At 27.6% G+C, this 72,089-nt stretch overlaps 5 protein-coding genes across 8 annotated transcripts in view; 4 read left to right on the forward strand and 1 right to left on the reverse strand.

Moving 5' to 3' along the window:
* The window catches only part of LOC105249871 (gustatory receptor for sugar taste 43a), an 11,467-nt gene extending 376 nt beyond the window's left edge, over window positions 1-11,091 (forward strand). Inside the window, exons 2-8 of the mRNA XM_025407956.1 lie at window positions 4,606-4,804; window positions 7,510-7,726; window positions 7,797-8,130; window positions 8,205-8,315; window positions 8,474-8,748; window positions 10,701-10,859; window positions 10,933-11,091. Coding sequence (XP_025263741.1) covers window positions 4,606-4,804; window positions 7,510-7,726; window positions 7,797-8,130; window positions 8,205-8,315; window positions 8,474-8,748; window positions 10,701-10,859; window positions 10,933-11,091 — 1,454 coding nt within the window. The remainder of the gene's footprint in view (window positions 1-4,605; window positions 4,805-7,509; window positions 7,727-7,796; window positions 8,131-8,204; window positions 8,316-8,473; window positions 8,749-10,700; window positions 10,860-10,932) is intronic.
* A 4,028-nt stretch (window positions 11,092-15,119) lies between these two features.
* LOC112637722 lies at window positions 15,120-16,655 on the reverse strand. Its single transcript, XM_025407970.1, has one exon. The coding sequence runs from the start codon at window positions 16,653-16,655 to the stop codon at window positions 15,120-15,122; it is 1,536 nt and encodes a 511-aa protein (XP_025263755.1).
* A 1,978-nt stretch (window positions 16,656-18,633) lies between these two features.
* LOC105249870 (gustatory receptor for sugar taste 43a) lies at window positions 18,634-30,678 on the forward strand. Its single transcript, XM_025407971.1, has 9 exons — window positions 18,634-18,688; window positions 19,150-19,287; window positions 24,210-24,408; window positions 27,118-27,334; window positions 27,405-27,738; window positions 27,813-27,923; window positions 28,082-28,356; window positions 30,288-30,446; window positions 30,520-30,678. The coding sequence occupies exons 1-9, from the start codon at window positions 18,634-18,636 to the stop codon at window positions 30,676-30,678; spliced, it is 1,647 nt and encodes a 548-aa protein (XP_025263756.1).
* A 4,231-nt stretch (window positions 30,679-34,909) lies between these two features.
* LOC105257533 (gustatory receptor for sugar taste 43a) lies at window positions 34,910-44,378 on the forward strand. Of its 2 annotated transcripts, XM_025407965.1 has the most exons (10): window positions 34,910-35,167; window positions 35,378-35,515; window positions 38,689-38,887; window positions 41,182-41,398; window positions 41,469-41,802; window positions 41,877-41,987; window positions 42,145-42,419; window positions 43,910-43,930; window positions 44,000-44,068; window positions 44,143-44,378. In XM_025407965.1, the coding sequence occupies exons 2-10, from the start codon at window positions 35,422-35,424 to the stop codon at window positions 44,299-44,301; spliced, it is 1,479 nt and encodes a 492-aa protein (XP_025263750.1). In that variant the 5' UTR covers window positions 34,910-35,167; window positions 35,378-35,421; the 3' UTR covers window positions 44,302-44,378. The 2 variants fall into 2 exon arrangements, with proteins under 2 accessions (XP_025263750.1, XP_025263749.1); XM_025407964.1 differs by having other exon boundaries at window positions 43,910-44,068.
* A 5,563-nt stretch (window positions 44,379-49,941) lies between these two features.
* On the forward strand, window positions 49,942-58,182 carry LOC112637720 (gustatory receptor for sugar taste 43a-like). Of its 3 annotated transcripts, XM_025407967.1 has the most exons (10): window positions 49,942-50,343; window positions 50,550-50,687; window positions 51,930-52,128; window positions 53,884-54,100; window positions 54,171-54,504; window positions 54,579-54,689; window positions 54,850-55,124; window positions 57,578-57,598; window positions 57,668-57,736; window positions 57,811-58,182. In XM_025407967.1, exons 2-10 carry the CDS (start codon window positions 50,621-50,623, stop codon window positions 57,967-57,969), a joined length of 1,452 nt encoding a protein of 483 aa, XP_025263752.1. In that variant the 5' UTR covers window positions 49,942-50,343; window positions 50,550-50,620; the 3' UTR covers window positions 57,970-58,182. The 3 variants fall into 3 exon arrangements, with proteins under 3 accessions (XP_025263752.1, XP_025263751.1, XP_025263753.1); XM_025407966.1 differs by having other exon boundaries at window positions 57,578-57,736; XM_025407968.1 differs by lacking the exons at window positions 57,578-57,598; window positions 57,668-57,736; window positions 57,811-58,182 and adding an exon at window positions 55,363-55,585.
* The last annotated feature ends 13,907 nt before the right edge of the window (window positions 58,183-72,089 follow it).

Below are 72,089 nucleotides of genomic sequence, written 5' to 3' on the forward strand. Positions count from 1 at the left end.
TAAATTTGCAAAACTATAAAAATTTAGAAGAAAAGTCTTAAAACCTAAAAGCAAATAAATTTTGAATTTTATTAAATTTATAAATACAGTCACACAACACAAAATTATATTCTTTTTGTACTTTTAATTTTATATTTACAAATTTAATATGATAATTTACACTTATTTGTTCTTAAAATGCATGAAACTATAAGGACCATTATATTTAGATTAATACATAGAATTAAATCACAAAATATATGTTAAAAGAGGATGTTAAGAAGAAGGCAATTTTGTCTTTCAAAAATGTAAATAAGAAGAAGTGTAGTGTTTTTTATAAATTTTGATATCATCAATATAATAAAACAATCAAAAAATTCATGGATTTAAAGAACATTTGACAATTGAGTAAATACATAGTGTATTTATTGAAATTCAGGCGATGTATGAAGCTATCACAAAACATATCCACGTGAGTTTTGATTTCAAACACACTGCCTAATAAGTTAATTGATTTTTTAATCAAAATGTAAAAACAAATAGAAAAAAGTGTTAAAATTCAAAAAATAGAATTCAATAAAATATAAAATAAAAATAAATAAAATTGAAATTAAAATAAGTAAAAAGTAAATTAAATAAAAAATCCATTAAAATATAAAATATAAACAATAATAAAAAATAAATAATAGAGGTATAAGATTCGAACATATAAAATTAACAAATTAATTTCAATAGCAATACGAGTCGAGCGTCGATGTTATGACATATTTATTTATTTATTATACAAACAAAGGCATAAAACAAATATAAAAACAAATAAAGGCATAAAACAAATATAAAAAAAATAATAAAAAATAAAAATAAAATTATACGAAAGAATAGCGAACGTTTCGACTCTATTTTTGGGTCATCTTCAGCGCAAATGTGATGATGTGGTAAAAATATAACAAAGGTGTTACATATCTGAATCGATAAAATAGGATGCCGTCCAAAGTAATATTAAATGTCTCGATATCTCATTATCTTGACGATGCTTCCAGACATCGAAGATAATGGCGAGTCTAGGAGACAAATGGAAACAAGTCCACATCTCCAAAGACAAAGAACGACTAGTCTTTAACAGATAGATGTGACTAATTTATAAACGGTAAAGTGAGTTAAAGGATATAAAAATGTACACATAGCAAAGTCGCAGACCTGTTATGATAGAAAACTAAGTTAAATCTTTGACAAGTTGTTTACAATAGTTAAATAAATTTCGGGTAAGCGTTCAGTGTCCGTTTGCAAATTTAAACCATTTTTTGCCTTTTTATATATAGTATTTCAGAAATTAATCTCTTACTCAAAAATGGTTCACGATCTAAAATCTGCACATCCTCCCAATTAAAGGCATGATCAATATATAAAGAAAATTAAAAAAAAAAAAAAAAATAAGATCGACATATCACCTTTTTGTTACAATTCCGGGCTCGAAAAGAAACGAATCTAAATGGAGAATGAATTAAAAGTAGCAAAAGATTTAATGAGAGTTAAATCAACTTAATCTTTTTGTTATATGACATAATAATAAGATTATATAATGGACAGTTAAATTGATTTATAGAAGCATTGTAAAATGATTCAGTTTAGATAATTAGACATACAGAAATAATCTTCTCTATTTCACTCTTTAACATTCTACTCCAAACACGTCTTCCTACTCATTTTACATTGGGTTTTTGTAGTCCTTTCATCTTAATTTATTCCCTAAATCTCTTCCTCTCGCATTCAGTTACTTCTCTTATATACAAACACAAAACATACCTTCTTTCTCGCTCTTCTCTTCTAACAACTCACACACGAATTCGTTTTATAATAGCTCGTCCAAATTTCTATAAATACATCATATTCTTGTTTAATTTTCAGAATATTCCTAAGCCCTACAAATTTTTTAATAGTTTTATCATATTCAGAAGGTCAAAATCTACAAAAAACACTATTCATTTTACTTACATATTTGAGAGCCACAACCGGCTTTTTTAAAAATTATTTTTATTCTTTTTAATATTTATTTTTTTCCTTGTATAAATATTCCTTGCATCATCCGAATTTATTATATGAATATCGGTATATATATGATGATTGAAGATTGAATACATAAAATATTTGTCGATGTCATAAATATGTTCAAAATATGAAAAATAACATAAATTCGTTATTGTTACTAAAAAAAGTAACTAATGTATGTGACAATTTGTTACCATTAGGACTATCGCACATAAAATTGCATAGCTGCATATGCATATCATAAAACCATATGGATCAATGAGCATCATACTTATGCTTATAATATGTTAAGTAAGTCTATATATAAAATGGTGGCATAATTTTCGATGCTTATGTGCGATGGCCTTTATAGTTACAGAAAAAATGTAACGTTACAGATCCGTTTTATGATAGGTATAAAAATGATTGTTGTAATCATTTAAAAAAAATAAATAATTTTATCGAATTTGATGATTTTGAAATATTTGATCAAGATTATGATCTTTGGCATTGAAATTGGCAAAATCGTGTCAGATATATTCCATTGGTATCTAAATATATATCTAAATATTTTTGAAATATTATATTTAATCAATTATATTTATCAAAAATAAAATAAAATCACTATTTAAAAATGTATTAAAAAATGCGGCACAAATATAAAAGTTTGTAAGAATTTGTAAGAATTATGAAACATGTTACATACAAATTTTGACAATCATGTTGCGTGAAGAATCTTGTTGTATTATATTTGTTTAATATGATAAGTATATATATATATATATATATATATATATATATATATATATATATATACAGGGTGGGGAAAAAGTATGGAAGCAAACAATTATTTCCGAAACTATTCATTTTTCGACAAAATGTCTTAGACATAATTTTTATGGTATGAAAAGATGTATTATGTGGCATAGACGGCATGACCTTGAAATGACCCTTACGAGCTGCATACAAATAACGTAAAAAATTTCAAATGGAACTCGTCAGTTTTTGTTACAGATTCTTGTAGCTGATGTCGAAACGTTTACAAAACACTGCATATGAGCCCCATTCCCTTAAAAACACTCTCAGTTACGAAACAATTGTGATACAAACAATTTGTATGCACATTGACATTGCTTACTGATTTCGCATCATGACGTTCAGTTGCGTCCACTAATAACATGTAATTGTACCTGTTGTCATATGATACACTGTCTATGAGTATTCATAGAATTTTTTTGATTTCTTGATCATCGCTACCTTATTTATTATTATCATTTATTTTATCCTTAAAAAAGTAGTGTCAATTGGTATACAAGTTTCGGATATTGTGTTTTGAAAATTTGCTATTTTTGTCGTTTTCTATCATAGGAATTGTTACTGATTTTCATTTCTGTAATTTCAAATGTTATTTTCACGATGGCCCGATTAACAGAACGAGATCGAATATCGCTGTTGATGATGCGTGGTTGGGGTGAGAATGAAAGAACTCACGATGAAGTTACAGTTTTGTTTAATGAAACTTTTCGAATCGGACAACCGGGCATAGTAAGATCTACCGTTGCTAAGACAATTCAACGATTTAATGAAACAGATTCCGTAAAGGATAAGCCAAAAGTAGAAGATACGAATTATCACAATTGTTTCGTAACTGGGAGTGTTTTTAAGGGAATGGGGCTCATATGCAGTGTTTTGTAAACGTTTTGACATCAGCTACAAGAATCTGTAACAAAAACTGACGAGTTCCATTTGAAATTTTTTACGTTATTTGTATGCAGCTCGTAGGGGTCATTTCAAGGTCATGCTGTCTATGCCACATAATACATCTTTTCATACCATAAAAATTATGTCTAAGACATTTTGTCGAAAAATGAATAATTTCGGAACTAATTGTTTGTTTCCATACTTTTTTCCCACCCTGTATAATGGATGTTTCAGACCATCCGTACACCTCTTTTAAAATGAAAATAAATGGCTTTTATCAAAAACCGCGAACAATTTTTAAGTAAATCGGGTAAGCTCTATCAAATAGCGATATTTTCAACTTTTAATTCCGACCGGCAATACATCATCCGGATCGGAAGGTGAATTTTTTTAGGGGAACATGGTACATTTTATTATTTTAAAATTGACCTTGAAAGTAATTGTGATGAAATAATCATCTTCAAATGTTAAGATCAACAAAGGCCTTTTTAGGAAAAACGTTCGATACAAAAGTTTCTTATTTTTTCACGTACAATTCGAATCTGTAATAAAAGTACCATATTCCTTTAAAAAAATTCAACTTCCGGATGGCGCATTTCCGGTCAGCATCAAAAGTTGAAAATATAATTATTAGAGCGTACCGGATTTACTTAAAAATTGTTCGCGATTTTTTATAAAAATAATTTATTTTCATTTTAAAAGGGATGTGCGAGTGGTCTAAGACACTCTGTATGTATATATTTATACACACACACACACACATACATACAGGGTGTCCAAGACCATTATATATATATATATACATATATATATATATATATATATATATATGTCTGTGTGTGTATGTATAATCGTGAGTGTCGACAATTTAAATCGATAATCTGGAATAAATGTATATAGACAAGCCTTCAAACCTGGACGATGACGTGGCAAATCCTAATGTGACGAGTAATAACAAGTCGGCAAACAGTGATCTATACCAAGCCTTATTTCCAATTTATTATATCAGCAAAGTGTCCGGTGTATTTCCAATAAGATTTGTCCGACACGTATCTGGCAGGTATCAAGGCCGATTGAGCATCATCGATAGCAGTTACAGGTGACAATGAACCATCAAATCGATTTATATCCCAATGTAGATAAAAATCAAATTTAATTAAACGTTTTAATATAAATATATATGTGTGTGTGTGTGTGTGTATACAGTGATTTATTTGGAAAAATTGTCACCTTGTTTATTTTGTAACTAATTTTTGTAAAATATACGAAAAGGAGCTATTTTCTCCAAGAGAATATCGATACGATAAATTCAATGATGTTGTCTTTCATCTTCTTCATCGTTGTTGCTTTTCAAAAAGCTTAAATGACAATAAAGGTTAAGTGAGTACATCATTTTAAAATTTCTTGTGATTTTCTTTACAATCATGTTTGTTTTTTTTTAATTTTTTAATTTGAATATTTTCTGAGAAATCATATTTGACATAATAAAGATGATTCCAAAAATTCTAAATAAATATGTTTTAGAAAATATCTGCTAAAGTAGTTATATATTTCTGTATAATTCTTTACCAAATTATTCATATTTTTCAATGAAATTTTATATAACAATTATATATATAATAATTATAGATAACAATATTTTTTACAATTTTTAATTGTCCTCATACACAATAAAACTATTCTAGAACCCGTCAAAAGTATACATCTAAAGAATATATTGTATCCCTTCCATGAACTAAGCCATTCTTGATAAGAGTAGAAGTAACTATTCAGCTACACAAAATTCCTACAAAAATGGATTGGAGAGAAGATGAATAAAAAAAAACTATCGATTTTTAACTCACCTGAATTTTTTTCTGTAAAGGCATTTAAAATCTACTGTTTATAAAACTTTATAGAAAAATATAACGATTTATATTAAATGATCGTATAAAGAAATATGTATAAAGCTATTCCTTCCAACGGATGTCTTTCAAAATGTTCGTTTAGTTTGAAACTCGGTTTTATTGTTACTTAAAAAACAATAAAAAACATTTTTAACATTTGTTATAATAAAATCCCAAAGTAAATAAATTGTATTCTAAATTTTATTTCAAATTATTTTGTACCTAACCCTTCTAAATACTATTTCTTGGAAAATATGTATTTAAATAAAAATAACTGTTATATAGAAAAAAACTTTTAAAATGATGTGCCATTTGATCTTTATTGTAATAGATTTTTTAAGGAAGCTACAGGAATAAAGCTATAGAGATCCCCTGACAGGACTAAAGCGGCATTCCGTTGAATTTATTACATTTATATGTACAGGGTGTTTTGTTATCATACAGCTCAACGATACAGCTCTACGATGGGTTGCCTTCTCATAGAAGCGCAAGATCGATAATGCAGGTAAAACAGATCACTCGCGTATATTTTCGACGAAGTATACTAGTTATCACGTTATCAACGCGTAATAAGCTGTTATAAGAAAAAATTAAATTGCACAGAATAGTGAACTTGTGACATGAATATTTGAAAGTATATATTTAAAAGAATGTTTATAATATTATAATATTATTATTATTATAATATAACTTTTAACATTATACATCAATAATCCTCATCTTCATATGATTGCAATAATATTATAATATTATAATTATATTATTATTAACATTATTATTATAATATTATTAATATTATTGTTATAATATTATAATATTATTGCAATCATATATATATATGAGGATTATTGATATAATGTTAAGAGTTATATTAAGTTTAAGTTTTTTTTATTTTTCTTACGCTCCTATGAGCAGGCAACCCGTATTGAGCTGTATGTTTATGAAACACACTGTACATTCTCCTTGAAAACAAAAACGATCTTTTTTTGGCATTTTTTGCTTAACTGCAAAATAAATAAAATGGAAATTTTCAAATAAATACTATGTATATGTTTATAGAGAAACATTGAAGACTTTGTACTTCAAATAGACAGTAAACAAATAGTTTCCCACTTAAACGTTTAAGAGAGAAGAAGTGACTATTATACTAGACTATTAAATACTAGAGCGAATCAAAAAGTAAGGTTTCCTGTTTTATTACAATTATTATTTATCACTTATGCACAAATTAAATTTATTGTATTAAAATATACAATGATTATTTTTCAATATAATTTTTGAAAAAATTGATGAAATTATTTTACTTTAATTGGCACAAATTTGAAACTTATCTCTCGGTAAAAATGCGTTAACGTTTAAGCCATTCTTGAATGGTATTCTGTACTGCAACATTGTGTTTCCTCAAGATGTTCTTTAAACATCTAAACAAATAAAAATTGGAAATAACCAAATTCAAGTTTGAGGAAGAATATTCCAGTAAAATATTCGAATAAAGTGATGACAAGAATTTGATGCAGAGTATGATCTGATATTATCCTGAAAAAAATTCACGAGAAAGAGGTTTTTCTAAAACGAAGTTTAGACCTCTTTCTTCGGAAAAGTCTCTTTGATGATACAGCAGTACAAAATTTTGTTCAAGAATCTTCAAACTCGTGTTAAGATGAAACAAGTGCATCTTCTTGAAAACTATATTAAAACGTAATTATTAGCTTTTATTTTAACAGAATAAGACCAATTTGTACATAAATAAAAATGTATTATAAAGAATAAAAACAGGGAACCTTATTTTTTTTTCATCCGAGTATAAAACAATATATATAAAGTTTGGAGGTTAATAAATTACTAAATTAATTTTAATATATAAGTAATATCTGTATAATATGTTACATCAAAATATAATTAAAATAATATATCGCAGTTTATGCTTAATGGCGTGCCTGATAAGTGCTCTAATTTGGGGTTTCTGGCGCGATCTCAGACGTGGATGGGAGAATAGCACCAGACTTACTTCGCGGAACGCGATAATTTTCACCGCAAGCGATGGGTTGGGAATAATGAGTCTCATGATTGTCTCCGTCATCGGTTCAATTATGCACTGGCAACAGGTGCAAACTATCATCGATAAATTGATCGATGTAAGTCTCGTTTAATTATTTTTATCACAGAGATTATCGCATTCGAATTTATCGATTCATTCATCTTAAGTGCGATGAGAAGCTGGGAATCCTCTCGCCGAAGAAGCTGCGATGGCACACCATCCTGTTAACGTTTTGCAGCCTTTCCTATTGCATCATAGTCTCATGTCTCGATGTCTGCTCGTGGAATTACAGGCTGAAGTTAAATAAGAAACTGGACAACAAAGGGCCGTTTAATTATCTACCTCTGTATTTTATGTACATAACTATTATTATGATGGAAATTCAATATGCCATCATCGTGTACAATGTGGGCCAACGGTTCTTTAGAATTAACAAGACTCTTGAAAATATCCTTAACAGCAGTAAAATCACAAATCAATTCAGAAAGGATCTTGGATTAGGTAGGTTATTTTAAACATCACTAATCATTTTTAAATTTTTAAAATACTTTTAAATCGATATACAAATTCCTTAGCTGGCGACTTTCGAGATCAAGAACAATTCATTACATACATCCGGCAAGAAATAATAGGAAATACTCGAATGTTTCGTAAATCGAAGCTCATGGATTCCATTGTTGCAAATGGTACGATTTTAACTTTCACTCTTTAAAAAATCTGATAAAAGCTAATTACGTTTGTAATAAACACTACAATATGAATAATAGCAAAAAAGAATAAATGTTAAATATATTAGAAAATAACAAATATATATAACTAAAACTGTAGCAAAATCATTTTTTAGATGGCAGAAGTTTTGCAGACAGCATATCCCAATTGGCGACAGTACACGCGACACTGTGTGACACAGTGTCACTTATAAATACTGCTTATGGCGTCATTGTACTCGTAATTACAATTGCCTGTCTAATACATCTGATCATCACACCATACGCTTTGCTAATGGATGCTGATCCAATACGTGAAACGTTATTCGTTATAGTAGAAGGATTGTGGTGTATCTTTCACATTTGGACATTACTCGTGATAGTAGAGCCCGCATATGCTACTTTAATGCAGGTATATGTAATGATTTAATTTAAATAATTAATAAATTAACATTTATATATATATATATATATATATATATATATATACATACACATATATATATATATATATATATATATATATGTTAATATTTATTAACTTAAACTATTGAAATTACAATATTATAAATGTACAATAATTTACTATAAGGTAAAAAAATTAATGTTGATAATTGGAAACTCTTCAATAATCTTGATCTTACTATATATCAGGATCAAGATCTAGAGCTAAGTTTTTTTATTAACATATTGATAAAAATCTATAATAAATCCAGTAATAAAAGTTTCATTTTTGTTATAAATCGCTAGTAAAAAGAAAAAACGATAGAATCAATGACGCTGAAAGTAGTGAGTGAAAGAAATTATCAATTATATTGCATAACAATTGGAGAATGTAAATTTAAATGTTAAAAAATGCAAATTATAAGCAAAAAGATCTATCGATAGACCTCATTTCAGTCCTTTTTAAAGTCAAATAATCAAACATATGTATTATGTCTAAAATTATTTAAAAATTTATTTAATTTCATTTAATCAAATTTATTCATTTTCAAAGACTTGGTTGATTTAATTTCATTATTCTCTAATTGTATTATATATAACAATATTATATAATTAGAATTTTTTTTATTTAATAATTAGAGACTTGGCTCAAGTAATCAAAAAATCCATTGTATCCAATCGGACGTCATACATCGGACATTGAATGCAATGTAAATCCTTCTTTAACAAGTTAAACTTTAATTAAAGTAAATTGTGAAATTGGGCCTTAGAAGTTAACTTTATGGCGATTATAAGTCAATTTTCAGGCAATTTAATGTCATGTCATTAACTATTCAATTTTTATTTTAATGTTATTTTTTAAAAACTTGATCGATTTAATGTTCTGTATATAGATACATATATGATGGAATTAAAAAAAGATTAATCACCTGCGATTGAACGTAAATCCTTCTTTAACGAGCTAAACTTCGGTTAGAATAAGTTGTGAAACTGGGCCTAAGTCGACTTATTAACTGATTGACTGTCGACTATAGTCGAGTCATTTGTCGACTGTTAGTCGACATTAAGTTGACATTCAGTCTGACTCTGAAGTCAGACTTTAGACTTATTCTATTAACAGTTGATGCTGTTTGGGAATATTCTTATTTAGCACCTGTAATAATCAATTTTGTTGCATTTACATAATATTAATAAAAGTAAGCGCAAATCTTGTTCAGTTTCTGCTGTTAATTTGCCATCAAGTTGCATGCACAGATTCTGCTTGGTTTCTGCTGGAAATCTGACATCAAATCTCACAGATTCTGGTTGGTTTCTGCCGCCGTTTATTAACAGACAAAAGCTTAATGCAGATACAGATAACTACGGTTCTGGTGTGAGATTCTAATCGAATTTGCTTCCAATCTGCTGTCAACTTGCTAACATTTTGCTTACTGAGAATACTCAATCTTCGGTGTATACAATATTTGAGTGTATACTCCCAATTTGGAGAATATATTTTCAATATTGAGTGTTTATACTTAATATTAGAGTATTTTTTTCGTAAGGGATACCAGCTCCTTTCAAATCTAAAGTTTATTACATTGACTTTTTGTTTTTTAGTTGATTAAATTTCTAAATAATTCTAGACATAATACATATGTTGATTGTTTGACATTGAAAAGGATCTTGAATAAGGTCGAAACATTTGTCGATAATTGATAATTTCTCCCACGCACTACTTTCAGCGTCATTGGTTCTATTGCCTTTACTTTTTATTAGCAATATTGATAAAAATAAAAACAGATACAAAAAACTCAGAAAGATTAAAATCATAAATCGTTTCCTATTTCTTGAAAATAATAATTAGAATGCTTTCTTGTGGACCTGCGGATTAATAATTATTTTATATTGCGATTCCGTTAATTGTACGGTTATCTTTAGGCGAAAAAAACAGCGGTTTTGGTAAGCCAATTACTATCCGTGGATCACGACAGAGAAGGTATAAAACAACTAGAAATTTTTTCACTTCAGCTTCTGCACCGTCCTTTGGAGTTTTCAGCGTGTGGACTCTTCACTTTGGATCGTACTCTCGTAACCTCAGTAAATAACTTTTATCTTTCCTTTTTGTTGCCAATTTTGGAGGTGAAAAAATAACAAAATAATATATTTTTAGATTGCTGGTGCAGTCACAACATATCTTGTAATACTCATACAATTCCAAAAAGATGACGATACAAAGGGCAGTTTCGATAATATATTGAAGAATGCCACGCAAATTCTGAGAAACGCGACGACACTTCACAATATCACAGCGGGAAGATGGGGTCCATAAATTAAGATAAGATATGCTTCTCTTCATTCTTTTTATGTTCTCGAATCTATAATGATAAAACTTCTTAAAATTTAATAGATGTCGCTCACGCATTTATTTCTAAAATATCCATGATTGAAAGAATCAAGTCTCAAAGCCCGTATTATATTACGTTGTAGACTCGGTTGCGGTTGTAGTTATGGTTTACAGTTATAGATCGACCAATCAGAGTAAAGCAGTTTGTAGACTGATATGTCAATTCGCAACTGCAATCCCAACTGCATTCAAGTTCATAACCCGTAGTATAATAAAGTATAATACGGATAATTGAATTTGCAATACACAAAGATGCAGATTTCAAATGCGATATCAGAGACTTAAAAATGATAAAATCAATAGAGCGCACACGAAATATATAACATCTTTAATGCGACTCAATTCCTCAATTAAACATAATATTCATTAATACAATGACGAATAATTTTTTTCGTCAACAGATAAGTTTAATGATAAAAAAGATATCGCGCGATGTAGGATAAAATATGGGTTTGGATCCGATCGACAGACGCGTGCGATAATGACAATTAATATCCTAATTCTCATACATAGAGTGGTGATATAAGAAACACGATCTTGTTTCGCCCGATCGTTAATTTCGATTGTTAATTAATGAAATAATGCTATCGTCGTAATCAAATTGACAATTAATAGCACTTAGTACTTTGCTCCGTAGTATAATCGTCTAACAAAGTTAGATGTCGACATCACAGCCTATCCAAAAATTTGCCACACATCACTTCTCATTGTGCTAAGTGTGGAGATATTTAAAGAAACAGATAAAATTGATCGAATAAACTTGAAGGACCTCCCTGAATTTCTTAGAGAACTATCTCCCCGAAGAAATTTTTGCTCGAGATTATTCCCAAAATATATAAAACTTCGTATGTTATCTCCCTCCCTCTCTTTCTACAATTTTTTTCTGCATATCTGCAATACATTTTGGTTCGCGTACAAATTATTAATCTAGCAATAAATATATTAAATAGCTTAGGACACTCCAGATGAGTTAGTCATGAATGCGGAGTGATCGGGAAGGGAAAATCACGTTCATTATCCATAATGCATTGCCTTTCTTCAGCTTTCCTTCTCTCACTCGGCTCTTCAGATCTATTTCTTCAATTCGCCGTTTCATCCACTGCGACGGATGGTTGAGTTTTCTGATGCGTCACTTGCAACAAATTGTTACAACAAGTGTCCTTCGTTATAGCGGGTGGCAGCTTTCACGACTTTTGACATGTTGTTAGTTGCGGAAGAGTCACTTCAGAGGAGTCCGTTGTGTGAAGATGGACCCCTTTTATACATAATTACCATCAAAACTTGTTACCAAGTACCATCAAAACTACTTAAATTAACGCGTCCATTATTTTGTATATACACAACAATCTTCTTAGAAAAATTTAATAATCTTACATTTCAATAATATTATAGTCTTATTTCAATTGTAATTGGCATCTCAAGAATTTCTCAAGAACATCTCAAGAATACATAATTATTTAATTCTACTTTAAGTAAATTATAATTTGATGTAAAAGTGTTATTTTCTACCTAACATTGTCTCCTTTCCATTCAAGAAAATTAAATCTTAAAAATCGTAAAAATATATTTGTCTTAATTCAATTATATAAAATGATTCATTCAAACAGTTTTCTTTAATTAATGCGGTATAATTTTATTTCAAGATTTCCGTGTTAAAACTAAAGATATTTTCAAAAGAATGTCCTTTCTTTCTGTGTAAATTTCTGTGTCAGCTCAATATTAATAATCTTTTCAAATATTGTAATTTCTATGTAATTTCTATGTTCTTGTAATTTCTATGTTCAGCTAAATATTAATAATCTTTATATTTAAAAAATATTTATATAATTATGCATAAAAAAGGCCCATCTTCGCACAAATGTATCATTAATATATGTTGTCAAGGTCATATCTCTAATTAATATTCCGAAGGTTTTAGCCGGCGGTCGTTGTTTATTAAAAAGTTATTAACAAAAAAATTTCACACTTTTAATGCTTTTTATCTTCGAAAATATTGATTTGAGAAAAAAAATTTTAAGTAAAAAATAAAGCCGCTGAAAAACTCTACAAAAAAGATTATATACACTTTTTTCATAAACCTACCATTTTAGCTGTGATATGAAAAAATAATAATTTTAAATACATTTAATACAATTTAAATTTATGTAGAATTTAATACAATTTAATACAATTAAAAAATATCACAAATATATGTGTACACACACGCGCGCGCGGGGTGTTCAAGAGGGGGCTTTCGGCTCCCCCTCCTACAACTACCCGTCAGTAGGCAAAGTGGACCTCGCTTTCTAGCTTATAGCATATATTCATCGTGATTGAACTCTTTGCAATGCGTCCCCTACCGACGAGATGAGTGCGGGAGGGCGGGGCCGAAAGCCCCCCTTGCACTCCCCGTGTGTATGTGTGTGTGTGTATGTACACATGCATTTGTGATATTTTTTAATTGTAATAAATTGTATTAAATTTTATATAAATTTAAATTATTTATCTTTTTTTAAATTTACCTTTAATTTACCTTTTTTGCGTTTTTCTTCGACTTGCAATTTCGACCGCTATTTTCAAGTTCCATATTCGTGTTCAGGAGATAAAAATACGTAGAAATTGGATATTCTTACCCATTATTTCATATAGGTAGGTTTTCCGAAGATTTATCTTATTTTTGTATTTATTATTTTTATCCTTCTTCAGCCTATATCTCCAAAACTATTTGAGTCCGACCCTTATATATATATATATATATATATATATATATATATATATATATATACAAAATTACTCGGAAAAATCTCTTCTATAACATATTTAAAAATAAAGCAAATCGGTGAACAAATAAAGTATAATCTTTATGTCAATATTTCTCGCATTAATTTGTTAATAACTTTTGAATAAAGAACAACCGCCGGCTAAAATCTTTAAAATGTTAATCAGGGATAACATCTTAATCACGCATCGTTAATCAGGGACAACATATGTCAATGAAACATTTGTGCGAAGGTGAGCCCTTTTTATGCATAATTATCAAATATTGTTAAAGATTGTATGAAATATTTAAAAGATGTAAACGGGCATAATATCTACTAATGAATATCTATATCTATTAATAAATTTATTTTTAGATCAGTATTTGAAAGAATTTAATAGGAAGATTCATCGTATGTATTATATTGGTTTAAGATATTATAATTTCATCCAATATATTTTAATTAGTTTAAACTAAATATTTTTGTCACAAAATTTATAATAACAATATAATTATTAATAATTGATAGGAAGAACAAATGGCAATAGAGAGCAAATAAGTAGGTGAAAATTATCATAAAGAAAACAGTTATAATAATTTAATAAAAAGAGACGCAAGCGGTGAGAATGTACAGAGTTTCAAGTAAATAGTCTGGAAATATATATAAAAGTAAAAATAAAAATAAAAATAAAGATAGCGGACGTTTCGGCTCTTGATTCGAGCCTTCTTCAGCGCAAAGATATAATATTAATAAATAATAAGGGACATACAATAAATCATAATTACTAAAACGAAGAATAAATATAAGTTATGACGAGATCGCAGAGACGTAACGTTAATAATCGCTTGTCAAAAATATTGGTCTTCATGGTGAAAAGATGTGGAAGCCTTTATTACGCGAATATGATAGAAGTAGAACAGTGGCTCGACAACAGTACCAGGTGCAGTCTAAAATTGGCACCGACAAATTATAGATATTAATGTTATAAAAGGATGAAAGAAATAAAAGTACTTACTAAGACACTGTTCTACTGTGGAACCAGAGATGGAAAGCAAACAACAAGCTTCAAACATAAAATATCGGTTACTCTCAAAAATGACGGTGAGAGGCACTTATATATACTCGAACGTGACTTTCATATTTTCGGTAGTTTGTTTATAATGTCATGATACAAAGACGGTAAACTTTCTGTGTCTGTCTACAAATTTAATTCTTCTATCTTTTTATAAAAAGCATTTCTGAGATGAGTCTTCTATTATAAAAAGAAGTCTCATCAAGAACCTGAACGTCATTCCAACGAAAATCATGATCTCCTTGTAGTCTATGATTAGTAATAACAGAGCGAGTAACAAGATTTTTATTAATATGTGATTTATGCTCTGAAATTCTCGTCTTTAACATTCTCGATGTTTGGCCGACATATGAGGCATCGCAATCGGAACAGTTAATTTTGTAGACTACGTTTGTTTTACAGTTAGTGGGAATATAGTCTTTATGAACTTTAATAAACTTGTTTAGTTTATTCAGGCTGATATAGGCAAGTTTTACGTTCAAGTTATTTGTAACACCTCTGAACTGCTCAGTAACACCCGGCAGATATGGAACTGTAAAAAACGTGGAGGAATCGTTTGATGCACTATGATCATTGTGAACACGACTATTAATCAAAGATCTCAGCCGTTGATTCATGACTTGAAAAACAAGGCTCAGAGGATATCCATTGTCCAGAAGGATTCTTACAACAAGGTCAAGATTTTTATAGTGAAAAGTCGGATGCGATAAAGAGAAAACCCTGTCCACGAGACCGATTATCGTGCCCTTCTTTTGGCAAAGTGGATGTTGAGAGAAATAATTCAGATATCTGCCCGAAAATGTGGATTTGTGAAACCAGTCAAATATTAAAACGTTATTATTAACAATTATAGTTACGTCCAAGAAGTTGATTTTTCTGTCAACCTCCAGTTCATAAGTAAATTGTAATCTGTCATGAAAGGAATTAAAAATGGAAAGAGTCGAGTCAATTGAGTCGGTAGGAACAGTCATTAAGATGTCGTCAACATATCTAAAATAAAATCGTGGAGTAAATCTTAAAGTATTCAAAGCTCTCTCTTCTAAGTCCTGTAAAACTATGTCAGCTATGATAGGTGATATGGGAGATCCCATAGGGGTGCCGAAAGTTTGTTTATAAAAAATGTTATTGAAGGTAAAAAAAGTGGAGTTTAATACTAATCTAACTGCATTTAAAAACTCAAATTCAGGCAAACCATATGTGTTCTGAATAAATCTCCATCTGCTCGAGACGCTGGAAAGAGCCAGATCAACCGGAATATTCGTGAACAGGGAAGTCACATCTAATGAGATTAACACAGAATCGTCATCAATGTGAATATCAGCTAATTTATGTACTAGATCGAAACTGTTATTTATGTGACTAGGAGCGATAGGAAAGTTCTTAATCATGACCTTGTGCAAAAATAATGCAAGGGAATAGAGAGGGCTATTTATAGATGAGACGATGAGTCTGAATGGAATGTTAGTCTTATGGATTTTTGGCAAACCATAAGCTCTAGGTAAAGTCCCATCGGTAAACAAAAGAGATTTGTAAATGGCATTAGAGATGTAGCCATGATTTTTCCATCTCGATAATAGCTCTCGTAAGCTAGAAATCAGTTTTTTTGTAGGGTCCTTCTTAATTATTGTATAAGTATTCTCGTCTCCAAGTAATTGTTGAACCTTGTTTATATAGTCCATTCTACCAAGTGCCACCGTAACATTCCCCTTATCTGCGCGTGTAAGAATGAGATCTTTATTCTTTTGTAGGAAATTTTTTGTAATTGAATAGAGGCGTGTCAACCATTCATTCTGTGAATTTCTAGGATAAGAAAAAGAAGGGATGTTTTTAATCACTGATTTCGATTTGTCTCTAATAGAAATTCTTAATTCCGGAGAAAGCTTCATTAAGTTGCATTCAATGTGTTTTATGAATTCCGTAGTTAAATTGGAAATGTTAATGTGAGGAAGGCTAAAATTCTCCCCAAGTTGTAAGAAACTTTGAATTTCCGAAGGAATATATACGTTCGAGAGATTGACAAACCATTTATCCTTAATCTCATTCAAATTAGAATGTGAATTTGTATATATGTTAGGATCAATTAGAATTTCACAGATATTATTTAATGGTAAATTGTTCCTATTGAATGACCATTTAAAGCGCTGTAATGAGGCAGAATCATTACCAAGAATCGAAGGATGTAGATGACAATAATAGTGAATCGGTTTGAGACTATTTATACTGCGTTGTTTTGAAAGTAAGAAATTAAATTTTTTGTTTAGTCTGTAATTTTCATTTAGGTAGAAGCAAAATAAAGGGCGGCTTTAACTGTTGAAAAAATAATTACAGACAGACACAGGTAAATTTCTATAGATATCTGCACATAAATGGAACATTCTCTCATAGCTTTTTCTAATGAAAAAATAAGTATCCCTAAGTTCAATACGTATTAGTTTATTGTAAAAAGTCTGTAACATGTTATTAAATAAAAGATTAGATCTGTGATTATGATAAGAAAATTTAAAATTTGACAGTAACCGGTCTATATGTGACGGAAAAATATTATGCTCAATACATCGTCTTAAAAAATTGATCTTGATTCTATTAGATATAATGGATTTCCGAAGCTTGATCCACGATTTAAGGAGTTTAGTGGCTCCGTGGCTGTAATTTACATTAATGTACCGGAAGAAAGAATTTGAACAATGACGCATATTTCAGCCAGCGTAAATTTAACAAATATTGTGAATAGCTCTCCTAAATTTAATAATTGATAGGAAGAACAAATGGCAATAGAGAGCAAATAAGTAGGTGAAATAATAATATAATTATTATTAACTTTTTTAGCATTGAACTATGAATTTCTTAGTTAGACCTAACCTAACCTTAGATACAAATTATGCGAATAAATGTATATAATTTTGTTGCAAGAAAAATAAAATATGTAAGATTAAATTACATAAATTTTAATTTTAATAAAACAAAAATCGCTCGATTTGTAAATATTAATTATTAGATTTAATGTATTGATTTATTAAAAAATGCAAATAATTTTTAATCATGTCCTGATGCTTACTCTCTTAATTTTATTTGTTGATTTATTATACATTCTCTCTAATTAAAAAAATGATAATTTTAATTCTATACATGAAAATAAATAGCGAAAAACTTAAATACATTTATTTATTCTTACATATACATATTAGCATTTGATAAAAACGTTATTAAAAAAATTATTTTTTTTTTACTTAATTTTAGACAAAAGATCTAAATATTTTTCGTGATGAAGTATTAAAAGTATTGTGCAATATTGCATGTTAAAAGTTGCACATGTTAAAAAATTGCACGTAAGTTATAATAACAATAATAATACTCCACAATTTGTATTTAATATGCTCAGTTAATATTTGCCTACGTTGCACGGTAGAAAAAAATATGCTGCGAGAATTATGTTCTATTGATCCGATCATACGCGAAAAACATCCAAGAGACTTTATCGTTTTGAAAAGAATTCTTCCCTTTGTTTTCAATGAGATATCCATCATACGAGCAAAATTACCAATATATTTGAGATTGTAAAGCCTTTTGTATAGATTTCGTTATATTTACGCGCGAAAATCTTGTCGCGTGTTTGAATCAACATATAGGAGATAGACAAGTATATATTTTTCGAAAGATATGCATCTCTCGCGAGCGCTCGATCAACAACAATTATCCGTTGACAATCTGACAAGTATGAATGGGAAGAGCGGGACATAAAACGCAGAGAGAACTTCAGCTGCGTCGCATTTCATTCCGTGAGTTGCGCGGGTTGCGCCTCAAATTCTCGTAAATTTTCGATGAATCTCGCAACAATAGATTTTCCAGTAATTGATGATGTAATTGACAAAAGTGCGATGATTTTTATAAAGTATATTCTGCGCGAAGAAACGGTATTTTTGTAAAAGATCTTGTGTCTTCATTTCTTCCGCTGAATGCGAATGAAAAGGTAAAATTTACACACATATTAGCGCTTACTTTTTTATTTTTTTTTTGCCAATTATACATACATTTTACATTTCATTTCATACTAACATTAAATGTTACATACATACAGTTTGTACACTCACTTTATATTTCATTTTAATACTAATAATAAAATTTTAAAGTAAAGATTTAACAAGTTGTAAATTTAATTATTACATGTGATCGTAGGAGTCTATTCAATACAGCTTGCGAATTATTTTGCGAGCGCGTCTATGAATATCATCAACGAAACTACCCTCATGTCCAAAAAAATGCATGTGCAATGGAACGATTTGGATAATGGACAAATGACAAATAAGACAAACAGTAAGATGATATATCTTTATTTTACATCATTTTTAGATAAAATTTGAAATTTATTTGATATGAAATCAAAGAATGGAAAGTTACTTTTTAAAAATAACTAGATAACTAACCATTATCCGTTATCGAGTTAAAGCTAGTTATTATTATTAGTTATTGGTTTTTAAAAGTAATTAGTTACCGTTATCACTATTTAAAGTAATGATTCTCTCTCCCTTTTTTCATTTTAATACTGAAACGAGATAAGAGTAAAAAAATTTTTTTTTGAATAAAAAACTTACTTTTTGTACTTTTTGTAATTTTTTATTAAAATATTAATAAGAGCAATAAATTTTTTATTTTAAATTTGCAAAACTATAAAAAAATTTAGAAGAAAAGTCTTAAAACGTAAAAGCAAATAAATTTTGATTTTTATTAAATTTATAAATACAGTCACATAACACAAAATTATATTCTTTTTGTACTTTTAATTTTATATTTACAAATTTTAATTTTACACTTATTTGTTCTTAAAATGCATGAAACTATAAGGACCATTATATTTAGATTAATACATAGAATTAAATCACAAAATATATGTTAAAAGAGGATGTTAAGAAGAAGGCAATTTTGTCTTTCAAAAATGTAAATAAGAAGAAGTGTAGTGTTTTTTATAAATTTTGATATCATCAATATAATAAAACAATCAAAAAATTCGTGGGATTTAAAGAACACTTTGACAATTGAGTAAATACATAGTGTATTTATTGAAATTCAGGCGATGTATGAAGCTATCACAAAACATATCCACGTGAGTTTTGATTTCAAACACACTGCCTAATAAGTTAATTGATTTTTTAATCAAAATGTAAAAAAACAAATAGAAAAAGTGTTAAAATTCAAAAAATAGAAATTCAATAAAATATAAAAAAAAATAAATAAAATTGAAATTAAAATAAGTAAAAAGTAAATTAAATAAAAAATCCATTAAAATATAAAATATAACAATATATAAAAATAAATAATAGAGGTATAAGACTCGAAATATAAAATTAACAAATTAATTTCAATAGCAATACGAGTCGAGCGTCGATGTTATGACATATTTATTTATTTATTATACAAACAAAGGCATAAAACAAATATAAAAACAAATAAAGGCATAAAACAAATATAAAAAAAATAATAAAAAATAAAAATAAAATTATACGAAAGAATAGCGAACGTTTCGACTCTATTTTTGGGTCATCTTCAGCGCAAATGTGATGATGTGGTAAAAATATAACAAAGGTGTTACATATCTGAATCGATAAAATAGGATGCCGTCCAAAGTAATATTAAATGTCTCGATATCTCATTATCTTGATGATGCTTCCAGACATCGAAGATAATGGCGAGTCTAGGAGACAAATGGAAACAAGTCCACATCTCCAAAGACAAAGAACGACTAGTCTTTAACAGATAGATGTGACTAATTTATAAACGGTAAAGTGAGTCAAAGGATATTTAAAAATGTACACATAGCAAAGTCGCAGACCTATTTGTTATGATAGAAAACTAAGTTAAATCTTTGACAAGTTGTTTACAATATTTAAATAAATTTCGGGTAAGCGTTCAGTGTCCGTTTGCAAATTTAAATCATTTTTTGCCTTTTTTATATATAGTATTTCAGAAATTAATCTCTTACTCAAAAATGGTTCACGATCTAAAATCTGCACATCCTCCCAATTAAAGGCATGATCAATATATAAAGAAAATTAAAAAAAGAAAAAATAAGATCGACATATCACCTTTTTGTTACAATTCCGGGCTCGAAAAGAAACGAATCTAAATGGAGAATGAATTAAAAGTAGCAAAAGATTTAATGAGAGTTAAGTCAACTTAATCTTTTTGTTATATGACATAATAATAAGATTATATAATGGACAATTAAATTGATTTATAGAAACATTGTAAAATGATTCAGTTTAGATAATTAGACATACAGAAATAATCTTCTCTATTTCACTCTTTAACATCCCACTCCAAACACGTCTTCCATTTTACATTGGGTTTTTGTAGTCCTTTTATCTTAATTTATTCCCTAAATCTCTTCCTCTCGCATTCTTCTCTTATATACAAACACAAAACATACCTTCTTCCTCGCTCTTCTCTTCTAACAACTCATACAAGAATTCGTTTTATGATAACTCGTCCAAATTTCTATAAATACATCATATTCTTGTTTAATTTTCAGAATACTCCTAAGCCCTACAAATTTTTTAATAGTTTTATCATATTCAGAAGGTCAAAATCTACAAAAAACACTATTCCTTTTACTTACATATTTGAGAGCCACAACCGGCTTTTTTAAAAATTATTTTTATTCTTTTTAATATTTATTTTTTTCCTTGTATAAATATTCCTTGCATCATCCGAATTTATTATATGAATATCGGTATATATATGATGATTGAAGATTGAATACATAAAAATATTTGTCGATGTCATAAATATGTTCAAAATATGAAAAATAACATAAATTCGTTATTGTTACTAAAAAAAGTAACTAATGTATGTGACAATTTGTTACCATTAGGACTATCGCACATAAAATTGCATAGCTGCATATGCATATCATAAAACCATATGGATCAATGAGCATCATACTTATGCTTATAATATGTTAAGTAAGTCTATATATAAAATGGTGGCATAATTTTCGATGCTTATGTGCGATGGCCTTTATAGTTACAGAAAAAATGTAACGTTACAGATCCGTTTTATGATAGGTATAAAAATGATTGTTGTAATCATTTAAAAAAAATAAATAATTTTATCGAATTTGATGATTTTGAAATATTTGATCAAGATTATGATCTTTGGCATTGAAATTGGCAAAATCGTGTCAGATATATTCCATTGGTATCTAAATATATATCTAAATATTTTTGAAATATTATATTTAATCAATTATATTTATCAAAAATAAAATAAAATCACTATTTAAAAATGTATTAAAAAATGCGGCACAAATATAAAAGTTTGTAAGAATTTGTAAGAATTATGAAACATGTTACATACAAATTTTGACAATCATGTTGCGTGAAGAATCTTGTTGTATTATATTTGTTTAATATGATAAGTATATATATATATATATATATATATATATATATATATATATATATACAGGGTGGGGAAAAAGTATGGAAGCAAACAATTATTTCCGAAACTATTCATTTTTCGACAAAATGTCTTAGACATAATTTTTATGGTATGAAAAGATGTATTATGTGGCATAGACGGCATGACCTTGAAGTGACCCTTACGAGCTGCATACAAATAACGTAAAAAATTTCAAATGGAACTCGTCAGTTTTTGTTACAGATTCTTGTAGCTGATGTCGAAACGTTTACAAAACACTGCATATGAGCCCCATTCCCTTAAAAACACTCCCAGTTACGAAACAATTGTGATACAAACAATTTGTATGCACATTGACATTGCTTACTGATTTCGCATCATGACGTTCAGTTGCGTCCACTAATAACATGTAATTGTACCTGTTGTCATATGATACACTGTCTATGAGTATTCATAGAATTTTTTTGATTTCTTGATCATCGCTACCTTATTTATTATTATCATTTATTTTATCCTTAAAAAAGTAGTGTCAATTGGTATACAAGTTTCGGATATTGTGTTTTGAAAATTTGCTATTTTTGTCGTTTTCTATCATAGGAATTGTTACTGATTTTCATTTCTGTAATTTCAAATGTTATTTTCACGATGGCCCGATTAACAGAACGAGAGCGAATATCGCTGTTGATGATGCGTGGTTGGGGTGAGAATGAAAGAACTCACGATGAAGTTACAGTTTTGTTTAATGAAACTTTTCGAATCGGACAACCGGGCATAGTAAGATCTACCGTTGCTAAGACAATTCAACGATTTAATGAAACAGATTCCGTAAAGGATAAGCCAAAAGTAGAAGATACGAATTATCACAATTGTTTCGTAACTGGGAGTGTTTTTAAGGGAATGGGGCTCATATGCAGTGTTTTGTAAACGTTTTGACATCAGCTACAAGAATCTGTAACAAAAACTGACGAGTTCCATTTGAAATTTTTTACGTTATTTGTATGCAGCTCGTAGGGGTCATTTCAAGGTCATGCCGTCTATGCCACATAATACATCTTTTCATACCATAAAAATTATGTCTAAGACATTTTGTCGAAAAATGAATAATTTCGGTACTAATTGTTTGTTTCCATACTTTTTTCCCACCCTGTATAATGGATGTTTCAGACCATCCGTACACCTCTTTTAAAATGAAAATAAATGGCTTTTATCAAAAACCGCGAACAATTTTTAAGTAAATCGAGTAAGCTCTATCAAATAGCGATATTTTCAACTTTTAATTCCGACCGGCAATACATCATCCGGATCGGAAGTTGAATTTTTTTAGGGGAACATGGTACATTTTATTATTTTAAAATTGACCTTGAAAGTAATTGTGATGAAATAATCATCTTCAAATGTTAAGATCAACAAAGGCCTTTTTAGGAAAAACGTTCGATACAAAAGTTTCTTATTTTTTCACGTACAATTCGAATCTGTAATAAAAGTACCATATTCCTTTAAAAAAATTCAACTTCCGGATGGCGCATTTCCGGTCAGCATCAAAAGTTGAAAATATAATTATTAGAGCGTACCGGATTTACTTAAAAATTGTTCGCGATTTTTTATAAAAATAATTTATTTTCATTTTAAAAGGGATGTGCGAGTGGTCTAAGACACTCTGTATGTATATATTTATACACACACACACACACATACATACAGGGTGTCCAAGACCATTATATATATATATATATATATATATATATATATATGTCTGTGTGTGTATGTATAATCGTGAGTGTCGACAATTTAAATCGATAATCTGGAATAAATGTATATAGACAAGCCTTCAAACCTGGACGATGACGTGGCAAATCCTAATGTGACGAGTAATAACAAGTCGGCAAACAGTGATCTATACCAAGCCTTATTTCCAATTTATTATATCAGCAAAGTGTCCGGTGTATTTCCAATAAGATTTGTCCGACACGTATCTGGCAGGTATCAAGGCCGATTGAGCATCATCGATAGCAGTTACAGGTGACAATGAACCATCAAATCGATTTATATCCCAATGTAGATAAAAATCAAATTTAATTAAACGTTTTAATATAAATATATATGTGTGTGTGTGTGTGTGTGTGTATACAGCGATTTATTTGGAAAAATTGTCACCTTGTTTATTTTGTAACTAATTTTTGTAAAATATACGAAAAGGAGCTATTTTCTCCAAGAGAATATCGATACGATAAATTCAATGATGTTGTCTTTCATCTTCTTCATCGTTGTTGCTTTTCAAAAAGCTTAAATGACAATAAAGGTTAAGTGAGTACATCATTTTAAAATTTCTTGTGATTTTCTTTACAATCATGTTTGTTTTTTTTTAATTTTTTAATTTGAATATTTTCTGAGAAATCATATTTGACATAATAAAGATGATTCCAAAAATTCTAAATAAATATGTTTTAGAAAATATCTGCTAAAGTAGTTATATATTTCTGTATAATTCTTTACCAAATTATTCATATTTTTCATTGAAATTTTATATAACAATTATATATATAATAATTATAGATAACAATATTTTTTACAATTTTTAATTGTCCTCATACACAATAAAACTATTCTAGAACCCGTCAAAAGTATACATCTAAAGAATATATTGTATCCCTTCCATGAACTAAACCATTCTTGATAAGAGTAGAAGTAACTATTCAGCTACACAAAATTCCTACAAAAATGGATTGGAGAGAAGATGAATAAAAAAAAACTATCGATTTTTAACTCACCTGAATTTTTTTCTGTAAAGGCATTTAAAATCTACTGTTTATAAAACTTTATAGAAAAATATAACGATTTATATTAAATGATCGTATAAAGAAATATGTATAAAGCTATTCCTTCCAACGGATGTCTTTCAAAATGTTCGTTTAGTTTGAAACTCGGTTTTATTGTTACTTAAAAAACAATAAAAAACATTTTTAACATTTGTTATAATAAAATCCCAAAGTAAATAAATTGTATTCTAAATTTTATTTCAAATTATTTTGTACCTAACCCTTCTAAATACTATTTCTTGGAAAATATGTATTTAAATAAAAATAACTGTTATATAGAAAAAAACTTTTAAAATGATGTGCCATTTGATCTTTATTGTAATAGATTTTTTAAGAAAGCTACAGGAATAAAGCTATAGAGATCCCCTGACAGGACTAAAGCGGCATTCCGTTGAATTTATTACATTTATATGTACAGGGTGTTTTGTTATCATACAGCTCAACGATACAGCTCTACGATGGGTTGCCTTCTCATAGAAGCGCAAGATCGATAATACAGGTAAAACAGATCACTCGCGTATATTTTCGACGAAATATACTAGTTATCACGTTATCAACGCGTAATAAGCTGTTATAAGAAAAAATTAAATTGCACAGAATAGTGAACTTGTGACATGAATATTTGAAAGTATATATTTAAAAGAATGTTTATAATATTATAATATTATTATTATTATAATATAACTTTTAACATTATACATCAATAATCCTCATCTTCATATGATTGCAATAATATTATAATATTATAATTATATTATTATTAACATTATTATTATAATATTATTAATATTATTGTTATAATATTATAATATTATTGCAATCATATATATATATGAGGATTATTGATATAATGTTAAGAGTTATATTAAGTTTAAGTTTTTTTTATTTTTCTTACGCTCCTATGAGCAGGCAACCCGTATTGAGCTGTATGTTTATGAAACACACTGTACATTCTCCTTGAAAACAAAAACGATCTTTTTTTGGCATTTTTTGCTTAACTGCAAAATAAATAAAATGGAAATTTTCAAATAAATACTATGTATATGTTTATAGAGAAACATTGAAGACTTTGTACTTCAAATAGACAGTAAACAAATAGTTTCCCACTTAAACGTTTAAGAGAGAAGAAGTGACTATTATACTAGACTATTAAATACTAGAGCGAATCAAAAAGTAAGGTTTCCTGTTTTATTACAATTATTATTTATCACTTATGCACAAATTAAATTTATTGTATTAAAATATACAATGATTATTTTTCAATATAATTTTTGAAAAAATTGATGAAATTATTTTACTTTAATTGGCACAAATTTGAAACTTATCTCTCGGTAAAAATGCGTTAACGTTTAAGCCATTCTTGAATGGTATTCTGTACTGCAACATTGTGTTTCCTCAAGATGTTCTTTAAACATCTAAACAAATAAAAATTGGAAATAACCAAATTCAAGTTTGAGGAAGAATATTCCAGTAAAATATTCGAATAAAGTGATGACAAGAATTTGATGCAGAGTATGATCTGATATTATCCTGAAAAAAATTCACGAGAAAGAGGTTTTTCTAAAACGAAGTTTAGACCTCTTTCTTCGGAAAAGTCTCTTTGATGATACAGCAGTACAAAATTTTGTTCAAGAATCTTCAAACTCGTGTTAAGATGAAACAAGTGCATCTTCTTGAAAACTATATTAAAACGTAATTATTAGCTTTTATTTTAACAGAATAAGACCAATTTGTACATAAATAAAAATGTATTATAAAGAATAAAAACAGGGAACCTTATTTTTTTTTCATCCGAGTATAAAACAATATATATAAAGTTTGGAGGTTAATAAATTACTAAATTAATTTTAATATATAAGTAATATCTGTATAATATGTTACATCAAAATATAATTAAAATAATATATCGCAGTTTATGCTTAATGGCGTGCCTGATAAGTGCTCTAATTTGGGGTTTCTGGCGCGATCTCAGACGTGGATGGGAGAATAGCACCAGACTTACTTCGCGGAACGCGATAATTTTCACCGCAAGCGATGGGTTGGGAATAATGAGTCTCATGATTGTCTCCGTCATCGGTTCAATTATGCACTGGCAACAGGTGCAAACTATCATCGATAAATTGATCGATGTAAGTCTCGTTTAATTATTTTTATCACAGAGATTATCGCATTCGAATTTATCGATTCATTCATCTTAAGTGCGATGAGAAGCTGAGAATCCTCTCGCCGAAGAAGCTGCGATGGCACACCATCCTGTTAACGTTTTGCAGCCTTTCCTATTGCATCATAGTCTCATGTCTCGATGTCTGCTCGTGGAATTACAGGCTGAAGTTAAATAAGAAACTGGACAACAAAGGGCCGTTTAATTATCTACCTCTGTATTTTATGTACATAACTATTATTATGATGGAAATTCAATATGCCATCATCGTGTACAATGTGGGCCAACGGTTCTTTAGAATTAACAAGACTCTTGAAAATATCCTTAACAGCAGTAAAATCACAAATCAATTCAGAAAGAATCTTGGATTAGGTAGGTTATTTTAAACATCACTAATCATTTTTAAATTTTTAAAATACTTTTAAATCGATATACAAATTCCTTAGCTGGCGACTTTCGAGATCAAGAACAATTCATTACATACATCCGGCAAGAAATAATAGGAAATACTCGAATGTTTCGTAAATCGAAGCTCATGGATTCCATTGTTGCAAATGGTACGATTTTAACTTTCACTCTTTAAAAAATCTGATAAAAGCTAATTACGTTTGTAATAAACACTACAATATGAATAATAGCAAAAAAGAATAAATGTTAAATATATTAGAAAATAACAAATATATATAACTAAAACTGTAGCAAAATCATTTTTTAGATGGCAGAAGTTTTGCAGACAGCATATCCCAATTGGCGACAGTACACGCGACACTGTGTGATACAGTGTCACTTATAAATACTGCTTATGGCGTCATTGTACTCGTAATTACAATTGCCTGTCTAATACATCTGATCATCACACCATACGCTTTGCTAATGGATGCTGATCCAATACGTGAAACGTTATTCGTTATAGTAGAAGGATTGTGGTGTATCTTTCACATTTGGACATTACTCGTGATAGTAGAGCCCGCATATGCTACTTTAATGCAGGTATATGTAATGATTTAATTTAAATAATTAATAAATTAACATTTATATATATATATATATGTTAATATTTATTAACTTAAACTATTGAAATTACAATATTATAAATGTACAATAATTTACTATAAGGTAAAAAAATTAATGTTGATAATTGGAAACTCTTCAATAATCTTGATCTTACTATATATCAGGATCAAGATCTAGAGCTAAGTTTTTTTATTAACATATTGATAAAAACCTATAATAAATCCAGTAATAAAAATTTTATTTTTTTTATAAATCGCTAGTAAAAAGAAAAAACGATAGAATCAATGACGCTGAAAGTAGTGAGTGAAAGAAATTATCAATTATATTGCATAACAATTGGAGGATGTAAATTTACATGATAAAAAATGCAAATTATAAGCAAAAAGATCTATCGACAGACCTCATTTCAGTCCTTTTTAAAGTCAAATAATCAAACATATGTATTATGTCTAAAATTATTTAAAAATTTATTTAATTTCATTTAATCAAATTTATTCATTTTCAAAGACTTGGTTAATTTAATTTTATTATTCTCTAATTGTATTATATATAACAATATTATATAATTAGAATTTTTTTTATTTAATAATTAGAGACTTGGCTCAAGTAATCAAAAAATCTATTGTATCCAATCGGACGTCATACATCGGACATTGAATGCAATGTAAATCCTTTTTTAATAAGTTAAACTATAATTAAAGTAAATTGTGAAATTGGGCCTTAGAAGTTAACTTTATGGCGATTATAAGTCAATTTTCAGGCAATTTAATGTCATATCATTAACTATTAAATTTTTATTTTAATGTTATTTTTTAAAAACTTGATCGATTTAATGTTCTGTATATAGATACATATATGATGGAATTAAAAAAAGATTAATCACCTGCGATTGAACGCAATGTAAATCCTTCTTTAACGAGCTAAACTTCGGTTAGAATAAGTTGTGAAACTGGGCCTAAGTCGACTTATTAACTGATTGACTGTCGACTATAGTCGAGTCATTTGTCGACTGTTAGTCGACATTAAGTTGACATTCAGTCTGACTCTGAAGTCAGACTTTAGACTTATTCTACTAACAGTTGATGCTGTTTGGGAATGTTCTTATTTAGCACCTGAAATAATCAATTTTGTTGCATTTATATAATATTAATAAAAGTAAGCGCAAATCTTGTTCAGTTTCTGCTGTTAATTTGCCATCAAGTTGCATGCACAGATTCGGCTTGGTTTCTGCTGGAAATCTGACATCAAATCTCACAGATTCTGGTTGATTTCTGCCGCCGTTTGTTGACAGACAAAAGCTTAATGCAGACACAGATAACTACGGTTCTGGTGTAAGATTCTAATCGAATTTGCTGCCAATCTGCTGTCAACTTGCTAACATTTTGCTTACTGAGAATACTCAATCTTCGGTGTATACACTCAATATTTGAGTGTATACTCCCAATGTGGAGAATATATTTTCAATATTGAGTTTATACTTAATATTTGAGTATTTTTTTCGTAAGGGATACCAGCTTCTTTCAAAAAGATTATTACATTGACGTTTTCTTTTTTAGTTGATTAAATAATTCTTTTTTAGTTGATTAAATAATTCTTTTTTAAATAATTCTAGACATAATACATATGTTGATTGTTTGACATTGAAAAGGATCTTGAATAAGGTCGAAACATTTGTCGATAATTGATAATTTCTCCCACGCACTACTTTCAGCGTCATTGGTTCTATTGCCTTTACTTTTTATTAGCAATATTGATAAAAATAAAAACAGATACAAAAAACTCAGAAAGATTAAAATCATAAATCGTTTCCTATTTCTTGAAAATAATAATTATAATGCTTTCTTGTGGACCTGCGGATTAATAATTATTTTATATTGCGATTCCGTTAATTGTACGATTATCTTTAGGCGAAAAAAACAGCGGTTTTGGTAAGCCAATTACTATCCGTGGATCACGACAGAGAAGGTATAAAACAACTAGAAATTTTTTCACTTCAGCTTCTGCACCGTCCTTTGGAGTTTTCAGCGTGTGGACTCTTCACTTTGGATCGTACTCTCGTAACCTCAGTAAATAACTTTTATCTTTCCTTTTTGTTGCTAATTTTGGAGGTGAAAAAATAACAAAATAATATATTTTTAGATTGCTGGTGCAGTCACAACATATCTTGTAATACTCATACAATTCCAAAAAGATGACGATACAAAGGGCAGTTTCGATAATATATTGAAGAATGCCACGCAAATTCTGAGAAACGCGACGACACTTCACAATATCACAGCGGGAAGATGGGGTCCATAATTAAGATAAAATATGCTTCTCTTCATTCTTTTTATGTTCTCGAATCTATAATGATAAAACTTCTTAAAATTTAATAGATGTCGCTCACGCATTTATTTCTAAAATATCCATGATTGAAAGAATTAAGTCTCAAAGCCCGTATTATATTACGTTATAGACTCGGTTGCGGTTGTAGTTATGGTTTACAGTTATAGATCGACCAATCAGAGTAAAGCAGTTTGTAGACTGATATGTCAATTCGCAACTGCAATCCCAACTGCATTCAAGTTCATAACAAGTTCGTAATATAATAAAGTATAATACGGATAATTGATTTTGCAATACACAAAGATGCAGATTTCAAATGCGATATCAGAGACTTAAAAATGATAAAATCAATAGAGCGCACACGAAATATATAACACCTTTAATGCGACTCAATTCCTCAATTAAACATAATATTCATTAATACAATGACGAATAATTTTTTTCGTCAACAGATAAGTTTAATGATAAAGAAGAGATCGCGCGATAGGATAAAATATGGTTTTGGTTCCGATCGACAGACGCGTGCGATAATGACAATTAATATCCTAATTCTCATACATAGAGTGGTGATATAAGAAACACGATCTTGTTTCGCCCGATCGCTAATTTCGATTGTTAATTAACGAAATAATGCTATCGTCGTAATCAAATTGACAATTAATAGCAATTAGCACTTTGCTCCGTAGTATAATCGTCTAACAAAGTTAGATGTCGACATCACAGCCTATTCAAAAATTTACCACTCATCACTTCTCATTGTGCTAAGTGTGGAGATATTTAAAGAAACAGATAAAATTGATCGAATAAACTTGAACGACCTCCCTGAATTTCTCAGAGAACAATCTCTCCGAAGAAATTTTAGTTCGAGATTATTCCCAAAATATATAAAACTTCGTATGTTATCTCCCTCCCTCTCTTTCTATAATTTTTTTCTGCATATCTGCAATACATTTTGGTTCGCGTACAAATTATTAATCTAGCAATAAATATATTAAATCGCTTAGGACACTCCAGATGAGTTAGTCATGAGTGCGGAGTGATCGGCAATCGATGGAAGGGAAAATCACGTTCATTATCCATAATGCATTGCCTTTCTTTAGCTTTCCTTCTCTCGCTCGGCTCTTCAGATCTATTTCTTCAATTCGCCGTTTCATCCACTGCGACGGATGGTTGAGTTTTCTGATGCGTCACTTGCAACAAATTGTCACAACAAGTATTCTTCGTAGCGGGTGGCAGCTTTCACGACTTTTGACATGTTGTTAGTTGCGGAAGAGTCACTTCAGAGGAGTCCGTTGTGTGAAGATGGACCCCTTTTATACATAATTACCATCAAAACTTGTTACCAAGTACCATCAAGTAAATTACTAAGTACCATCAAAACTACTTAAATTAACGCGTCCATTATTTTGTATATACACAACAATCTTCTTAGAAAAATTTAATAATCTTACATTTCAATAATATTATAGTCTTATTTCAATTGTAATTGGCATCTCAAGAATTTCTCAAGAACATCTCAAGAATACATAATTATTTAATTCTACTTTAAGTAAATTATAATTTGATGTAAAAGTGTTATTTTCTACCTAACATTGTCTCCTTTCCTTTCAAGAAAATTAAATCTTAAAAATCGTAAAAATATATTTGTCTTAATTCAATTATATAAAATGACTTCATTCAAACAAGTTTTCTTTAATTAATGCGGTATAATTTTATTTCAAGATTTCCGTGTTAAAACTAAAGATATTTTCAAAAGAATGTCCTTTCTTTCTGTGTAAATTTCTATGTTCAGCTCAATATTAATAATCTTTTCAAATATTGTTAATTTCTATGTTCAGCTAAATATTAATAATCTTTATATTTAAAAAATATTTATATAATTATGCATAAAAAGGGACCATCTTCGCACAAATGTGTCATGTTGATACATGTTGTCAAGGTCATATCTCTAATTAATATTCCGAAGGTTTTAGCCGGCGGTCGTTGTTTATTAAAAAGTTATTAACAAAAAATTTCACAATTTTAATGCTTTTTATCTCCGAAAATATTGATTTGAGAATAAAGATTTTAAGTAAAAAATAAAGCCTGAAAAACTCTACAAAAAAGATTATATACACTTTTTTCATAAACCTACCATTTTAGCTGTGATATGAAAAAATAATAATTTTAAATACATTTAGTACAATTTAAATTTATATAGAATTTAATACAATTTAATACAATTAAAAAATATCACAAATATATGTGTACACACACACACACACACATACACACACGCGGAGAGTTTAAGAGGAAGCCTTCGGCCCCCCCTCCTACAATTACCCGTCTGTAGGCAAAGTGGACCTCGCTTTATAGCTTATAGCAAATATTCATCGTGATTGAACTCTTTGCAATGCGTCTCCTACCGGCGGGATGAGTGCGGGAGGGCGGGACCGAAAGCTCCCCTTGCACCCCCCGTGTGTATGTGTGTGTGTGTGTATGTACATATGCATTTGTGATATTTTTTAATTGTATTAAATTGTATTAAATTTTATATAAAATTAAATTATTTATCTTTTTTTTAATTTACCTTTAATTTATCTTTTTTGCGTTTTTCTTCGACTTGCAAGTTCGACCGCTATTTTCAAGTTTCATATTCGTGTTCAGGAGATAAAAATACGTACAAATTGGGTATTCTTACCCATTATTTCATATAGGTAGGTTTTCCGAAGATTTATCTTATTTTTGTATTTATTATTTTTATCCTTCTTCAGCCTATCTCCAAAACTATTTGAGTCCGATCCTTATATATATATACAAAATTACTCGGAAAAATCTCTTCTATAACATATTTAAAAATAAAGCAAATCGGTGAACAAATAAAGTATAATCTTTATGTCAATATTTCTCGCATTAATTTGTTAATAACTTTTGAATAAAAAACGACCGCCGGCTAAAACCTTTAGAATGTTAATCAGGGATAACATCTTCACAACATACGTCAATGAAACATTTGTGCGAAGGTACACCCTTTTTATGCATATAATAATTACCAAATATTGTTAAAGATTGTATGAAATATTTAAAAGATGTAAACGGGCATGATATCTACTAATGAATATCTATATCTATTAATAAATTTATTTTTAGATCAGTATTTGAAAGAATTTCATGCATTTAATAGGAAGATTCATCGTATGTATTATATTGGTTTAAGATATTATAATTTCATCCAATATATTTTAATTAGTTTAAACTTTGCCAAAAATTTTTGTCACAAAATTTATAATAACAATATAATTATTATTAACTTTTTTAGCATTGAACTATGAATTTCTTAGTTAGACCTAACCTAACCTTAGATACAAATTATGCGAATAAATGTATATAATTTTGTTGCAAAAAAAATAAAATATATAAGATTATATTACATAATATTTTATAAATTTTAATTTTAATAAAACAAAAATCGCTCGATTTATAAATATTAATTATTAGATTTAATGTATTGATTTATTAAAAACACAAATAATTTTTAATCATGTCCTGATGCTTACTCTCTTAATTTTATTTGTTGATTTATTATACATTCTCTCTAATTAAAAAAATGATAATTTTAATTCTATAAATGAAAATAAATAGCGAAAAACTAAATACATTTATTTATTTTTACATATACATATTAGCATTTGATAAAAACGTTATTAAAAACATTATTTTTTTTTTTACTTAATTTTAGACAAAAGATCTAAATATTTTTCGTATGAAGTATTAAAAGTATTGTGCAATATTGCATGTTAAAAGTTGCACATGTTAAAAAATTGCACGTGTGTTGTAACTAAAATAATAATACTTCACGGTTTGTATTTAATATTCTCTGCTAATATTTGCTTAATACCGTTGCACGATAAAAGAAAATATGCTGCGAGAATTATGTTCTATTGCATTGATCCGATCATGCGCGAAAAACATCCAAGAGACTTTATCGTTTTAAATTGAATTCTTTCTTTTGTTTTCAATGCGATAACCATCATATGAGCAAAATTACCAATATATTTGAGATCGTAAAGCCTTTTGTATAGATTTCGTTATATTTGCACGCGAAAATCGTGGCGCGTGTTTGAATAAACATGTAGGAGATAGATAGAAGTATATATTTTTCGAAGGATATGCATCTTTCGCGAGCGCTCGATCGTCAACAACAATTATCCATTGACAACCTGACAAGAAGATGAATGGAAAGAGCGGGACATAAAACGCAAAGTGAATTTTAGCTGCGTCGCATTTCATTCCGTGAGTTGCGTGGGTTGCGCATCAAATTCTTGTAAATTTTCGATAAATTTTGCAACGATAGATTTTCTAGTAATCAATGATGCAATTGACAAAAGTGCGATGATTCTTATAAAGTATATTCTACGCGAAGGAACGATATTTTTGTAAAAGATCTTGTGTTTTCACATCTTCCGCTGAATGTGATGAAAAGGTAAAATTTACATACATATTAGCTCTTACTTTTTTATTTTTTTTTGCAAACTATACATACATTTTACATTTTATTTCATACTAACATTAAATTAAATGTTACGTACATACAGTTTGTACACTCACTTTATATTTCATTTTAATACTAATAATAAAATTTTAAAGTAAAGATTTAACAAGTTGTAAATTTAATTATTACATGTGATCGTAGGAGTCTATTTAATACAGCTTGCAAATTATTTTGCGAGCGCGTCTATGAATATCATCAACGAAACTACTCTCATGTCTAGAAAAATGCAGATGCGATGGAACGATTTAGATAATGGACAAATGACGAATAAGACAAACAGTAAGATGATATATCTTTATTTTAGATAAAATCATCATCATTTTTAGATAAAATATGAAATTTATTTGATATGAAATCAGAGAATGAAAAGTTACTTTTTAAAAATAACTAGTTAACTAACCATTACTTATCTAGTTAAAATAGTTAGTTATCATTATTAATTATTGGTTTTTAAAAGTAATTACTGTTATTAATTATTGGTTTTTAAAAGTAATTACCATTATCACTATTTAAAGTAACGATTCTCTCTCCCTTTTTTTATTTTTTAATGCTGAAACGAAATAAAAGTAAAAAAAATTTTTTAAATAAAAAACTTACTTTTTGTAATTTTTTATTAAAATATTAATAAGAGCAATAAATTTTTTATTTTAAATTTGCAAAACTATAAAAAATTTAGAAGGAAAGTTTTAAAACGTAAAAGCAAATAAATTTTGATTTTTATTAAATTTATAAATACAGTCACACACACAAATTTATATTCTTTTTGTACTTTTAATTTTATATTTACAAATTTTAATATTATAATTGTACACTTATTTGTTCTTAAAATGCTTGAAACTATAAGGACCATTATATTTAAATTATATTATATTTAAATTAATACATAGAATTATCTAAATCACAAAATATATGTTAAAAGAGGATGTTAAAAAGAAGTTTTTGTCTTTCAAAGATGTAAATAAAAAGAAGTGTAATGTTTTTTGTAAATTTTGATATCCTGAATATGATAAAAACAATTAAAAAATTCATGGGACTTAAAGAACACTTTGACATTTGAGTAAATGCATGGTATATTTATAGAAATTAAAACTTAATGAACACTTTGACATTTGAGTAAATGCATGGTGTATTTATAGAAATTCAGGTGTATAAAGCTACCACAAAACATATCCACGTGAGTTCGAGTTTTTTAAAAAAGCGGGAGAAGAGGTATGTTTTATAACAACAAAAAGAATTTTTTCGGAATTCTGTTAAAAACATACAAAGTGCTTCATCACTCTTTTTTCATCTTTTTCTAATATGGAAAAATATGGACATGTGGAAATATGTGTTTCTAATTATAACATAGATTAAAAAATAAATCGATTTCGAACACACAGCCTAATAAGTTAATTGATTTTTTAATTAATCAGAATGTAAAAAACAAATAGAAAAAGGTTAAAATTTAAAAAATAAAAAATCTCTAAAATTAATAAAATATAAATAAATATAAATAAAATAAAAACTAAAATAAGTAAAAAATAAATTAAATAAAAAATCCAATAAAATGTAAAATATAACAATATATAAAAAAATTGAAAACAAGAAACAAAACATGAGACCAATATATCGTCGCCTTTTCGTTACGATTCCGGGCTCGGTAGAGAACGAATTAAATGAAGCAAAAGATTTAATGAGAGTTAAATCAACTTAATCTTTTTGTCATATGACATAATAATAAGATAATATAATGGACAGTTAAATCGATTTATAGAAGCATTGTAAATTGATTCATAGTTTATTTAATTAAACATACAGAAACAATTTTCTCTATTTCACTCTTTAACATCCCACTCCAAACACGTCTTCCATTTTACATTGGGTTTTTGTAGTCCTTTCATCTTAATTTATCCCTCTTCCTCTCGCATTCAATTACTTCTCTTATATATAAACACAAAACATATCTTCTTCCTCGCTCTTCTCTTCTAACAACTCACATACGAATTCGTTTTATGATAGCTCGTCCAAACTTCTATAAATACATCATGTTCTTGTTTAATTTTCAGAGTGTTCCTAAGTCCTACAAATTTTTAATAGTTTTATCATATTCAGAAGGTCAAAATCTATAAAAAACACTATTCCTTTTACTTACATTTTTGAGAGCCACAACCGGCTTCTTTTAAAATTATTTTTATTCTTTTTAATATTCATTTTTGTAAATATTCCTTGTATCATCCGAATTCATTATATGAATATCAGTATATGATGATTGAAGATTGAATATATAAAAGTACCTATCGATGTCATATTTTTAAAATATAAAAAATAACGATAAAAGTAACATAAATTCGTTATTGTTACTAAAAAATGTAACTAATGTATGTGACAATTTGTTACCATTAGGACTATCGCACATAAAATTGCATAGCTGCATATGCATATCATAAAACCATATGGATCAATGAGCATCATACTTATGCTTATAATATGTTAAGTAAATCAATATATAAAATGGTGGCTTAATTCTCGATGCTCATGTGCGATGGTCTTTATAGTTACAAAAAAAATGTAACGTTTCAGGTCCGTTTTATAATAGATACAAAAATGATTGTTGTAATCATTTTTAAAAAATAAATAACTTTATCGAGTTTGATGAATTTGAAATATTTGATCAAGAGTATGATTTTTAGCATTGAAATTGGCAAAATCGTGCCAGATATATTCCATTGGTATTTAAATATACATCTAAATATTTTTGAAATATTACATTTAATTAATTATATTTATCAAAAATAAAATAAAATTACTAAAAATGTATATTAAAAATCTGATGCGGCACGATTATAAAAGTTTGTAAGAATTATGAAACATAATACAAATTTTGACAATCATGTCGTATGAAGAAACCCGTTATATTTTGTTTGTTTAATACGATATGTATGTAGATATATATATATATATATATATATATATATATATATATATATATATATATATACAGAGTGTCTTAGACCATCCGTACACCCCTTTTAAAATGAAAATACATCGCTTTTATTAAAAATCGCGGAAAAATTTTTAAATAAATCGGATACGCTCTACCAAATGATGATATTTTCAACTTTTGATTCCGACCAAAAATACGCCATCCGGAAATTGAATTTTTTTTAGGGGAACATGGTACATGTTTTATTACAGATTCGAATTGTACGTGAAAAAAGAAACTTTTGTGTCAAACGTTTTTTCTAAAAGTACCTCTGACAATCTTAAAATTGACTTTAAAAATACTGTGATGAAATAATCAACTTCAAATGTTAAGATTGACACATACATACACACACACACACACACACACTCGCGCACGTATACATACATACATATATATATATATATATACACGCGCGCGCGCGTGCGTGTGTGTGTGTAACCGTGAATGTGTACGATTTAAATCGATAATCTGGAATAAATGTATATAGACAAGCCTTCAGACGCGGACGATGATGTGGCAAATCCCAATGTGACGAGTAAAAACAAATCGGCAAACAGTGATCTATACCAAGCCTTATTTCCGATTTATTATATCGGCAAACTGTTCGGTGTATTTCCAATAAGATTTGTCCGAGAGATGTCTGGCAGGTATCAAGGCCGATTGAGCATCATCGATAGCAGTTACAGGTGACAATGAACCATCAAATCGATTCATATCTTCTCGATGTAGATAAAAATCATATTTAATGAAACGTTTTAATATATATATATATATATATATATATATATATATATATGTATATATATATATGTATGTATATTTGTGTGTGTGTGTGTGTGTGTGTATAGCGATTTTTTTGGAAAAATTGTCACCTTGTTTATTTTGTAACTAATTTTTGTAAAATATACGAAAAGGAGCTATTTTTTCCAGGAGAATATTAATGCGACAAATTCAATGATGTTGCCTTTCATCTCCATCATCGTTGTTGCTCTTCAAAAAGCTTAAATGACAATAAGGGTTAAGTGGGTACATTATTTTAAAATTTCTTGTGATTTCTTTTACAATCATGTTTGTTTTTTTTATTTTTTTATTTAAATATTTTCTGAGAAATCATATTTGGAATAATAAAGATGGTTCCAAAAATTCTAAATGAATATGTTTTAGAAACTATACCTACTAGAGTAGTTATATATTTCTGTATAATTCTTTACCAAATTATTCATATTTTTCAATGAAATTTTATATAACAATTATTATATATATAAATATATATATATATATATATATATATATATATAAAACAATTATATATAACAATATTTTTTACAATTTTTAATTGTCCCCACACATAATAAAACTATTCTAGAACCTCTCAAAGGTATACATTTAAAGAATATATTTTATCCCCTTCATGAGCTTAAGCCATTCTCGGGTAAGATGAGCAGAAGTAACTATTCAGCTACACAAAATTCTTAGAAGAATTAATAGAAGAATTAATTTAGAAGAATTAATAGAAATTAATAGAAGAAACTATCGATTTCTAGATCTTATCTGGATTTTTTTCTGTAAAGGCATTTAAAATCTATTGTTTATAAAACTTTACAGAAAAATGTAATGATTTATATCAAATGATTGTATAGAGAAATAGGCATAAAGCTATTCCTTCCAACGGATGTCTTCCAAAATGTTCGTTTAGTTTAAAACTTGGCTTTATTATTATTTAAAAAACAATAACAAACATTTTTAACATTTGTTATAGTAAAATTGCGAAATAAGTAAATTGTATTCTAAATTTTATTTCAAATTATTTTGTACCCAAAACTTCTAAATACTATTTCTTGCAAAATATCTATTCAAATAAAAAAAATTGTTATATAGGAAAAACTTTTAAAATGATATGCCATTTGATCTTTATTGTCACAAATTTTTTAAGAAAGCTACAAGAATAAAGATACACAGATCCCCTGACAGAGATAAAGGGGCATCTTGAATTTATTACATTCAAATGTATATTCTCCTTGGAAACAAAAACAATCTTTTTTGGCATTTTTTGCTCCATCGCAAAATAAATAAAATGGAAGCTTTTAAATAAATATCATGAATATGTTTATAGAGGACATTGAAGACGTACTTTGTATTTCAAATAGACAGTAAACAAATAGTTTCCTACTTAAATGTTTAAGAGAGAAGAAGTGACTATTATACTAGACTATTAAATACCAGAGCGAATCAAAAAGTAAGATTTCCTGTTTTATTACCATTATTATTTATCACTTATGCACAAATTAAATTTATTGTAGTAAAATATAAAATTATTATTTTTCAATATAATTTTTGAAAAAATTGATGAATTTATTTAACCTTAATTGGCACAAATTTGAAACTTTTCTCTCGGTAAAAATGCGTTAATGTTTTAACCATTCTTGAATGGTATTTTATACTGCTGCATTGTCTTTACCCAAGCTGTTTCTATAAACATCTAAACAAATAAAAATTGGAAATAACCAAATTCAAGTTTGAGGAAGAATATTCCAGTAAAATATTCGAATAAAGTGATTACAAGAATTTGATGCAGAGTATGATCTGATATTATCGTGAAAAAAATTCACGAGAAAGAGGTTTTTCTAAAACGAAGTTTAGACCTCTTTCTTCGGAAAAGTCTCTTTGATGATACAGCAGTACAAAATTTTGTTCAAGAATCTTCAAACTCGTGTTAAGATGAAACAAGTGCATCTTCTTGAAAACTATATTAAAACGTAATTATTAGCTTTTATTTTATTTTAACAGAATAAGACCAATTTGTACATAAATAAAAATGTATTATAAATAATAAAAACAGGGAACCTTATTTTTTTTCATCCGACTATAAAACAATATATATAAAGTTTGGAGATTAATAAATTACTAAATTAACTTTAATATATAAGTAACATCTGTATAATATGTTACATCAAAATATAATTAAAATAATATATCGCAGTCTATGCTTAATGGCGAGCCTGATAAGCGCCCAAATTTGGGGTTTTTGGAGCGATCTCAGACATGGACGGGAGAATAGCAGCCGACTTAAATCGCAAAGAGCGATAATTTTCAACGTATGCGATACGTTGGGATTAATGAGTCTCATGGCTGTTTCCATCATCGGTTCAATTATGCACTGGCAACAGGTGCAAACTATCATCGATAAATTGATCGATGTAAGTCTCGTTTAATTATTTTTATCACAGAGATTATCGCATTCGAATTCATCGATTCATTTGCCTTAAGTGCGATAAGAAGCTGGGAATCCTCTCGCCGAAGAAGCTGCGACGGCACACCATCCTTTTAACGTTTTGCAGCCTCTCCTATTTCATCATTCTCTCATGTCTCGATGTCTACTCGTGGAATTACAGGCTCAAGCTAAATAAGAAACTGGACAACAAAGCGCTGTTTAATTATCTCCCTTTGTTGTTTATGTACATAATTTTTATTATGATGGAAGATCAATATGCCATCATCGTGTACAATGTGGGCCAACGGTTCTTTAGAATCAACAAGACTCTTGAAAATATCCTTAAAAGCAGCAAAATCACAAATCAATTCAGAAAGGATCTTGGATTAGGTAGGTTATTCTAAACGTCACTAATCATTTTTAAATTTTTAAAATGCTTTTAAAGCGACATACAAATTTCTTAGCTGGCGATTTTCGAAATCAGGGACAATTCATTACATACATCCGGCAAGAAATGATAGGAAATACTCGAATGTTTCGTAAATCGAAGCTCATGGATTCCATTGTTGCAAATGGTATGATTTTAATTTTCACTCTTTAAAAAATCTAAAAGCACTAATTACGTTTGTAATAAACAATACAATATGAATAATAGCAAGAAAGGATAAATGTTAAATATATTAGAAAATAACAAATATATATAATTAAAACTGTAGCAAAATCTTTTTTTAGATGGTAGAAGTTTTACAGACAGAATATCTCAACTAATGACAGTACACGCGACACTGTGTGACACAGTGTCACTTATAAATACTGTTTATGGCGTCATTGTACTCGTAATTACAGTTACATGTCTAATGCGTCTGATCCTTTCACCGTACGGTTTGATAATGGAAGATGACGTAAGACGTGAATCGCTATTCTTTGCAGTACAAGGATTGTGGTGTATCCTCCACTTTTGGACATTACTCATGATAGTAGAGCCCACATATGCTACTACAATGCAGGTATATATAATAATTTAATTTAAATAATTAATAAATTAACATATATATATATATATATATATATATATATATATATATATATGTCGTCCCAAATCCATTGTATCCAATCGGACGTCATACATCGGACATTGAACGCAATGTAAATCCTCCTTTAACAAGTTAAACTTTAGTTAAAGCAAGTTGTGCAATTGGGCCTTAGAAGTCAATCGCCTTTGGCGATTATAAATCAATTTTCAAGCAATTTAATGTCATGTCATTAACGACTAAATTTTCATTTTAATGTTATTTTTTAAAAACTTGATCGATTTAATGTTTTGTATATAGATATATATATATATATATATATATATATATATATATATATATAATGGAATTAAAAAAAGTTAACCGCCTGCGATTGAACGCAATGTAAATCCTCCTTTGACGAGCTAAACTTCGGTTAGAATAAGTTGTGAAACTGGGCCTAAGTCGACTTATTAGCTGACTGACAGCCGACTATAGTCGAGTAATTTATCGGCTGTTAGACGACATGAAGTTGACATTCAGTTTGACTTTGAAGTCAGACTTTAGATTTTTTCCACCGACAATCAACTAACAGTCGACTTGATGTTGTTTGGAAATATTCTTATTTAGCACCTGTAATAATCGTTTCATATCAATTTTGTTGCATTTATATAACATTAATAAAAGTAAGCGCAAATCTTGTTCAGTTTCTACTGTTAATTTGCCATCAAATTGCATGCACAGATTCTGCTCGGTTTCTGCTGGAAATCTGACATCAAAATGCACAGATTCTGTTCGGTTTTTACCGTCGATATTGACAGACAAAAGCTTAATGCAGACACAGATGGTTACGGTTCTAGTGTGGGATTCTAATCGAATTTGCTGCCAATCTGCTGTCAACTTGCTAACATTTTGCTTACTGAGAATACTCAATCTTCGGTGTATACACTCAATATTTGAGTGTATACTCCCTATTTGGAGAATATATTCCCAATATTAAGTGCTTACACTCAATACTTGAGTATTTTTTTCCGTAAGAGATACCAGCTCCCTTCAAATCTGTTTATTACATTGACTTTTTGTTTTTTAGTTGATTAAATTTTTAAATAATTCTAGACATAATACATATGCTGATTGTTTGATATTGAAAAGGACCTTGAATAAGATCGAAACGTTTGTCGACAGATCCTTTTGCATATATAATTTGCATTTTTTAATAATAAATATAAATTTTACATTTTCCAATTATTATGCAATATAATTGATAATTTCTCCCACGCACTATTTTCAGCGTCATTGGTTCTATTGCCTTTACTTTTTACTAGCGATATTGATAAAAATAAAAACAGATACAAAAAACTCAGAAAGATTAAAACCATAAATCGTTTCCTATTTCTTGAAAGTAATAATGAGAATGCTTTTTTGTGGATATGCGGATCAATAATTATTTTATATTGCGATTCCGTTAATTGTACGATTATCTTTAGGGAAAAAAAACAGCGGTTTTGGTAAGCCAATTACAATCCGTGGATCACGATAGAGAAGGTACTAAACAACTAGAAATTTTTTCACTTCAGCTTCTGCACTGTCCTTTGGAGTTTTCAGCGTGCGGGCTCTTCACTTTGGATCGTTCTCTCGTAACCTCAGTAAATAACTTTTATCTTTCCTTTTTGTTGCCAATTTTGGAGGTAAAAAAAATCACAAAATAATATATTTCTAGATTGCTGGTGCAGTCACAACATATCTTGTAATACTCATACAATTCCAAAAAGAGGACGAAACAAAGGGCAATTTCGATAATATATTGAAGAATGCCACTCAAATTCTAAAAAACGCGACGACACTCCACAATATCACAGCGGGAAGATTGGGTCCATAAATGAAGACAAACTATGCTTCTCTTCATTCCTTTTATGTTCTCGACTCTGTAATAATAAAGCTTTTTAAAATTTAATAGATGTCGCTCACGCATTTATTTCTAAAATATCCATGATTGAAAGAATCATCATTTAATAGGAAGATAGTATGTATTATATTGGTTTAAGATATTATAATTTCCATTCCAATATATTTTAATTAGTTTAAACTTTGCCAAAAATTTTTGTCACAAAATTTATAATAACAATATAATTATTAACTTTTTTAGCATTGAACTATGAATTTCTTAGTTAGATCTAACCTAACCTTAGATACAAATTATGCGAATAAATGTATATAATTTTGTTGCAAGAAAAATAAAATATATAAGATTATATTACATAATATTTTATAAATTTTAATTTTAATAAAACAAAAATCTCTCGATTTATAAATATTAATTACTAGATTTAATGTATTGATTTATTAAAAACTGCAAATAATCGTAAATAAATTTTTAATCGTGTCCTGATGCTTACTGTTTCTTAATTTTATTTGTTGATTTATTATACATTCTCTCTCATTAAAAAAATAATAATTTTAATTCTATAAATGAAAATAAATAGCGAAAAACTAATACATTTATTTATTTTTACATATGCATAGCATTTGATAAAAACATATATGTGCACAATGTAAAGAAAGATTTTTAAGTTATGTCTAATGAATAATAATATGACTATGAAATGAAAATTGAATGCAAAAATAAAAAAAAGTATGCGATTTATATTTATTTTTATTACAATGTTACATTTATCAATTACATTAAGAAAACGTTACATAGTCAATATATTATAATATAAAAAAGTGCATTCTTTTATATTATATTTAATATTTTATTAGTATAGATTTAATTAATAAAAGAAATAATATATAGATACGCAAAATATATTTTTATAAATAATGTATATAAAAGAATGATATAAAAGATTTCTTTTTGTATCTATCATCAAAGAAATTTTATACATCGTTCTTGTGTGAGATAAATCACATTAATGTTTCAAAGAATATAAAATTAGCACAATTTTCCCTTATTAATATTAATAATAACTTTATAATTAATATTATATACAATATTATATATTATATTATATATTATTATATCTTTATAACAATTGAATGTAATATATATAATGTAATATTGTATAATATTGTATAATATATTTCGTAATATAATGTTATATAATATTATATCTTTGTAATATATATTATATACATTGTTTATGAGCTATATTATCTTTATATGTATTATAATTTTTATTAATTTTGATATAATCTATTTATCCATGAACAAGATGAAATTTTATCAATTAAATTTACATGTGTTGCACGTATTTTTAATGTAAGCTTCTTATATTTTTAATATAAACTTCTTATATTTTTAATATAAGCTTCTTAATGGATCGTAAAAAATGTAAAACATTTTATAAAAGCGGTTTTTTCATATCTTTTTTATATTTTTTTATATCACCTTTAAATAACAGCATTATAGCTTACAAACATGCAGAATAATGAAATTTTCATTCATCTTCCTTTCTTAAACATTATAATAATCACATTATAACTTATAAATATACTAGAAAATTAAATTTTAAATTAAAATTAAATTTTAGTTACTTTTAAATATTATACTCTTCAATATTTTTATCAGTAGATGGTCTTATCAATCTCCATTTATAAATGCTTTTGTACCATTGATGATAATGTTCATATATTCTGTAAATAAATAAGAAGTAAGAAAAAAGCAATTTATATCTTTATAAAGCAATTTATCTTAAAGCAATTTATATTTACTATATAGTATATGCTGTTTTATATTTTTACTAAAATATTTTAGTAAAATATTTTACTAAAATATTTTAGTATGTTTAGTATGTTAATTATATAATTTAAATTAGAATAGTTTCCGTTTAATGAATAACATTGCTGTACCATGACATACAAAGTATCTCAATTATCCTTAGTCTAAAAAGATTATTTTTTAATTTGGATTTGATATAAATTTGTTTTAGTAAAAGTACCAAAAATAAATCATTTGTGTTTATTAATTTATATCTTTATTGTACATCTTTATGATCAATTCTTATATTTATTATTATTAATTAATAATAATGATTTCAAATAATACATAATATAATAATCATATGTTCCTTTTAATCATCTTAAGTTTACTTTTATATAAAAGTAAATTTTAAATCAGTTAAGAGAGAGAAATGTGATTATTATTCATATAGTTTATTTTGAAAGAAATTTTCTTAATCATTTACAATTCGGACGTAATTATTGGTTATAATTGACTTTAATCACTATTTCAATTATTTTTCTTTGAAGAAAAAAATTAATTCCCAAATTTTTCAGATAATTTATTGTTAAAATTAGATTTATTATCTTTAATTCTTCATCTTTTTAACTTCAGTTCTTCGTGAATATACTTTTAATAGTTGAAAATCTCCGAATGAAAAAAGTTAGATTAATTAGTTAATAGAATGTATTCTTACCTATTACTCCAGTCAACTATTTGATGCACTATCATATAAATAAGACAAACAAATAAGCCTATATAAGGACGATGATTTGTATGAGAAAGAAAAACTGGATATTTAGTAGACTCAGGACTTCTAATAATAAAGTATTACTTCTAATAATAATAATAATAAAATATTAGTCCAATTATAGGGATTCAAAATATTATCGGTAAAACGTTTATAAGTATCTGAAACGATTTATTCCCATCTTTGTAATATATTATTATATTGGTATCATATAAACACATTTAATGGAAAAATAATAATTCTTTAAATAAATTATTTTAATATTATTATAATTAAATTCATCAAATGTAGAAATTGTAAAACCTCATAGAAATTGTTTTATCATTTTATTTTATTTGTTTTTTGGTATACTCTTATTTATTTTACACTGTAATTTATTTATTGAATTGTTATGATTACAACTATAAATCATTCCATTTAAGTTTTAAATATTTTTGACTTTATCATCAAACATTTCTTCACACTTCATAATTATTATAGACAGCCCTTCACAATATGCCAAAAGTTTAAAATCTTCATTTAAAAATATCAAAAAATTATAAGCTGGTCATATAAATAACTGACATAAATAATATAATGTTAATTCTGTTACCAGTTCTTTATCATTATTGTGGCATATGTTTATATATAAATTTTGATTTTTACGATTTTAGCGTTTGTCTTAAATTTAATATCTGCTTATTATTTTGTGAAATTATCTTTCTTAAGTTGTAAAATCTATATATATATATTTATCTATATATATATATATATATATATATATATATATATATATATTAAAATAAAATTTTTTTTTCTAAAAACTAGCTCGCTATTTTTTACAATTTTTTAACGGTTATAAGATCTTTTGTGACGTTTAATAATGATTTGGGCCGTACTTCTAATGGATAGCGAGCATTACAACATGGGCAGTGAAGTATGTCTCTTTTATTTGCTATGGTCTTCAGACAATAAACGTGTATGTATATATTTGCACAGTGACATGAGGATATGAGATTTGTTGTATTCACATCTATCATAAACAGATTTAGATACATAATATATTTAAATAATAATGATGAATTTATATAATATATATCCAATCTTTTTAAAAAATAAATTATATAGATACATATTTTTATGTGTGTTTATGTATATGTGTGTGTGTGTGTATGTGTGTAATACATAAAAAAGTTTATAATACAAAATACACAACGCTGATTTAAAAAATTTTTATTTTGCAATTATTTTTGTAAAGAAAATTTATAAACTCCGATTATATTTCATAAAAATAAAACTGCGTACTTTTTTTACAATGCCAACATGATGACGATCTTGGTACGATCCATTCATCTTCCATGGAAAGAAATTCATCCATTTTTAATTGTATTCTTAATTTATTGAGCTATAAACTGTTAAGCTTTTGTTATAATAACGGATTAATACGTCTTACGAATTTAACTCTTCACGTTGTCACTATATGGTTAATCTCTTGATATCTGCTAACTACTGTTCTGATGATTTATTTACATTTATTCTTTTGACAACAACAGTCGCTGAAAATATTTAAGACCTTGAGACTTTAAGATTTGAACGAGAGACAGCGAAAGCAAGTGCGAGAGAGAGAAAGAAAGAGAGAGAGAGAGAGGGAGTGAGTGAGACAGAGTGAGAGAGAGAGAGGGGGTGGGGTGAAAGAAGAAACTATTGTTATTTAGCTATGCACTATAACAATACTCTCGTTCCCTTATATATTTCTAATGGATGGACATTGTATATCTATTTCTACAATTAATGAAGTCTTTATTATTATTATTATATTATCTGTTATTACTTTTAAGAAAATAAAATTTGCTTTTAGTTTTATTTTATACATTTTAGTTTTATTTTACATATAATTGTTCTATCAAATCAATTTGAAAAATATATAATTGAATATGTTATATTTCTATGTGATATAATGATGGAGGATATATTTATATATTTTTATATCCCGAGATCATAGAAATATAATTATATAATTTTTAGGAATATGGTCGAAACAGAATAATACTGTATTACTTATTAATGTATGGAATTATTAATAAGTTGGGATCAGCCAGTGATTGAAATCCTTGCTGATGGCAATAAATACATTCAATTAGCTAAAACGATTGAGGGATCTGTGTCTATTCTCTTGAAAGGACCACCAGAAAGCGGAAAGACAGCACTTGCCGCACAAATTGCGATGAATTAGGACTTTCCATTCATTAAAGTTTATACACCTGACGATATAGATGATTTTGATGAATCTAAAAAATGTAATTATATACAGGAAGTAATAAATAATTCACTTTTTATATTAGTTATAAATATTGCAAATTTATCTTAAAATCAATACTTTTGTTTTATTATATTTGATATAGGATTTAAAATAATTGCTTATCATTTATATATTTATACATTTGTAGGCATTCGATTATACAAATAATTTTCAATTTAGCTGTATTTTAATCGATGATATAGAAAGTTTATTAGATTATATTGTGAAGGGATCAACGTAAACACACGTGTGTGTGTGTGTGTGTGTGTATGGTACATGTAATTATATTTTTATATATTGTTATAGGAATTGTTATAATAAAATAGAAAATAAGACACAAAAATTAGCAAAAATTAATAAAAAATTATTATTTTTTTTTTACTTAATTTTAGACAAAAGATCTAAATATTTTTCGTATGAAGTATTAAAAGTATTGTGCAATATTGCATGTTAAAAGTTACACATGTTAAAAAATTGCACGTGTGTTATAACAATAATAATAATACTTCACGGTTTGTATTTAATATTCTCAGCTAATATTTGCTTAATACCGTTGCACGATAAAAGAAAATATGCTGCGAGAATTATGTTCTACTGTATTGATCCGATCATGCGCGAAAAACGTCCAAGAGACTTTATCGTTTTAAATTGAATTCTTTTCTTTGTTTTCAATGAGATAACCATCATATGAGTAAAATTACCAATATATTTGAGATTGTAAAGCCTTTTGTATAGATTTCGTTATATTTACGCGCGAAAATCGTGTCGCGTATTTGAATAAACATGTAGGAGATAGATAGAAGTATATATTTTTCGAAGGATACGCATCTCTCGCGAGCGCTCGATCGTCAACAACAATTATCCGTTGACAATCTGACAAGAAGATAAATGGCAAGAGCGGGACATAAAACGCAGAGAGAATTTTAGCGTCGCATTTCATTCCGTGAATTGCGCGGGTTGTGCATCAAATTCTCGTGAATTTTCGATAAATCTCGCAACAATAGATTTTCCAGTAATCGATGATGCAATTGACAAAAGTGCGATGATTCTTATAAAGTATATAAAGTGTATTCCGCGTATTATAAAGTATATTCTGCGCGAAGGATATTTTTGTAAAAGATATTTTTGTAAAAGATCTTGTGACTTCATATTTTCCGCTGAATGTGATAAAAAGGTAAAATTTACACACATATTAGCGCTTACTTTTTTATTTTTTTTTTGTCAACTATACATACATTTTACATTTCATTTCATACTAACATTAAATGTTACATACATACAGTTTGTACACTCACTTTATATTTCATTTTAATACTAATAATAAAATTTCAAAATAAAGATTTAACAAGTTGTAAATTTAATTATTACATGTGATCGTAGGAGTCTATTCAATACAGCTTGCGAATTATTTTGTGAGCGCGTCTATGAATATCATCAACTAAACTACCCTCATGTCCAGAAAAATGCATGTGCGATGGAACGATTTGGATAATGGACAAATGACAAATAAGACAAACAGTAAGATAATATATCTTTATTTTATATCATTTTTAGATAAAATTTATTTGATATGAAATCAAAGAATGGAAAGTTACTTTTTAAAAATAACTAGTTAACTAACCATTATCCGTTATCGAGTTAAGCTAGTTATTATTATTAGTTATTGGTTTTTAAAAGTAATTATCCGTTATCGAGTAAAAGCTAGTTATTATTATTAGTTATTGGTTTTTAAAAGTAATTAGTTACCATTATTACTATTTAAAGTAACGATTCTTTCTCCCTTTTTTCATTTTAATACTGAAACGAGATAAGAGTAAAAAAATTTTTTTAAATAAAAAACTTACTTTTTGTAATTTTTTATTAAAATATTAATAAGAGCAATAAATTTTTTATTTTAAATTTGCAAAACTATAAAAAATTTAGAAGGAAAGTTTAAAAACGTAAAAGCAAATAAATTTTGATTTTTATTAAATTTATAAATACAGTCACACACACACAAATTTATATTCCTTTTGTACTTTTAATTTTATATTTACAAATTTTAATATTATAATTTTACACTTATTTGTTCTTAAAATGCATGAAACTACAAGGACCATTATATTTAGATTAATACATAGAATTATCTAAATCACAAAATATATATTAAAAGAAGATTAAAAGAAGTTAAAAAGAAATCGATTTTGTGTTTCAAAGATGTAAATAAAAAGAAGTGTAATGTTTTTTGTAAATTTTGATATCCTGAATATGATAAAAAAATTAAAAAATTCATGGGACTTAAAAAACACTTTGACAATTGAGTAAATACATGATGTATTTATAGAAATTCAGGTGATGTATGAAGCTACCACAAAACATATCCACGTGAGTTTTTTGAAAAAGCGGGAAAGGAGATAGGTTTTATAACAACAAAAAGAATTTTTTCGGAATTCTGTCAAAAGCATACAAAGTGTTTCATCACTCTTTCTCCATCTTTTTCTAATATGGAAAAATATGGACATGTGGAAATATGTGTTTCTAATTATAACATAGATTAGTAGAAAAATAAATCGATTTCGAACACACAGCTTAATAAGTTAATTGTTTTTTTAATTAATCAGATTGTAAAAAACAAATAGAAAAAGGTTAAAAATCAAAAATTAAAATATCTCTAAAATTAGTAAAATATAAATAAAATAAAAACGCGCGCGCGCGCGTGTGTGTGTGTGTAATCGTGAATGTGTACGATTTAAATCGATAATCTGGAATAAATGTATATAGACAAGCCTTCAGACGCGGACGATGATGTGGCAAATCCCAATGTGACGAGTAATAACAAATCGGCAAACAGTGATTTATACCAAGCCTTGTTTCCGATTTATTATATCAGCAAACTGTTCGGTGTATTTCCAATGAGATTTGTCCGACAGGTGTCTGGCAGGTATCAAGGCCGATTGAGCATCATCGATAGCAGTTACAGGTGACAATGAACCATCAAATCGATTCATATCTTCCCGATGTAGATGAAAATCATATTTAATGAAACGTTTTAATATATATATATATATATATATATATATATATATATATATATATGTATGTATGTATGTATGTATATTTGTGTGTGTGTATAGCCATTTTTTTGGAAAAATTGTCACCTTGTTTATTTTGTAACTAATTTTTGTAAAATATACGAAAAGGAGCTATTTTTTCCAGAAGAATATTAATGCGACAAATTCAATGATGTTGCCTTTCATCTGCATCATCGTTGTTGCTTTTCAAAAAGCTTAAATGACAATAAGGGTTTAGTGGGTCATCATTTTAAAATTTCTTGTATAGAGATAATAATTGTATAGAGAAATAGGTATAAAGCTATTCCTTCCAACGGATTCCTTCCAAAATGTTCGTTTAGTTTGAAACTCGGCTTTATTATTATTTAAAAAACAATAACAAACATTTTTAACATTTGTTATAATAAAATCGCAAAGTAAATAAATTGTATTCTAAATTTTATTTGAAATTATTTTGTACCCAAAACTTCTAAATATTATTCCTTGCAAAATATCTATTAAAATAAAAAAACTGTTATAGGAAAAACTTTTAAAATGATATGCCATTTAATCTTTATTGTCACAGATTTTTTAAGAAAGCTACAGGAATAAAGGTACAGAGATTCCCTGACAGAGATAAAGGGGCATCTTGTTGAATTTATTACATTTAAATGTATATCCTCCTTGGAAACAAAAACAATCTTTTTTGGCATTTTTTGCTTCATCACAAAATAAATGGAAGCTTTTAAATAAATACCATGTATATGTTTATAGAGGAACATTGAAGACGTACTTTGTATTTCAAATAGACAGTAAACAAATAGTTTCCTACTTAAATGTTTAAGAGAGAAAAAGTGACTATTATATTAGACTATTAAAAATCAGAGCGAATCAAAAAGTAAGGTTCCTGTTTTATTACCATTATTATTTATCACTTATGCACAAATTAAATTTATTGTATTAAAATAGAAAATGATTATTTTTCAATATAATTTTTGAAAAAATTGATGAACTTATTTAACCTTAATTGGCACAAATTTGAAACTTTTCTCTCGGTAAAAATGCGTTAATGTTTTAACCATTCTTGAATGGTATTTTATATTGCTGCATTGTCTTTCCCCAAGATGTTTCTTTAAACATCTAAACAAATAAAAATTGAAACTAATCAAATTCAAGTTTGAGGGAGAATATTCCAGTAAAATATTCGAATAAAGTGATTACAAGAATTTGATGTAGAGTATGATCTGATATTATCGTGAAAAAAATTCACGAGAAAGAGGTTTTTCTAAAAAAAAGTTCAGACCTCTTTCTTCGGAAAAGTCTCTTTGATGATACAGCAGTGCAAAATTTTGTTCAAGAATGATCAAAAGACAGATTTTTATCAAGAAAAAAATCTTTAAACTCATGTCAAGATGAAACAAGTGCATCTTCTTGAAAACTATATTCAAACGTAACTATTAGCTTTTATTTTAACAGAATAAGACCAATTTGTACATAAATAAAAATGTATTATAAATAATAAAACCAGGGGACCTTATTTTTTTATTCATCCGAATATAAAACAATATATAAAAGATTGGAGGTTATTCAATTGCTAAATTAACTTTAATATATAAGTAATATCTGTATAATATGTTACATCAAAATATAATTAAAATAATATATATTAAAATAATATATCGCAGTCTATGCTTAATGGCGAGCCTGATAAGCGCCCAAATTTGGGGTTTCTGGCGCGATCTCAGACGTGGATGGGAGAATAGCACCAGACTTAAATCGCGGACCGCGATCATTTTCACCGTAAGCGATGGGTTAGGATTAATGAGTCTCACGGCTGTCTCCATCATCGGTTCAATTATGCACTGGCAACAGGTGCAAACTATCATCGATAAATTGATCGACGTAAGTCTCATTTAATTATTTTTATCACAGAGATTATCACATTCGAATTCATCGATTCATTCGCCTTAAGTGCGATGAGAAGCTGGGAATCCTCTCCCCGAAGAAGCTGCGACGGCACACCATCCTGTTAACATTTTGCAGCCTCTCCTGTTGCATCATTGTCTTATGTCTCGATTTCTACATGTGGAATTACAAGGTGAAGCTAAATAAGAAACTGGATAACAAAGGGCCGTTCAATTATCTCCCTCTGTTGTTTATGTACGTAATTTTTATTATGATGGAAGATCAATATGCCATCATCGTGTACAATGTGGGCCAACGGTTCTTTAGAATCAACAAGACTCTTGAAAATATCCTTAAAAGCAGTAAAATCACAAATCAATTCAGAAAGGATCTTGGATTAGGTAGATTATTCTAAACGTCACTAATCATTTTTAAATTTTTAAAATGCTTTTAAAGCGACATACAAATTTCTTAGCTGGCGACTTTCGAGATCAAGGACAATTCATTACATACAGTCGGCAAGAAATGATAGGAAATACTCGAATGTTTCGTAAATCGAAGCTCATGGATTCCATTGTTGCAAATGGTACGATTTTAAATTTCACTCTTTAAAAAATCTGATAAAAGCATTAATTACGTTTGTAATAAATAATACAATATGAATAATAGCAAGAAAGAATAAATGTTAAACATATTAGAAAATAACAAATATATATACTTAAAACTGTAGCAAAATCTTTTTTTAGATGGCAAAAGTTTTACAGATAGAATATCTCAACTGGTGACAGTACACGCGACGCTGTGTGACACAGTGTCACTTATAAATACTGCTTATGGCGTCATTGTACTCGTAATTACAATTACCTGTCTAATACATCTGGTCCTTTCACCGTACACTTTGATAATGGAAGATGACGTAAGACGTGAATCGATATTCGTTATAGTAAACGGATTGTGGTGTATCTTCCACATTTGGAGATTACTCGGGATAGTAGAGCCCACATATGCTACTACAATGCAGGTATTTGTAATAATTTAATTTAAATAATTAATAAATTAACATTTATATATATATATATATATATATATATATGTATACATACATATATATATATATATATATATATGTATACATACATATATATATATATATATATATATATATGTTAATATTTATTAACTTAAACTATTTAAATTACAATATTATAAATGTATAATAATTTGCTATAAGGTGCTAAAAGGATTATTGTTGATAATAGGAAACTCTTCAATAATCTTGGTCTTACTATATATAAGTATCAAGATCTAGAGCTAAGTTTTTTTTATCAACATATTGATAAAAAACTATAATAAATCCAGTAATGAAAGTTTCATTATCGTTACAACTCGCTAGTAAAAAGAAAAAACGATAGAATCAATGACGCTGAAAGTAGTGAGTGAATGAAATTATCACATATATTGCATAACAATTGGAGAATGTAAATTTACATGATAAAAAATGCAAATTATATGCAAAAAGATCTATCGACAGACGTTTCGACCTCATTTCAGGTCCTTTTTAAAGTCAAACAATCAAACATATGTATTATGTCTAGAATTATTTAAAAATTTAATTAACTAAACAACAAAAAGTCAATGCAATAAATTTTAGACTTGAAAAGAACTGGTAGAGCATTTTGCAACTTGAGAAAAAATAGTGGAAGCATGTGACTGCGTGATTTATAATCTCTTTCCAGAAGTTTTAGGAAAGGATATAAGCAAGGTGAGCTTTTCAGTTTTGCATCGAGCTGCGCTCGTGTTTTTATTTTATTATCTCTTCTAATGTTAATTTGTTTGCATTTTTTAACTTGTATTAAATACACCACACCAATTTATACTTTTGCGCTCAATACAACTGATGTGACTTTATCCTTACGAAAAAAACACTCAAAATATCAATCAAAACACTCAAAATATCAATCAAAAAGACTCAAAATATCAATCAAAAAGATACTCAAAATAATATTCAATTTGAATATTATTTTGTACGCTTAACTTGATAGTGACACTCAAATTTTAGTGTTACTCTCAGCGTTACTCTCAAAATAACAGCTATCTTCAATGCTATTCTCAACTTAAAAATTAATTTGAATATTACTCTTAAATTGCGTGTTAAACTCAAATTAATTCTCAAGTTGAGAATAACATTCAAAACAAAGATGATGCTTTAAAAATTAGGATAGCAATATTGAGATGAGAATATATTGTTATAAAAACTATCTCTCTCTCTCTCACTTTTAAAATAAAAATATAAATTTTTTGATAACTTAAAATAAAAATATACTATCTTGATAAGTAAAAATAAAAATATAATTAATTAAAAATATAATTATTAATAAAAATATAATTATTTTTATAAATTTTATAACTTAAAATAAAAATGTTTTTATGAAGGTATCTTATTCAGTTGTTGAGCAGCATTTTTACATTTATTTTCTACTAGCATTACTTGCTTGAAAAAAATATTTATAATATATATATATATATATATATATATATATATATATATATATATATACAAAGTGTCTCATTTAAATTTTCCCAGGCAAATATTTCGGAAAATAATGAAAAATCGAAAAAATGTTTCAGACAAAAGTTGTATGATTTCTAGAGGGACATAAGATGGTGCAATTGGTTTGATCTTAAAGAGTCAATTGAAGGTCACGTGAAAGTCACTTTAATCTTTTTAGCTGTAATAATCGTTTTATATTAATTTTGTTGCATTTATATAACATTAATAAAAGTAAGCGCAAATCTTGTTCAGTTTCTGCTGTTAATTTGCCATCAAGTTGCATGCACAGATTCTGCTCGGTTTCTACCGCCGTTTGTTGACAGACAAAAGCTTAATGCAGACACAGATGGTTACGGTTCTAGTGTGGGATTCTAATCGAATTTGCTGCCAATCTGCTATCAACTTACTAACATTTTGCTTACTGAGAATACTCAATCTTCGGTGTATACACTCAATATTTGAGTATTTTTTCCGTAAAAGATACCAACTCCTTTCAAATCTAAAGTTTATTACTTTGACTTTTTGTTTTTTAGTTGATTAAATTTTTAAATAATTCTAGACATAATACATATGTTGATTGTTTGATATTGAAAAGAACCTTGAATAAGGTCGAAACGTTTGTCGACAGATCCTTTTGCATATAATTTGCGCTTTTTACCATATAAATTTTACATTCTCCAATTATTATGCAATATAATTGATAATTTCTCCGACACACTATTTTCAGCGTCATTGGTTCTATTGCCTTTACTTTTTACTAGCAATATTGATAAAAATAAAAACAGATACAAAAAACTCAGAAAGATTAAAACCATAAATCGTTTCCTATTTCTTGAAAGTAATAATGAGAATGCTTTTTTGTGGATCTGCGGATTAATAATTACTTTGTATTGCGATTCCGTCAATTGTACGATTATCTTTAGGGAAAAAAAACAGCGGTTTTGGTAAGCCAATTACAATCCATGGATCACGATAGAGAAGATACTAAACAACTAGAAATTTTTTCACTTCAGCTTCTGCACTGTCCTTTGGAGTTTTCAGCGTGCGGTCTCTTCACTTTGGATCGTTCTCTCGTAACTTCAGTAAATAACTTTTATCTTTCCTTTTTGTTGCCAATTTTGGAGGTGAAAGAAATCACAAAATAATACATTTCTAGATTGCTGGTGCAGTCACAACATATCTTGTAATACTCATACAATTCCAAAAAGAGAACGAAACAAAGGGCAATTTCGATAATATATTGAAGAATGCCACTCAAATTCTGAAAAACGCGACGACACTTCATAATATCACAGCGGGCAGATTGGATCCATAAATTAAGACAAACTATAGCCGATATTCATAGTCCGATCTTATATTTGAGATCGTCTTAAGTTCGAGCTTGAAATGTTACGCAGCTATTTGATTGGTTGAATGAGGTCTTAAGTCAACCTCGGACCAGACTTAAGACGATTTTAAATATAAGATCGGACTATGAATAAAGGCCTATGCTTCTCTTCATTCCTTTTATGTTCTCGAATCTGTAATAATAAAGCTTTTTAAAATTTAATAGATGTCGCTCACGCATTTATTTCCAAAATATCCATGATTGAAAGAATCATCATTTAATAGGAAGATTCATAGTATTATATTGGTTTAAGATATTATAATTTCCATTCCAATATATTTTAATTAGTTTAAACTTTGCCAAAAATTTTTGTCACAAAATTTATAATAACAATATAATTATTAACTTTTTTAGCATTGAACTATGAATTTCTTAGTTAGACCTAACCTAACCTTAGACACAAATTATGCGAATAAATGTATATAATTTTGTTGCAAGAAAAATAAAATATATAAGATTATATTACATAATATTTTATAAATTTTAATTTTAATAAAATAAAAATCTCTCGATTTATAAATATTAATTACTAGATTTAATGTATTGATTTATTAAAAACTGCAAATAATCGTAAATAAATTTTTAATCGTGTCCTGATGCTTACTGTTTCTTAATTTTATTTGTTGATTTATTATACATTTTCTCTCATTAAAAAAATAATAATTTTAATTCTATAAATAAAAATAAATAGCGAAAAACTAATACATTTATTTATTTTTACATACGCATAGCATTTGATAAAAACATATATGTGCACAATGTAAAGAAAGATTTTTAAGTTATGTCTAATGAATAATAATATGACTATGAAATGAAAATTGAATGCAAAAATAAAAAAAAGTATGCGATTTATATTTATTTTTATTACAATGTTACATTTATCGAATTACATTAAGAAAACGTTACATAGTCAATATATTATAATATAAAAAAATGCATTCTTTTATATTATATTTAATATTTTATTAGTATAGATTTAATTAATAAAAGAAATAATATATAGATACGCAAAATATATTTTTATAAAAAATGTATATAAAAGAACAATATAAAAGATTTCTTTTTGTATCTATCATCAAAGAAATTTTATACATCGTTCTTGTGTGAGATAAATCACATTAATGTTTCAAAGAATATAAAATTAGCACAATTTTCCCTTATTAATATTAATAACTTTATAATTAATATTATATACAATATTATATATATTATGTTATATATTATTATATCTTTGTAACAATTGAATGTAATATATATAATGTAATATTGTATAATATTGTATAATATATTTTGTAATATAATGTTATATAATATTATATCTTTGTAATATATATTATATACATTGTTTATGAGCTATATTATCTTTATATGTATTATAACTTTTATTAATTTTGATATAATCTATATATCCATGAACAAGATAAAATTTTATCAATTAAATTTACATGTGTTTCACGTATTTTTAATATAAGCTTCTTATATTTCTAACATAAACTTCTTAAATTTTATAATATAAGAAGTTATATTATTATAACTTCTTATATTTTTAATATAAGCTTCTTAATATATCGTAAAAAATGTAAAACATTTTATAGAAGCGATTTTATATATCTTTTTTATATTTTTTTATATCACCTTTAAATAATAGCATTATAGCTCACAAACATGCAGAATAATAAAATTTTCATTCGTTTTCCTTTCTTAAACATTATAATGATCGCATTATAACTTATAAATATACTAGAAAATTAAATTTTAAATTAAAATTAAATTTTAGTTACTTTTAAATATTATACTCTTCAATATTTTTATCAGTAGATGGTCTTATCAATCTCCATTTATAAGTGCTTTTGTATCATTGATGGTAATGTTCATATATTCTGTCAATAAATAAGAAGTAAAAAAAAAGCAATTTATATCTTTATAAAGCAATTTATCTTAAAGCAATTTATATTTACTATATAGTATATGCTGTTTTATATTTTTACTAAGATATTTTAGTATGTTTACATTTATATAATTTAAATTAGAATAGTTTCCGTTTAATGAATAACATTGCTGTACCATGACATACAAAGTATCTCAATCATCCTTAGTCTAAAAAGATTATTTTTTAATTTGGATTTGATATAAATTTGTTTTAGTAAAAGTATCAAAAATAAATCATTTGTGTTTATTAATTTATATCTTTATTGTACATCTTTATGATCAATTCTTATATTTATTATTATTAATTAATAATAATGATTTCAAATAATACATAATATAATAATCATATGTTCCTTTTAATCATTTTAAGTTTATTTTATGTAAAAGTAAATTTTAAATCAGTTAAGAGAGAGAAATGTGATTATTATTCATATAGTTTATTTTGAAAGGAATTTTCTTAATCATTTACAATTCGGACGTAATTATTGGTTATAATTGACTTTAATCACTATTTCAATTATTTTTCTTTGAAGAAAAAAATTAATTCCCAAATTTTTCAGATAATTTATTGTTAAAATTAGATTTATTATCTTTAATTCTTCATCTTTTTAACTTCAGTTCTTCGTGAATATACTTTTAATAGTTGAAAATCTCCGAATGAAAAAAGTTAGATTAATTAGTTAATAGAATGTATTCTTACCTATTACTCCAGTCAACTATTTGATGCACTATCATATAAATAAGACAAACAAATAAGCCTATATAAGGACGATGATTTGTATGAGAAAGAAAAACTGGATATTTAGTAGACTCAGGACTTCTAATAATAAAGTATTACTTCTAATAATAATAATAATAATAAAATATTAGTCCAATTATAGGGATTCAAAATATTATCGGTAAAACGTTTACAAGTATCTGAAACGATTTATTCCCATCTTTGTAATATATTATTATATTGGTATCATATAAACACATTTAATGGAAAAATAATAATTCTTTAAATAAATTATTTTAATATTATTATAATTAAAATCATCAAACGTAGAAATTGTAAAACCTCACAGAAATTGTTTTATTATTTTATTTGTTTTTTGAAATACTCTTACTTATTTTACTGTAATTTATTTATTGAATTGTTATGATTACAACTATAAATCATTCCGTTTAAGTTTTAAATATTTTTGACTTTATCATCAAACATTTCTTCACACTTCATAATTATTATAGACAGCCCTTCAAAATATGCCAAAAGTTTAAAATCTTCATTTAAAAATATCAAAAAATTATAAACTGATAATATAAATAACTGACATATAAATAATATAATGTAAGTTCTGTTAGCAAGCTTTATTATTATTGTGGCATATGTTTATATATAAATTTTGACTTTAACGATTTTAGCGTTTGCCTTAAATTTAATATCTGCTTATTATTTCTTATTATTTCTTATTATTCTTTTCTTATCTTTTATCTAATAATAAAGCTTGCTAACAGAACTTACATTATATTATTTATATGTACGATCAGTTTATAATTTTTTTATACTTTTAAATAAAGATTTTAAACTTTTGGCATATTTTGAAGAATAGACTGTCTATAATAATTAAAATGTGAAGAAATTAGAATATATATATATATATATATATATATATATATATATTAAAATAAAATTTTTTTTTCTAAAAGTTACCTCGCTGTTTTCTACCATTTTTTTAACGGTTATAAGATCTTTTGTGACGTTACCTTTAATAATAATTTGGACTATATTTCTAATGGATAGCGACTACTATAACATGGGCAATAAAGTATGTCGCTTTTATTTGTTATCTCCTCCAGACAATAAACGTGTATGTATACATTTGCACAGTTACATGGGGATATGTGATTTGTTTTATTCATTTATCATAAACGGATTTATATACATAATATATTTAAATAATAATGATTTTTTAAATAATAATGATAAATTTATATAATATATATCCAATCTTTTTAAAATATAAATTATATAGATACGTATTTTTATGTGTGTTTATGTGTGTGTGTGTGTGTGTGTGCGTGTGCGTGTGCGTGCGTGCGTGCGTGCGTGTGCGTGTGTGTGTGTGTGTGTGTGTGTGTGTGTGTGTGTGTGTGTGTGTGTGTGTGCGTGTGTGTGTGTGTGTGCGTGTGCGTGTGTGTGTAACGCAAAGAAAAGTTTATAATACAAAATACATAATGCTGATTCAAAAAATTTTCATTTCGCAATTATCTTTGTAAAAAAAATTTATTAAACTCCGATTATTTCATAAAAATAAAACTGCGTACTTTTTTTACACTGCCAACATAATGACGATCTTGGTGCGGTCCATTCATCTTCCATGGAAAGAAATCCATCCATTTTTAATTGTATTCTTAATTTATTGAGCAATAAATTGTTAAGCTTTTGTTATAATAACGGATTAATACGTCTTACGAATTTAACTCTCCACGTTATCACTGTATGGTTAATTTCTTGATACTGCTAACTTTAATACTGTTCTGACGATTTATTTACATTTATTCTTTTGACAACAACAGTCGCTGAAAATATTATTAAAAAAAACAAAGACTGAGTTAAGCTAAAATTAAAGTTAAAGCGACGTTGGTAGAAGCAGTCATTAGTCATATATCGACAAAAAGTTAAGTCGACTCTCGAAATCTTATAGTAAAAGGATTTCAATGATGTGCTTTGTAATGTTCTAGTTGAAATAAAAAGAGTTTTTTTGTGTAATTATATGTCAATGTATATTTTCCTTTTGTATAGCACAGAAGATAACAATTACTATTGTATTACATTACATTTGTTGTCGTTCTGAACATAGAGAATGATAATAACGATGATTATAACAGTGATAATGATGATGATAATGACGAATAATAATTATAGAAAAAACGAAGTACTAGATAGATTTTAATACAAATATGTCTCTTAAGCATCCAGTTGCACTATTCGAATCTATTTTTTTTTCTTTCTAATAATTCGGCAAATAAAATTTTCTCCATCAAAATCAATAAAAAGATGTTAAACTGTTTTCTTGATATAATTCATTTACACGATTTGTGTTGTGTGATTATGACGTGTAAGTATAGTTGAAATTCTTAACAGAAAATTTCGTTATATATAATTAATAGTCATTTAATATTAAATTTGAAAATATATTATACATGATCTAAATTATTCTAAAAAATTCTAAAATCTTAAAAATTTTCATTACATTAACTCTAAATTGTTCAAATTATAAAATAAAAATTTTAGAAAAATATTTATATCATTATTTTGCCGATAAAGATGTTCATATTATAGATTCGAAAGTGTTTGTCGCAATAAGATTACATACAGAATTCGCATTATTATTGAAAAAAGAAAAAAACAAATCAGTAATAATAATTAGATGATTGCGCATTAAAAACAATGTGAGCGCATTTTACATTCTTTTTTATTTTTGTAATTCTTGAAAACGCTAGTTTTACAGTCTGAAAATGTTTCTCTTTCGCAGCAAACGTTTGCAAAACTTACTTAAAATTCTGTACATTACTGAAATTGCTCGCTTGTAATTATCAATGTAAACTCAATTAATATCGACAGGTACGATGCTGATATATCTCAGTGTATAGGATATAATGTGTTTAAAATAAATACGGATCATCTATGTGTTTTCTTACCGTGCAATGATTGCGCGACAGAGTATATCTTAATTAAGATTACAATTATTCTCTTGCAAGATATTTGCAAATATGTTCAGGATATACTCCTTGCATAAAGTGATTCATTTGCGACGAGTGCACAATTTACAAATTGTACATGGAAATTAATTTGTCAAAGAAATTCCTATTATTGAATTTCTCATCATTGCAATATATTCGATATAATCTCATGCGAAATTTACGAATGCTATTGGAAGATATAAACTAAACTTTGATAATAAAAAAATATTCTCTAAAATAGCGCAAATTGTTATTTGATATATTTACATCATTCTTGAGATTTAAGGCTAGCGCAAGAACTGCTCTTTGCGCAAACGAAAATATAAAAACACAAAAAATATACACGATACTGGCCAATAGTTTGAGTGATTTTTGTTTTTATTTCACAATAGATAATATTAAAATAAAAGATATACATTGACTATAAATTTTTATTCATCTCACAAAGCATATGCATTTAATTGTATACGTGTGTGTGTGTGTGTGTGTGTGTGTGAAATACATTTGTCTATTTTAAATCAATATATCGAGGAAATGTAATTTATACATATATTCATTAATAATAACATCGGTAAAATAATTTGTTAACATCATTCAATCTCTCTCTCCCCCTCTCTCTCTCTCTCTCTCTCTCTCTCTCTCTCTCTCTCTCTTTCTCTTTGTTATATCTCTTTAAAATTTAAAATTTCTTATTTTAATATTTTATTGTTTCGTCTCTATCTCTAATTTAAAAAGGATATCTCTTTGCAAATTCTTTACATAGTTAAATGGTTATTTTTTATTTATCATATATTGTCTTCTCTTTTGATGAAAGAATATTCATAAAATAATTTTTTAATTTCAAATTTTATTTTTCAAAATACTCAAATTATTGACCGATAACGTATATATACCACAAGTAAATACATAATAAGCTATAAAAGCCTTAATTATACTCGGCGATAAGTTGCTCGGTAAATTCAGAGGAGAAAGTGAAATAATCAGCAACCGAGGCATAATGTCTTATAACATAAGAAAAAAATCACAGTTTTATTTAAGTCTAAGTTTGTATGTATATATATGTATAAGCGGTATTAAATAGTTGTATACTATTTACAATCTCTCGGAAGGCCTCGGGGCGACCTATCGAGCCACACGACACGCTCTAATAATTAATCAATTAATAAGTGTATTCTTTCTCTCGGATTAGTCTCGTTCGCGAGAGCACCTAATTCTATCTACGAATTAGGGAAAGAATATAGCTAATAATATATAACACTTATATAAAATGACGTGCACGCGCCCGCATTTGTGAGTACAATATATTTTGATCCGGTACTTTGACATGGGTAAGGTATTTGCTCTCTGCAATAGTAAGGTAAAAGACAAAATAATAGTAAGATGAAAATATTCTGATAATTTAATGATTAGCATAATATATCTATATTGTATCTTTTTTCTTTTTTTTTACAAAAATACAGAAATTCCGTGTAAATCTTTCTTTCTTCTTGACTTTATTATTTATCTTTATTATTAATCTGAAAATAAATCGTTAATAATCGTAACAATCAAATAATAAACTTTGATTCGATAAAATTTTATAACAATACTTTTTTAGTAAAAAAAAATAGTCGCTAAATTTGCTATTCGTGAAATGATAAAAAAGTACAATAATTTTTATACAATCTCTATATGTAAACATGTATTGTCTAAAGATCTTTATCGAACCAACTTATATTTTGTGAAAATTAATTATTTTCGATTTTCCAATCGTTACTTAAAACTCAACTAATGTCTTTTACCTTATTACTACGTTATTAGCATGATAGTCGCTAACAAACACATGCGCAATCCCGTGAGATGCGGAGAAAAAGGGTTTCGCTTTGATTAAATGTACATATAATATATTCATATAATGCTCGCGAGAATATCTCGCATATGTATAAAAGTTTATTTCTCTCTTCTAATATCTCGCTATCAGAGTAAAGAGTCTTTCCTACATGTGAGGACAGCCTTTCTGCCGATAATGATATTCTTATTTTGCACGATAAATATCATGAGAACTGTTAGATTCTCGGATCAATTCGCGATCATATATATTTGACAAGAAATAATACGATCATCATACGATATCAGAGATTCAAATTCTAAGAACGAATTATGCCGGCGATTGTGAAAATGGCCTAAATAAAAAATATTTTTCTTTATTATTTCATTAATTTGTATTTTAAATTCATATACAATCATCAAATTTCACCATTAGAGAAGAGACTATGATGAAGGTAAATATGTCAGATATATATATATATGTATATATATTTTGTTAAATCATTAAATTTTTTTTCAACAAAGATGTATTTTTTGTTTTAAAATTACTTTCATAATCATGAACACAATTCTGTATTTATGGTATAAAAAGACCCAAATTTTAAATCTCAAAAAAATCCAATTTTTATAATACAAATTTCCTCTCAAACATATAAAACGTGGATTTTAGATTTTTATATGAAAATAATACTTGTTTGCGTTTCTACAGGCAATTCTGCGTAAGCTTTTAATCGCAGAGACAGAAAAAATGTTATTTTTAATAACAATAAAACTTGATAAGCAAAGTTTTTGTGCATAATACATGAAAAAAATGTCGCTCGCCATTAAATATGCCATTAATGTGTACAGTTGTAAACACGAATGGAGAAATAAAGATCGCGAACCAACGACTTATTAATGTTAGATATGAATCGTTTTTTTTTACAGAATATATATATACAGGGTGGCCCCGAATGTTCCAGCCAGACTTTGAGATCTTATAGGAAATTTAATTCTGAACAAAAAATTTCCGATAAACATGGGTCGAAAAATGCTTCCTTAAGAAGTTATCGCTCAAAAACCTCTGATCAAGGAAGAGCAAAAGGTGAGAAGAAAATAAAATAAAAAGAAAATAAAACTAAATAAATTTCTTGAAAAAAACGATAAAAATGAAAAATAAAAATCTTTTTCTTTTATGAAAATAAAATAATTTTTGTTTTAACTAACTTTTATTTTATTTTCATAAAAGAAAAAGATTTTTATTTTTTATTTTTATCGTTTTTTTTTTCAAGAAATGTATTTAGTTCCGTTTTCTTTTAATTTCATTTTCTTTTCACCTTTTGCTCTTCCTTCATCGGAGATTTTTGAGCGATAACTTCTTAAGGAAGCATTTTTCGATCCATGTTTATAGGAAATTTTTTGTTCAGAATTAAATTTCCTATAAGATCTCAAAGTCTGGCCGGAACGTTCGGGGCCACCCTGTATACATATAATATTCTGACAGCCTCAATATTATATATACGTGAGCATTATTCTCGCTGCTCCTCTAAATGCTCGATATACACTCTCTTTCGCGTTATTAACGACTGCTTCTCTTTCTTTCTTAAAACTTTAACCCGCCTGTCCCTAACACGCGACTGTATGCCTTACACACATATATACATCATGTATTCGAATAAAATTAACAAGACATGAATATGATTTGTATGACTTGTTCTCTTTTATCAACATCTCTACCTTTGACGGATATAATTTATACGTTTCTACGTACATACATGTTCATCATACGAATTATCTAATTATATATGTACATATAAAATTATTGATCAAGTATCCAAAGTATTGTTCGCTCCCATGGAGCTGTGTTTGTGTGTATGTATACGTATCCGTGTTTATCAACACTAAAAGAGCCAATTCTTTTAAATAAGACATTTTATATCGCTCGAGAGTGCATAAGATGAATGATCAGAGAAATATAAAATTCTATGGAGCAACCGAGATAAATTTTCTAGTTGAGAATCGTTAGTGTCAGACTCTTCTAGTATTCATTACCACTTGAGAATTATCCGTATTAGTTGTATCAGCACAGAAAACGAAAATTTTGTGCAATGGACGATTGCACAAAAACGAGAACACAGCGGCCTTCAAGGACAGATGTTCATTAAAAGTTTTACTGAGCTCTTCTTTTTTATAACTTTTATACATATATAGCGTATATGTAGGTTTTCGCATCAGGAGCCGCTCTTGGAGAATAATAATTAATTCTTGAGTGGACAATAACACTTAGTTATTCTCATTCGAAATAGCTTCCATTATTGATTAAATGGAGACTAAAATTCTTGAATGTACATCTAATCGAGTTCAAACGAATTCCTGTGTTAGATTACCTTGACTTAGAGATAATGAATACATATGACGCATAATGAGATCTCCATCTTCTTATTATTGATCATTTTTCTTTTTTTTTGTCGATAATTTCTCTTTCTTATACTCTTATAGAAGCACATCTATCTATTATTATTATCGTAACCGCGTTAACGCTCTACATTTTATTATTAACTAACATTATTACAGCGCTGCTGCTAGTGCTACCAGTGTTACACGATTGTTAGCATCTCGTTACTATCAATATTATATTAATTATTAATTACTAGTATCGCCAATAATCAACGTAATCTCATTGGCGATATATATTGTTAATCTTATTATTGTTATCGTTATTATTTTATCGTTTACTATTAATATTTATTGTTGCAGTTGCTGTTGTTCTTGTTGTTGCTATTATTGCGAGCATGTTTTTTTTGTTCTCAGTGTGTTACAGACTGCGTGTAACTTCCTTGGTCCTGGTCCCAGTTCCTGCTACTTGTCTGCTTGTGTTCGCAATGACGATCGAAAAGGATGACTGTGTCCTTACATGTAGTGAGGGTACATTCAATCAATTAACATATCATATTATCATCGGACCGTACACATCGTCGAATGACTGGAACTGAAAATCTAAATTCTACAAATGTACACAACTAAAGCACTGGAAGACTTTACAACGCCAAGAGTATTATTTGTAAGTTTAAGAGATCACACATCGTGTAATTAGGGATACCATCTAGGAGCCCTAAAATCATAAGACTGCATGTGTATATATACATTCTTTTCTCTGTACATATTCTTCATACATCATGTGGACATCGATTTTATGTTAACAATAGTTGAGAACCGAAAGGCGAAAGCTATATTTAGAACACTGCGAGGATCGATACTTGATGGTAAATCGTGAGAAATTATGATCATTGTGATCCTGTTCATCCGGATACAAATCCAAATTGTTAACGTTCGTAATTTAAATGATAGATCTTAAATTCCTTTAATGTTGTATTCGATTAAAAATGATAAAAAAAAAAAATTAATATCTCTGTACTGATTCCATTATTTGTTTCAGCATACATTTTAGCGCAACAGAGTATTTTTACCTGAGATACACGAATGAATCGTTATATGTATAAAAAAAGAAGACATTATAATACGCATATTTATTTCTCTTATATCGAGGGTTTTTAAAAAGGATTGAGTAGAAAACATTTGATCCTTTGTCTACTTCCATTTCATTAGATATTTTTTTTTTTAGGACGTCCCGGTGATCAAATCAATTGTGTCTTGAAAAAACAGTGACGTCTATTATCGTGCAAAATATTTTCTTTCAGACAGAGCGTCGAAGCTTGTAGCCGATATACGCAATTATGTGACACAAGGCAGTGATTATAGCACGTGTGATAGTTTCTATTTTCTCATCTAGTTAAATTGTACCCGCGATAGTCTGGCTTAACTAAATCTGCGTTTAGCGATTAATCCCTTTTTAAATATTGTTTAAGATAATTCTCTACTTTCATAATATACAGGGTGGCCCCGAAACGTTTCAGCCAGACTTTGAGATCTTATAGGAAATTTAATTCTGAACAAAAAATTTGCTATTAACATGGGTGGAAAAATGCTTCCTTAAGAAGTTATCGCTCAACCTCTGATGAAGGAAGAGCATAAGGTTAAAAGAAAATGAAACTAAATAAATTTTTTGAAAAAAATGAAAAATAAAAAATAAAAATCTTTTTCTTTTATGAAAATAAAATAATCTTTTTTTTACCAACTTTTATTTTATTTTCATAAAAGAAAAAGATTTTTATTTTTTATTTTTATCGTTTTTTTCAAGAAATTTATTTAGTTTCATTTTCTTTTTATTTCATTTTCTTTTCACCTTTTGCTCTTCCTTCGTCAGAGGTTTTTGAGCGATAACTTCTTAAGGAAGCATTTTTCGACGCATGTTTATAGGAAATTTTTTGTTCAGAATTAAATTTCCTATACGATCTCAAAGTCTGGCTGGAACGTTCGGGGCCACCCTGTATAAATTTAGAACGATCATGCGCGAAACGAGTTGGATCCAGTCAGATAAATTCGCAAAAATACGTCAAAAAGTCTTAAAAAGATGTATAGATACGACTTGACATTATTATTATTTTATGTGTAGTATTTAGTACATATTATTAGCGCGAAAGATAGAAGAAAAAATATCTATATATGAATTGCGCGCGCGCGGGCGTGGAATATAAAATTTATAAATATATAAAAATATATTATATATATAACAAAAATAAAGAGTTTATATAAAGCCAATAGGAAAAATTTTGTGAGAAACGGATTCATCTCGTTTTGCTCGTCATCGCTCGCGAAATGGAAAAGAAAAAATGCAATTAATTAGAATTGGTGTTAAATAACGCTAAACTGCGATTAGCTCCGAAAGCTTTTGCAAACGTTAACAATCTCCGCGTCATGTTAATGCTCGTATTCGTCCAAAATAAGGGCTCACATTTGTTAATGATAATTAATGTTCGTTCAGTTAACGCCATCATTGAAATAAATCGTAGAATTAGCTAGGAACCTACAAACGGCTATCTTACATATCTGAGAAATATCTCTAGTTAATTACGAATGCCTTCGCTTGCAAATAGAATCATTTCAACGGATGCCGCTGACAGTGATGAGATCTAGTCATAATGTACACAATACATACCCGTCGTCCTTTAATGGACACGGTCGTAGAAAGTTTATCGAATGTACAAAGCGTCTTTTCTCTTTCTCTCTCTCTCTCTCTCTCTCTCTCTCTCTCTCTCTCTCTTTCTGTCTTTCCTCCTTGGCAATTTCAGAAACAATCCCTTGCAAATACGGAATCTCTCGTGCAGCAAATCCAACATAGATTCCAAGCATTGTTTTATATCATGTGTCTCGGTCATATATATATATATATATATATATATATATATATATATATATATATATATATACAGGGTCCTAAAAATCCTGGACCGGTTGAATATTTCATAAATTATGCACTTTAGAAAGAAATGTTTCAGACAAAAGTTGTATGGCTTGAAGAAAAAAATATGTAATTTGCAATTAACAATTACATTTTTTTTTTAAAACAACTATGTATTTTCTTTACACCAATTGATTCCTCTCAGTATTTTGTACATAAAATTATTAAGGTAAGATAATCGAAAAATGAATATTTTACTAGATATTTTATGGTTTATGCAAAATTAAGAAATGATTTCAAGCCTTATAACTCGAAAAATACTCAATGAAGAAATACTTTATTATAGTGTTTTGGAAAGCTCTCGAGATAAGCTACACGAATATGTAATAAAAAATAGGGGGTTCCATTTAAGAAATTGACGGTGATCTTCATATGACTTTCAAATGACTCTCCCATGTCAAATCATTGCCACTATCTGATGGCCCCCTTCAAGCCATACAACTTTTGTCTGAAACATTTCTTTCTAAAGTGCATAGTTTATGAAATATTCGACCGGTCCGGGACTTTTGGGATACTCTGTATATATATATATATATATATATATATATATATATATATATATATATATATGCTCACACGCTTTTATATTCTTTCTTTCAACGCGGCTTTGTCTGAAACCACATTTACACAATGTTCTGTATATTGAACACATATAGAGTGTATTGTGTATGTGTCGTGTATACGAGGGTCGTTCAATAAGTAAGGTAAAACAGCAATAAAATCAGCTTCTTTTCGCAAAATTCTTTTTTCTTTCTCGACATAGTCTCCTTGGAGCTCTACACACTTGGTCCATCAGTGTTCCAATTTTTTGATCTCCTCGGAAAAGTAAGAAGACTCAAGGCCTTGAAAATATTCATCTACAACGGCGATGACCTTCTCGTCTGATGAAAATCTCTTTCCCCCGAGCTAGATCTTGAGGTTTGGGAATAAAAAGAAATCGTAATATACAATATAAATTATGTATTGGAAAGTAGGTAGAATCAAGGCCTTGAAAATATTCATCTACAGCGGCGATGACATCCTCATCCGATGAAAATCTCTTTCTCCCGAGCTAGATCTTGAGGTTTGGGAATAAGAAGAAATTGCAATATACAATATAAATTATGTCGAAAAATAAAAAAGAAGCGATTTTGCGGAAAGAAACTGATTTTATTGCTTTTTTACTATATTTATTGAACGACCCTCGTATACAGGGTATCCCATTTTAATCGATCACCCTAAATAACTTTTTTAATTTTGATTGTAGAAA

This window comes from Camponotus floridanus, unplaced genomic scaffold (assembly GCF_003227725.1).
Source record: "Camponotus floridanus strain SB8 unplaced genomic scaffold, Cflo_v7.5 scaffold199, whole genome shotgun sequence".
Lineage (NCBI taxonomy): Eukaryota > Metazoa > Arthropoda > Insecta > Hymenoptera > Formicidae > Camponotus > Camponotus floridanus.

Excerpts from the sequence above, each read along its gene's own strand:
- LOC112637722 (XM_025407970.1), bottom strand. The coding sequence starts at position 16,655 with ATGGACTATATAAACAAGGTTCAACAATTACTTGGAGACGAGAATACT.
- LOC105249870 (XM_025407971.1), top strand. The coding sequence starts at position 18,634 with ATGCATCTCTCGCGAGCGCTCGATCAACAACAATTATCCGTTGACAAT. Across the intron at positions 19,288-24,209 it reads AATGACAAATAAGACAAACA|ACAAGCCTTCAAACCTGGAC; the intron begins GTAAGATGATAT and ends AAATGTATATAG. Across the intron at positions 27,739-27,812 it reads CAGAAAGAATCTTGGATTAG|CTGGCGACTTTCGAGATCAA; the intron begins GTAGGTTATTTT and ends CAAATTCCTTAG.
- LOC105257533 (XM_025407964.1), top strand. The coding sequence starts at position 35,422 with ATGAATATCATCAACGAAACTACTCTCATGTCTAGAAAAATGCAGATG. Across the intron at positions 38,888-41,181 it reads ATCATCGATAGCAGTTACAG|TCTATGCTTAATGGCGAGCC; the intron begins GTGACAATGAAC and ends AATATATCGCAG. Across the intron at positions 41,803-41,876 it reads CAGAAAGGATCTTGGATTAG|CTGGCGATTTTCGAAATCAG; the intron begins GTAGGTTATTCT and ends CAAATTTCTTAG.
- LOC112637720 (XM_025407966.1), top strand. The coding sequence starts at position 50,621 with ATGTCCAGAAAAATGCATGTGCGATGGAACGATTTGGATAATGGACAA. Across the intron at positions 54,101-54,170 it reads TCATCGATAAATTGATCGAC|TGCGATGAGAAGCTGGGAAT; the intron begins GTAAGTCTCATT and ends ATTCGCCTTAAG. Across the intron at positions 54,690-54,849 it reads GGATTCCATTGTTGCAAATG|ATGGCAAAAGTTTTACAGAT; the intron begins GTACGATTTTAA and ends ATCTTTTTTTAG.